Here is a 67,593-nt window from a genome sequence, read left to right on the forward strand (position 1 = left end):
CCCCGCCCGGGACTGGCAGGAAGGCAGGCGGGCAGGCAAGAGAGAGGGGGAGCAGAGTCCCGCGGCAGGCCTCTGGCTGCAGGGAGGCCGGCGGCTGCGCGGGTCCCGGGCTCCAGAGGAGTCGGCCTGCGCCACTGTGCGCCAGCGGAACGCCCGCGCGTCGGTCCGCGCCTTTGTGGGCATCGCTTCTCGGCCTTTTGGCCAAGATCCAAAGGTGCGTGGCCTGTCCGCGGCTGGAGGGCTTGTCAGAGGTCGTGAAGGGCGGGGAAGGAGAGTCGGAGGGAAAGCATCTGAACATCGAAGAAGGCATCACCGGTGGAGAGGACGTGCAGACATCTGAGGGAGCGGAGGCGGAAGGAAGAACAGAGCCACCACTGGAATCGCCCTGGGTTGAGCCCAGGGGGTGAAGGTGGGGCTCCCAGATGACGGCGGCGAAGGGTGAGTGGCCTTCGATAATGGCGGCCGGGCGCTCGCTGTCCCGTGAGGGGCAGATGAGGGGCACGGTGCGCTTTGTTTTGAAGAACCATGAGGAGCAGGCTGAATGGATGGTGAGAGGAAGATTTTTGAAAGAAGTTTGTTACAAGGTGCTGGGAATTGAGAAGATGGACATCTTGGCCTTGCAGGATTTTCAAGGTAAATGTATTTTCGACCTTACATTTACAACGGATGTGGAATGTACAAGGGTGTGGTGTAAAGCCCAACTGATGAAGGAGCGGGAGCCTCTTAATCATTTTTATGTGGAGCCCCTCTTTGCTCGTGAATTAAAGATCTTGACGGTACATATTTTTAACCCTAATGTGCCTGAGGCTGACGTGAAAACGTTTTTGAGACGGTTTGTGGATATCCAGGGGGAAGGAAGAAAGGTTATTGATGAGGAGAATGTTTGGACTAGTAAATGGAGATATATGACGAGGTTTCGATCCTGTGATACAGCAGAAGGTGGTGTGATAATCCCTCCAGCCAATTTTTTTATCGGGTCGAACAAAGGGTATTTGAGCTATACGGGTCAGCCCAAGACCTGTCGGAAATGTGGGGAAAAAGACCATTTTGCCATTGATTGTAGGAGCAAGGTTTGCAGGAGGTGCGGCAGGGTGGGGCACATAGCGATGGACTGTGTAAACCCGCTGGTTTGTAACCTGTGCGGAGAGCAGGGGCACACATATAGAATGTGCCCTAGGAAACAGACTAGTTTTGCATCAGTTGTCTCCGAAGGGCCAGAGAGAAGAATGGAACATCCAGGAGCAGGGTGTAAGGATGGGAGGGCAGAGGATACTCACCGGGAGGAAGGGCGGCGCCGTATTGTAGCAGATCCAGGGGAAGGGACATCGGTGATGCAGGGAGGAGAGGAGCCAGGAATCTCTGCGGAGAAAGAGGGAAGAACACTTCAGGAACCTGTGGAGGAGGGTTTGTCTATCGTTGCAGGAGAGGAGGCGCTGGAGGAAGGGACTGCACAAGATCCAGAATGGATAAATATCAACAGAAAGAAAAAGGATAAGAAAAGAGGGAGGGAGGTGATGGAAGAAGATACTCCACTGATGGAGGAAAAGAGACAGAGAGAGGCCCTGACATCTTCAGGAGAGGAAGATGAATCGCAAGTATCTGGCAGTGAGGCGGATAGCTCCGTGAGTATGGGCGAGGAGGGTGTCAGGGTTGAAGAGGAGGCTGGAGGAGAAGAGGTTCAAGCTCCGGAAAAAAGGCAGGAAGATTTCGTGGAAAGGGAGGAAGACGGTGAGGAAGCAGTGAAGAGTACGGCTGAGGATGTGGTTTTTGAGACTGAGGAAGGTCTTGGGACTAACTCTGTACAAAACTTTGAAGAGACCTTTTTAGGTGACTCTTTTGTGGGCCAGGATGGTGAACCACCCCAACCGAGTGGTCCACCGGAGCCGGGAGGGTCTAGTGACACAGACGAGGGGGGGACGTTGCCACTTAGTGGTGTTACTGCGGTAGAGCAAGGCTATAGCCTTCTTCCGGTCTCACCAATGACTCCCATCTCTTTTGGAGATCAGAGTGGAGAGAGTACTGAGGGGAGTCCGAGGTTTAGCGATCTTTATGGAATAGATAGTTGACTTTGAATAATGTTAAAATGGGAATTCACAAGATCATTTCAAGCAATGTACAGGGTTTAAAAGATGGTGTAAAGAGAGTGGCGGTGTTTACTTATTTGGCTGATTTAAAGCCAAGTTTTTGTTTTATTCAGGAGGCGCATTTGAAAGACCCGGAGGATGTGGTAAGATTCTCGCGAGAATGGAAGAAAGGCCCCTCTTGGTGGAGTATTGGAGGAGTGCATTCGTCGGGATTAGGGATATTATGTGGAGATCCGGGGTTTCAGGCGACTGAAGTGGTCTCTGCGGTACCTGGCCGCCTCTTAGTGGTTGACGGGTGCTGGTGGAGGGTTAGGGTAAGAATAATTGGGGTTTATGCCCCTGCAGAAAGGGCCTTGCAGGCCGCTTTCTTAAAAGATCTTGAGCCTTGGTTTTTTACCAACAGAGAGATTGTGGTGGGTGGAGATTTTAATATAGACATAGCAGATGCGCATGGGGGAGGAGCATGTGGCCTGAGAAATCTTCTACAACGGTTTAATCTGGTCGATTGTTTTCAGGAGTGTAGCCGGACGAGTAAAAACTTTACTTGGCAAAACAGTAGGGGTCATCGTCGACGGCTGGACTATGTTTTTATTACACTGAAATGTAAGATCAAGAAAGAACAAGTATTCCCAGTTTGGTTTTCGGATCATATGACTCTCTCGGTAACGCTTGATGTAGAAGGTCCAACTTACCAAGCCAGTTATTGGAAGCTTAATATTTCCATTTTAGAAGAAGTCGGGTATCGTGTTTTAATTTCAGATTTTATTGATAGTATCAAAAGCAAATATTCTGACTTTGCGTCTAAAACCGAGTGGTGGGAGCTGTGTAAAAAGACCATTGCGAGGCTCTCTATGGAATATTGTAAAAAGAGAAGGCTAAGGGAAAAGAGTGTTTTAGTTGCACTACAGAAGGATTTGGAGTCTTTATACGTAGCTTTTAACCGGGGCGGGGTCTTTCGGGCAGAAAAGGCTGCGGAGTTGAAAGCCAGATTAAGGGAGGCCTGGTTAAGGAAAGCTAAGGACTTCCTCTTCCGGTTGCAGGGGGTAGTTTTAGAAAACCAGGAGAGATGTTCAGCCCAGTTTTTTAGTTCTGTAAGAAGTAAGCAAGAAAGAGCACTCTTTACAGAGGTAAGAGATGCAAGTGGGGTGATCACAAGGGATTTGGGGGAAATGGTGGCATGTGGGACAAGATATTATAAAGAGCTTTTTGCAGAGAGTGCAGTCAATCGTGATGATTGGGAGGAATTCCTGGAGGATATCGAGAACATTCCGGACGGGTCTGATCTTGGGGGGGAGGTCACAGAGGCTGAACTTAAAGAAGCGGTGTGGGGCTCAAAAAAAGGTAAAGTCCCGGGGGTAGATGGTTTACCCATTGAGTTTTATTGCACATTTTGGGAGCAGTTGGGTCCCCTGTTACTCGGTGTTTTTAAAGAGATTTTAGCTGGTGGCGGTCTTGGGGCAACCATGAGGACTGGGATCATCACATTAATCTATAAGAAAGGGGAAAAATGTAATCTAGACAATTGGAGACCCATTCAATTATTGTGCTCCGATTATAAGATCTTGGCTAGGGTATTAGGACGCCGGTTACGCCGGGTGATGGGTGCAGTGGTGGGTGTGGATCAGACGTGTGGGGTGGAGGGTAGAAAGATTAGTTGGAACCTGCAACTGATTAGGGATGTGGTGGAATGGGTTGAGGATAGGGGGCTCCCTCTTAGTTTGGTCAATTTAGACCAAAATAAAGCTTTTGATAGAGTCCACCATGGGTTTTTATGGGAGGTTTTAAGGCGTATGGGGTTTGGGGATGTTTTTATTGGTTGGCTACAGGTTTTGTATAGTGGTGTGGGGGCTAGAGTTTGTCTTAATGGTAGTTTGGGGGAGTTTCTGTCTGTTCAGCGGGGAGTGAGACAGGGCTGTCCATTGTCCCCCCTGCTATACGTGCTTTATATTGAACCCTTGCTTAGACGATTTCGACGGGATCCGGTAATTGAAGGAGTGTTGGTGCCGGGGAGTAATGGGCTCCAGGTGAAAGTGGCTGCCTACGCAGATGACATCGCCTTGTTTTTAGTTACAGATCATAGTGTTTTAAGAGTGCTAGAGGTTGTCAAGGTTTTTTCGGCTGGGACAGGGGCTTTTTTAAATCTTAATAAGTGCACTATTAAGTATTTTGGGGTTTGGAAGAATAGGAGGGAGGCAGTCGGGGGTCTCCCAGTCGCTGAAGGGCCTGTCAAAGTTTTGGGAGTCCTGTTTCAATCTGAGAATTCGGCAAGGCTGAACTGGGAGTCTAAACTCCCCAAACTATATCAGAAGTTGGGTATGTGGAGACAGCAGACGCTCTCCCTAGGGGGGAAGGTTTTGGTGTTGAAAGCGGATATCTTGCCGCTTCTTTTATATCTGGCGGAGGTTTTTCCGTTACCGGCTTGTTTCAGAAGAGAGGTGGTAAGGGCTGTCTTTGGCTTTGTCTGGGGCAAGAGGTATGAGTATATCAAAAGGGGAGACATGTACAGAAAGGTGGAGGAGGGAGGGAGGGGAGTACCGGACATCCCTTTGAAGTTGGACTGCATTTTTGTTGCTCGTTCATGCACACTGTTAAATGTGAATGTGTCTCATCCGTGTCGGTTTTTCGCACTTTTGTGGTTATCGCATGCGATGCGCCACTTGGTGGTGTGGTCTAATACAACTCCTAAAGCGGAGAAGTTACCCTGGCATTACAGACACCTTGTGGGGTGGGTAAAGACGCACCCACAGGTCAGGAAGGAGAAAATAGCTTTGGATCACAGGCAAATGTACGAACTGATTAGAAAGGAGGAAAAACAGGCAGTAGTTGGGGTTGCACGGGAAGTATGGGTGAGAACTCAACCTCGGGGATTGGATAACCGATTTAAAGATTTAAATTGGTTTGGTGTGTGGGGAAGGTTACCGGTTAGGGAGATAATGGTTAAGCACAGACTGTCGCGACAGCCTTTGTGTCCTAGGCAGGGGTGCAAGGAAATTGAATCAATAAGGCATGCCTTTTGGGAGTGCGGTTTTGCGAGAGAAGTGTGGGGACAGTGTGCCACTCTGTGTTTTTTAGCCACAAGGGACTTTATTCTGACTTACGCACTTATTATGAAAGGGGTGCCGGGGGTTAGGAAATGGAGTGCTAATTTTTTGCTCTGGTTTGTAGTTAGCTTGACTAAATTCCATATTTGGGCATCCAGGGATGAGGTGGTTAGGCATGCCGTGTATCTCACGAGTGGGGAAGTGGTAGGGAGGATTAAAACAGACATCCGGACGCGAGTCAAAAGAGACATTGTGCGGTGGGGTTTTTCGGCCGCTAAAGAGAGGTGGAAGGGTTTGTGTTGGTTGACCTGACGGAATTCAGGCAAAAGGTCATAGGAAAGAAGGGGATCACCTGTATTTGTCTGTGTGTGAATTATGTGGATAGGATAGGTTTATGTTACGGATGTTAAACATTTTTGGCTGGAATGTAAATACTCGGGTATGGGAGGGGTGGTTTTGAATAAGGGCGGAGATTAGGGAAGTGTGGTGTTATATGGTAAATGATAGTGTTGTGGTATTTGTGTCTTTGGTGTAATGTGTGGTTCATGTGTTGTCAGTGAGTGTTGAGAATTGTTCCCTTTTGTATTCTTGTAATAAAAAAAAAAAAAAAAAAAAAAAAAAAATCTGTTCTTATCAGTTTAATATCTGATACGTCCCCCATCGGGGGACCACATATTAAACGGATTTTTGGAACAGGGAGCTGGATCAGGAGCTTGCTCCGTCCTCTCCACGCATCGGCCCGGTATTGCAGCGCCTCCGGGAGCGGTGCACCACCTTCTCTCAGCGGTGAAAAGACAGACGTAGGTAGGTAGCTAGCTAGCTAGCTAGCGAGCGAGCGAGCGAGCGAGCGAGCGAGCAAGCAAGCGGAGTGGACTGGAGCTCCTTCTTCTCGGGTCTCGTCCCTCGTCCCTCGTCCATCTGTGTGTCTCTGTGTTCTGTCTCTCTCTCGCCCTCTCGGTTCCCGTGCTCCCTCTGTGCGCTTTCCCGCGTCTCGACTCTCTGGGCAAGCAGGCCGGCCCCCTTTTCGGCTCCCGTGCGTTTTCCCTCCAAAAAACTTAGGTTTTTCAGCCTTTTCCCAGGGAGGCAGGCGTGGCTTGCTTGCTTGCTTGCTTGCTTGCTTGCTTGTGTGTGTGTCCGTCCCCGTCCCTGCAGGCGGGCCCCTTTCGACAGCTGGGCGTTTTCCCTCCCAAAAACTTAGTATATCCACCTTTTCTTTCTTTTTTTTCGGCAGGCAGGCAGGCAGGCGTGTGTGCGCGCGCGCGCGCGTCCCCGTCCCTCCCTCCCGAGAGAGAGCTGCCCCTTGCCTCTGCCCGCAGGTGCTGGCGCTCGGCTTTCGCTTGCAGCCGGTTGGGCGCAGCTGCTGCCGGTGGGAGGGGCCTAAGCTAAGGAGGCCGGGCGGCTGGCGCCCCCTGCGGCTGCGGTCGTTGTCGGGCCGTTGACAGAAGATCAAAGAGCAGGGCCCCCGCCCGGGACTGGCAGGAAGGCAGGCGGGCAGGCAAGAGAGAGGGGGAGCAGAGTCCCGCGGCAGGCCTCTGGCTGCAGGGAGGCCGGCGGCTGCGCGGGTCCCGGGCTCCAGAGGAGTCGGCCTGCGCCACTGTGCGCCAGCGGAACGCCCGCGCGTCGGTCCGCGCCTTTGTGGGCATCGCTTCTCGGCCTTTTGGCTAAGATCAAGTGTAGTATCTGTTCTTATCAGTTTAATATCTGATACGTCCCCCATCGGGGGACCACATATTAAACGGATTTTTGGAACAGGGAGCTGGATCAGGAGCTTGCTCCGTCCTCTCCACGCATCGGCCCGGTATTGCAGCGCCTCCGGGAGCGGTGCACCACCTTCTCTCAGCGGTGAAAAGACAGACGTAGGTAGGTAGCTAGCTAGCTAGCTAGCTAGCGAGCGAGCGAGCGAGCGAGCGAGCAAGCAAGCGGAGTGGACTGGAGCTCCTTCTTCTCGGGTCTCGTCCCTCGTCCCTCGTCCATCTGTGTGTCTCTGTGTTCTGTCTCTCTCTCGCCCTCTCGGTTCCCGTGCTCCCTCTGTGCGCTTTCCCGCGTCTCGACTCTCTGGGCAAGCAGGCCGGCCCCCTTTTCGGCTCCCGTGCGTTTTCCCTCCAAAAAACTTAGGTTTTTCAGCCTTTTCCCAGGGAGGCAGGCGTGGCTTGCTTGCTTGCTTGCTTGCTTGCTTGCTTGTGTGTGTGTCCGTCCCCGTCCCTGCAGGCGGGCCCCTTTCGACAGCTGGGCGTTTTCCCTCCCAAAAACTTAGTATATCCACCTTTTCTTTCTTTTTTTTCGGCAGGCAGGCAGGCAGGCGTGTGTGCGCGCGCGCGCGCGTCCCCGTCCCTCCCTCCCGAGAGAGAGCTGCCCCTTGCCTCTGCCCGCAGGTGCTGGCGCTCGGCTTTCGCTTGCAGCCGGTTGGGCGCAGCTGCTGCCGGTGGGAGGGGCCTAAGCTAAGGAGGCCGGGCGGCTGGCGCCCCCTGCGGCTGCGGTCGTTGTCGGGCCGTTGACAGAAGATCAAAGAGCAGGGCCCCCGCCCGGGACTGGCAGGAAGGCAGGCGGGCAGGCAAGAGAGAGGGGGAGCAGAGTCCCGCGGCAGGCCTCTGGCTGCAGGGAGGCCGGCGGCTGCGCGGGTCCCGGGCTCCAGAGGAGTCGGCCTGCGCCACTGTGCGCCAGCGGAACGCCCGCGCGTCGGTCCGCGCCTTTGTGGGCATCGCTTCTCGGCCTTTTGGCCAAGATCAGAAGGCGCGTGGCCTGACCGCGGCTGGACGATTCAAAAGAGACGAGAAGGGCGGCAGAGGAGAGACGGAGGAATACAGACGGAAGGATCCTACGAAGGCGCAGACGACCGGGAAGAAGGCATTGGACCAACACCTGGGGGAACCGGATTCACGAGCCACCACTGGAATCGCTCTGGGTTGAGCCCAGGGGGTGAAGGTGGGGCTCCCAGATGACGGCGGCCGGTGAGTGGGATCCTTTTTTAGCGACCGTGAACCCTCTGTCCCGTGAGGGACAGATGAGGTGCACGGTGCGCTTTATCTTAAAGAAGAAAGAGGATGCGGGAGTATGGATGGTCAGGACACAGTTCGAGAGAAAGATTTTGTTCGATGTGTTGAACATTAAGAAGATCAATATTTTGGGAGTTCAGGATTTTCAGGTGAAGAATATTTATGATGTCACGTTGACCACGAACTACGAATGCCGAAGGGTGTGGGATATGGCTAACGACTTGAAGGAAACTGACCCTCTTGCAAAATTTATTATTGAACCTCTGTTCGCCCGGGAGTTGAGACCAGTAACTGTGCATATGTATAACCCTCATGTGCCCGAGATTGATATAGCCATCTTCCTAAGAAGATACCTTGATATCCAAGGGGAGGGGAAGAAAATCTTGGATGAGGAAGATATATGGACTTTTAAGAGACGGTATATGGCAAGGTTTCGGCCGTGTAAGACCTCCCCTGGGGGGGTGCTACACCCTCCGGCATCCTTTTATATCGGGCCAAATAAGGGGTATTTGAGTTACGCTGGGCAGCCTAAAACCTGTAGGAAGTGTGGCCAGGAAGGACATGTGGTAGCAGACTGCACGGAACAGCTTTGTAGGCGCTGCGGTCAGGTCGGGCACTCGGCAGTGTCCTGCCGTGAGGCCAGGGTGTGCAACCTGTGCGGGGAACAAGGCCACATGTATAGGGCTTGCCCGCAGAAAATTAAGACCTTTGCGTCCGTAGTTGCAGACAAGGGAGAGGAACAAGCCGGACCATCGGTGAGAACAAGGAGGAACGATGAAGAGGGCACTCACCTGAATGAAGATCTTGCCCTCCAGGAGGTTGGCACTGATGCTCTGGCTCAGGTTTCGGACCCGGAGCCCCAGGCGTCCAGATCGGGTAGGCAGGACCTCCTCGCTGGATTACCGGAGATGGGAGCGAATGAGGACCCCGGGGAGAAGGAACCCTCAGAATCCGGCTGGATGAAACCAAAAAGGAGGGGAAAAAAGTCAAAGAAGAGGGAGAGAACCGCCTCGGACGAGGACAACACAGGGGTGGTAGAGAAGAAGTATAAAGAGATTGACATTCCGTCGGAGGAAGAGGCTGGCATGGAAGAGGAAGACTACTCTGATTCAGAGGTACAGCCTCAAAAGGAGGGAGACTATAATCCAGACGAGAGCCGGGAAATGGAGGAAGACCCCAGCATTGAGGGAGAGGTAGTGGGGAGTCCTGCGGAAGAGGAGGACAACGACTCTCCAAAAGACCCAGGCCCGGTAGATGAAGGGGAAGAGGAGGAGAGGGAACCCCCCCAACCCACATCTGAAGCAGGGGGGTCAGTAACCGCCCACGTTTCTGTCGCACGCCCCCAGGTCGTAATGCCCGGGGACGTGGCGATTGGCTCCGAACTTTGTCTACAGCCTGAGAGATCCTCCGATTCGGACTCGGACGCCTCACTGCCCCTCAGCGGTGTAACGGCTCAGGAAGAATCTCCCCCGTCCTTTTCCCCCGTTACATCTCTCAGCGACGCTATGTCGCCAAATGTAGACGGTATGGAAGATGCCCTGCATGGCCTTCTGGGTTCACTGTATTGAAGGCTACTTTCATGAGCGAGAGAGATGGGAACCTCCCCCCCTCCCGAGGCAGAGTGCATTCTCTGCTCCATTAACACCAGGGGTCTTAAAGATAAGATCAAACGTAACGGCGTCTTTGAATTCCTGGCTGAAAGGCGGTTTTCTTTTTGTTTCCTACAAGAAGTCCACCTCGGATCAGAGAGAGACGTGTCCGAATTCAGGAAGGACTGGCGTACTGGGGACTCTTGGTGGAGTGTGGGGGGTGTGCATTCCTCGGGGGTGGGGATCCTTTGCGGGACTCCTAATTTCTCTCCAAGCGAGGTTGTCTCTGTAATTCCAGGGAGGCTGTTGGTAGTGGATGGTGTGTGGGAGTGTATGCGTGTGCGTGTGATTGGAGTGTATGCACCAGCGGATAGGCGCCTTCAGGGGGCCTTCCTGAGAGAGTTAGAGCCCCTCCTCTATACAAATAGAGTGGTACTGATGGGTGGAGATTTTAACATCGATCTCGGTGATGTGAGTGGTTCGGGAGTGAGTGGTCTGCGTGAGATTGCACAACGTTTCAAACTGCATGACTGTTTTGGTGATTTTGGCCCGGCCTCCAAGGCTTATACCTGGAGTAATGGGCGAGGGATATTCCGAAGGCTAGATTATGTATTCACCACCCTAAAAGGGGTGACTCGGGCCAGGCAGGTGGTTCCAGTATGGTTCTCTGACCACCTCTTACTGTCGGCAACTGTGACCTCTGATGGTTTCCGGACAAGACCACAGCACTGGAAGCTGAACACGCAGGTCCTGTCCGAGGAGAAATATCTTACTCGGATAGTTGACCTGCTGTGCGGCTTCCAGAGGAAACGGTGGAGGTTTCCTACGGCGGTCCTCTGGTGGGAGGCCTGTAAAAAGGCCATCGCCAAGGCCTCCGTGAGTTACTGTAGGCACAGGAGATCTGTGGGTAAGGCGGCGCTAGCTAATTTACAAAAAGAGCTAGAAGGCCTATATGTGGCGTTTAATGAGGGTGGTTCCTTCGACGCAGCAAAAGCCACAGAAATCCGGCACGCTTTGAGCGAGACCTGGTCCGCGCGAGCTAGAGAGTTCCTGTTCAGGCTCAAGGGTGAGCTTTTGGAAAGCCATGAGAAGTGCTCGTCCCACTTCTTCGGCGCGGTCCGCGCGCGGCAGGCAAGGACCAGCTTCGAGGCGCTACGGAAGGTGGATGGCTCAGTAACACAGGATGGGCTTGAAATGGAGGAGTGCGCCTCGGAGTTTTACAGGTCCTTGTTTGCGGAAAAACCCGTGGACGCGGGCCGTTGGGAGAAGTGGTTGACGGGCATAGACGGGCGAACTGAGGTTCCTCTGGGCTTGGACGGGGATCTAACGGCCGCGGAGGTGAAGGAAGCCATGGCCGGCCTGCGTCGGGGAACCGCCCCCGGCGTCGACGGCCTGCCCATAGATTTCTATGTTGCCTTTTGGGACACGCTTCAGCCCATGCTCATGGAGGTCTTCCGGGAAATACTGCAAGTCGGGGAGATGGGAACAACAATGAAGGTAGGAGTCTTGTCTCTTATCTTCAAAAAGGGTGATAAGGCAGATCTGGAAAACTGGAGGCCGATCCAGTTACTCTGCACCGATTATAAGATCTTGGCAAGAGTACTGGGTAGGAGGCTGAGGAAGGTGATGCCAGATCTGGTTAGTAAGCACCAGACTTGCAGTGTAGAGGGCCGGAAAATAGCTTGGAATCTCCATCTCATCAGAGACACGGTTGCCTGGGTAGAAGATCGGAACCTAGAGCTCATGCTGGTCAGTCTCGACCAGAGTAAGGCCTTTGATAGGGTTCACCATGCCTTCCTCTGGGAGGTTCTGGCGCGGCTGGGCTTGAGCCATGCCTTCATCAGGTGGATCAAGACACTTTACAATGGTGTGGTATCACGGGTGTGCATCAACGGGAGGTTGGGAGCGGGAGTGCCGGTCGGTTGTGGGGTGAGGCAGGGTTGTCCCCTGTCTCCCCTCCTTTACGTCCTGTACACCGAGCCCCTCCTCCTAGCAATTCACAAGGATCCCCTGATTGAGGGCGTGGTGGTTCCAGGCAGTGGGGGTGAGCAGGTAAAAGTCGCGGCCTATGCTGACGACATCTCACTGTTCCTTACATCCGAAAGGAGTATGTACCGGGTACTTGAGTTGATGGAGGACCTCTCAGCAGGCACCGGGTCCTGTCTAAACAGGGACAAGTGTGCCATCAAGTACTTTGGCAAGTGGAAGGACAGGAGAGACGAGGTCGCGGGCCTCCCCCTGGAGCCGGGTCCATTAAAGATCTTGGGCATCCGATTTCACTCGGGCGATTCCGCGAGATTGAATTGGGAGGACAAGCTTCGGCGGGTAAACCAGAGGTTGGGTATGTGGCAGGATAGGACACTTTCCTATACAGGGAAGGTCCTAGTAATCAAGGTGGACATCCTGCCATTGCTAGTGCATCTGGCCAGGGTGTTTCCCTTACCTGCCAGCATGAGGAGGGATCTCGTTAGAGCAGTCTTCCGGTTCATCTGGGGTGCGGGTTATGAGTACATCGCCCGAGTGCACATGTGTAGACCGGTAGAGGAAGGGGGGAGGGCCGTTCCAGATTTGCCGGCCAAACTGGATACCCTGTTTGTGTCCGGCCTGTGTATGATCCTCCATGAGGACCCTGACCACCTGTGCGTGTGCTACGTAAAGCTGTGGTTATCTGTCATGATGAGGCACCTTGTGGCTTGGTCCAATAGGACGCCTAAGGCCGAAAGGCTGCCCCCGCACTACAGGCACGCCGTAAAGTGGCTGAAAAAGTACCCTGCAGCCAGGGAGGGGCGGGCGTCCTTAGACCACAAGGCCTTATACAGGACAGTGGTCGCAAAGGCCGGCCCGGCAGTGGTCGGGGTTTCGGAAGAAGGCTGGCGGCAAATTCAGCCTGTTGGTCTTGACAACAGGTTAAAAGACCTCAATTGGCTGGCCAGATGGAATCGTATGCCGGTCCGGGAGACATTGCACAGTCACGGTCTTTCGAGACAAAATCGGTGTCCCCGCCCGGATTGCGCGGAGACCGAAACAGTCATGCATGTTTTCTGGGGGTGTACTTTTTCACAGAAGGTATGGAAGAAGAGCGAATGGTTGTTGGAGAGAGTGAGTACGGATTTTAACTTGACTGCACAGATAGTATTGAAAGGGGTTCCGGGACCACGTAAATGGAACTGTGGTTTCCTTTTGTGGCTCATTATCAGTCTAGTTAAATGGTTTTTGTGGATGTCACGTAAAGAATTAGTAGAGCACGGGAAGGGGGATTCACCGGACACAATAGTTTGGAAAATTCAGCACGATATTGGGAGAAGGGTTAAGTGGGATATCTCACGGTGGGGTTTTCTGCAGCAAAGGAACGATGGAAGGGTCTTTTTTCTTTAGGTTAATTTCTGTGTGTTGTCGGGGGTTGTAGGTAACTGTGTCGTGTATGTATTGTTTTGTATATTTTGTATTTTTGTAATAAAAAAAAAAAAAAAAAAAAAAAAAAAAAATCTGTTCTTATCAGTTTAATATCTGATACGTCCCCCATCGGGGGACCACATATTAAACGGATTTTTGGAACAGGGAGCTGGATCAGGAGCTTGCTCCGTCCTCTCCACGCATCGGCCCGGTATTGCAGCGCCTCCGGGAGCGGTGCACCACCTTCTCTCAGCGGTGAAAAGACAGACGTAGGTAGGTAGCTAGCTAGCTAGCTAGCTAGCGAGCGAGCGAGCGAGCGAGCGAGCAAGCAAGCGGAGTGGACTGGAGCTCCTTCTTCTCGGGTCTCGTCCCTCGTCCCTCGTCCATCTGTGTGTCTCTGTGTTCTGTCTCTCTCTCGCCCTCTCGGTTCCCGTGCTCCCTCTGTGCGCTTTCCCGCGTCTCGACTCTCTGGGCAAGCAGGCCGGCCCCCTTTTCGGCTCCCGTGCGTTTTCCCTCCAAAAAACTTAGGTTTTTCAGCCTTTTCCCAGGGAGGCAGGCGTGGCTTGCTTGCTTGCTTGCTTGCTTGCTTGCTTGTGTGTGTGTCCGTCCCCGTCCCTGCAGGCGGGCCCCTTTCGACAGCTGGGCGTTTTCCCTCCCAAAAACTTAGTATATCCACCTTTTCTTTCTTTTTTTTCGGCAGGCAGGCAGGCAGGCGTGTGTGCGCGCGCGCGCGCGTCCCCGTCCCTCCCTCCCGAGAGAGAGCTGCCCCTTGCCTCTGCCCGCAGGTGCTGGCGCTCGGCTTTCGCTTGCAGCCGGTTGGGCGCAGCTGCTGCCGGTGGGAGGGGCCTAAGCTAAGGAGGCCGGGCGGCTGGCGCCCCCTGCGGCTGCGGTCGTTGTCGGGCCGTTGACAGAAGATCAAAGAGCAGGGCCCCCGCCCGGGACTGGCAGGAAGGCAGGCGGGCAGGCAAGAGAGAGGGGGAGCAGAGTCCCGCGGCAGGCCTCTGGCTGCAGGGAGGCCGGCGGCTGCGCGGGTCCCGGGCTCCAGAGGAGTCGGCCTGCGCCACTGTGCGCCAGCGGAACGCCCGCGCGTCGGTCCGCGCCTTTGTGGGCATCGCTTCTCGGCCTTTTGGCTAAGATCAAGTGTGTGGCCTGTCCGCAGCTTGGTCTTGGTCCGAGGGTTGGGAAGGCGGAAGGAGGACTGGAGAGAGCCGTGCAGAGGAGGGGAATCTGGAGCCCGGAACAGGAGTTCGACTGGAGATTTCTGAACTGAAGGACGAGAAGGATCAGCAGGAAACCAGCTTGTCTTGGAGAAGATGGGTGAGCGCACTGCTTTTTTGACGGCCGGGGACCCTTGGTCCAGAGAGGGACGAATGCGGGACTCGGTGCGTTTTGTGGTGAAGAGTTTGGACACTGGGAAGGTTTTTTTGGACAGAGGCTATTTTGCTGAGAAGATTTTGGTTGGGGTTTTTTCACTGGCATTGGAAGAGGTTTTTTGTTTGCAGACTTTTTTTGCGAAAGGGATGTTGGATGTGACTTTAGCATCGGCTGCAATTTGTCGCCAAGTGTGGGAGACAGTGGTAGAGAATAAAGAGGAGGCACCTTTGAATGCATTCAGGATAGAACCCCTGTTTGCTAGAGAATTAAGACCCTTGTATGTGCATATGCACAATCCGTTTATACCGGAAGAGGACATTGTGACTTTTTTGAGGAGGTACGTGGATGTGCAGGGTTCTGGAACAAAAGAGAGAGATGAAAAAGGGTATTGGACAGGCAGAAGGAGGTTCCTGGTTCGCCTCCGGCCTGGTGCGGCACCAGAGGGTGGGGTGGTGCACCCCCCTCCGGCCTTTTCCATCGGGGCGAACGGGGGCACGGTGAGGTATCCTGGTCAGCCGAAGGTTTGTCATAGATGCGGCAAGGAGGGACATGTTGTAACGACATGTCCTAGTAAGGTCTGTAGGAAATGTGGAGCAGAAGGTCACCTTGCTGTGGACTGCCGGGCAATAGTCCGGTGTAACTTGTGTGGGATGCAGGGACACCTGTATAACGTATGCCCGGACAGGAAGAGGACATACGCTGAGGCTGCTGCTACAGCAGCGTCAAAGAAGAAGGAGTCGCAGTCAGCCAGGAGGCAGGATACAGCTGGACCGAGCACAGACGAGCAGACCGTCAGGCTTGAGAGTGAAGAGATGGACACGGAGGCAGAAGGGCTAGGAGAGGGTGGAGGCCTTGAGTCTGCAGGGGGGGTAGGGGTGGAGATGGACATAATGGAGGGAATTTTGGCGGGGGGTGCGAATTGGGCAGAAATTGTATCTGACGAGGAAAAGGGGGAAAACCGGTCTTTGTTTGCTAAGAGGAAGAGTAAGAGGCAAATGGAGAGGGGGGAGGAACAACGACAGGTAAAAGAAGGCAGGATAAGTGTAGTTGACCCAAACCCTTACGAGGTTTTAGAGATAGAAAGTATAGAGATTGAAGGCGAGCCGGAGGTACCTAGCGATGCGGTACTAGGACAGATGGGAACGGAAGGGATTAGGGAGGCAGGAAGTATAGAGGTTGAAAGGGAGTTGGAGATGTTTATTGAGGGTGTACTAGGTCAGGGGGGAGTTGAAGGGGTTGGTGAGGGTGTAAGAGTTGAGGAGTCTGAGATGAAAGAGAAGGAGGGCGAGAGTGCTGGTACTTCTAAGGTAGTGGAGGAAGTGGGGGCGGGAAGGGAGACGGGGTACGGGAGTGAGATAGAGGGGGGTGGGGGAGGAAGTGTGGGGAAAGGGACGAGGGAGGGGAGTGTAACAGCAGAGAGTGTGAGTGAGGAAGAGCGGGGAGATGGCTGGTGGGAAGATTGGAGGAGGGGAAGGAGAGATCGTGTGATAATGTTGGAAGAGGTGCCGAATTGGAAAGAGAGGCCGATGAGGGAGGGGTATAAGGTCCGACAGCATTGTAATTTTGATCATGCGGGCTTGGACTACAGGGGATGTGTGAAGAAAGTGTTTGAGCGGACGGAGAGGAAGTATCGCTCCTTTTGGATTGAGTATGTATTTACGGCTGCTGGGTTGACTTCTTTTGTGGTGTCTGGGCAGGATATGGATGGGATCAGAATGGTCATCAAGGAAGTGAAGGCAAAGCTTACAAAGGAGATGTTGGCTGAGCTGAGAAAAGGTGAAGGGAAGAGAACGTAGGGTAGAGGAGGGTATTTGCATAAAAGGCGGGATATGGAAATGAGGGTGTAGAAGTAAATGGTTTGATAGTGTAATTTTGGGTATGGTTATAGGGGTTGGAGGATTTGGGCTGGAGGTGTTTTAGTTATGGTATAATTGGTAGGATTTGGTTTGAATAAGATGTTGATTGGTTATATTTGTTTCTGGATGCCTTAGGTTACCCTAGGGCATTGTTCGGGTTTGTTATTCTGGGTGGGTTTGGTGTGTGTGTTAGTTTATGGTTGTTGTGGGTTTATGTTTTGGTTGAAACCTATGTGAATATGTAATTCATGTACTTTTACGAACTGTTTTCTAATAAAAAAAAAAAAAAAAAAAAATCTGTTCTTATCAGTTTAATATCTGATACGTCCCCCATCGGGGGACCACATATTAAACGGATTTTTGGAACAGGGAGCTGGATCAGGAGCTTGCTCCGTCCTCTCCACGCATCGGCCCGGTATTGCAGCGCCTCCGGGAGCGGTGCACCACCTTCTCTCAGCGGTGAAAAGACAGACGTAGGTAGGTAGCTAGCTAGCTAGCTAGCGAGCGAGCGAGCGAGCGAGCGAGCGAGCGAGCAAGCAAGCGGAGTGGACTGGAGCTCCTTCTTCTCGGGTCTCGTCCCTCGTCCCTCGTCCATCTGTGTGTCTCTGTGTTCTGTCTCTCTCTCGCCCTCTCGGTTCCCGTGCTCCCTCTGTGCGCTTTCCCGCGTCTCGACTCTCTGGGCAAGCAGGCCGGCCCCCTTTTCGGCTCCCGTGCGTTTTCCCTCCAAAAAACTTAGGTTTTTCAGCCTTTTCCCAGGGAGGCAGGCGTGGCTTGCTTGCTTGCTTGCTTGCTTGCTTGCTTGTGTGTGTGTCCGTCCCCGTCCCTGCAGGCGGGCCCCTTTCGACAGCTGGGCGTTTTCCCTCCCAAAAACTTAGTATATCCACCTTTTCTTTCTTTTTTTTCGGCAGGCAGGCAGGCAGGCGTGTGTGCGCGCGCGCGCGCGTCCCCGTCCCTCCCTCCCGAGAGAGAGCTGCCCCTTGCCTCTGCCCGCAGGTGCTGGCGCTCGGCTTTCGCTTGCAGCCGGTTGGGCGCAGCTGCTGCCGGTGGGAGGGGCCTAAGCTAAGGAGGCCGGGCGGCTGGCGCCCCCTGCGGCTGCGGTCGTTGTCGGGCCGTTGACAGAAGATCAAAGAGCAGGGCCCCCGCCCGGGACTGGCAGGAAGGCAGGCGGGCAGGCAAGAGAGAGGGGGAGCAGAGTCCCGCGGCAGGCCTCTGGCTGCAGGGAGGCCGGCGGCTGCGCGGGTCCCGGGCTCCAGAGGAGTCGGCCTGCGCCACTGTGCGCCAGCGGAACGCCCGCGCGTCGGTCCGCGCCTTTGTGGGCATCGCTTCTCGGCCTTTTGGCTAAGATCAAGGTTCAAGTGGCCTGACCGCAGTTCCAAGATCTTAGTCCAGGGGGTCGGGAAGGCGAGGGGAGGATCGGACGGACCGGAAGGAATGGATTGCTGATGGTGGAACCTGGAAGACCGGAGCGGTGTGGACGAGGAGTTTGCTGAAGGCGGTGGTCGGTGCTGGACGACGGCGTTTTGCTTGCCTGGAGGTTTCGGAAGGAGAGCTGAGGAGCATTGCTGGAGCGATGGCTGGGCATCCCTGGGCGAGGAAGGAGCGGAGGAAGAACTCCCTTTGTTTCTCGTTGAGGAGCCGCGATGGACCTGCTTTTTGGGACAGAGATAAGTTCAAGAATTTGGTTTTGATTCAATGTTTGGGTGTTGAATTGGCAGACGTATTTTGTCTCCAGGATTATTGTGCTCGGGGAGTGTTTGAACTAACTCTTGCAACAGAAGCCTTGTGTTTTGAAGTATGGAGAAAAGTTCAGGAGAGGAAAAATGAAGATCCTGTTAAGTCTTTTCGTGTTGAGCCAATGTTTGCTGGAGAGCTTACAGTAATGATGGTGCATGTTTTCGACTCATTTGTTCCGGAGGAGGATATTGTGTCTTTTTTACAGCAGTTTGTGGATCTGCAAGGAGCAGGGAGGAGGCACTTGGATCCTGATGGTGTGTGGAACGGGAAGCGGACGTATCTGATGAGACTGCGACTGGGGAACACGGCGGAGGAGGGGGTGATACATCCCCCTGCTTTCTTCGAGATCGGGACTCACAGGGGTTACCTGGTGTATTCTGGGCAGCCCCTCGCTTGCATGTTATGTGGAGAACGTGGACATTTTGCTGCACAGTGTGAGCCAGTGATTTGTAAACGGTGTGGGAAGTTGGGTCATGTGGCCAGGAATTGTGATCAGGAGAAAAAGTGTTATCTGTGTGATGAGCCTGGACATGGTCATCGGTATTGTATGAAAAATGTGAAGAAGAGAGTTGATACAAATGATGTGGGTAGGAATGTGGGGGGTATTGGGAAAGAAGAGAGTGAAGTGGAAGGAGGAATTTCTGTTTCTGAAGATGTGGTAGTGCGTAGGGAGGGTTTTGTAAATGGGTTTCGTTGGGTGGAGGGTGATGTTAGGGATTTAGAACCAGATTTGAGTGTAGATTTGAAGGAGGAAGAGAATGTATGTGTGGAAGAGAGGTTGACTGGGATTGATAGCAGAACGAATGTGGCGGAGAATGCGGTAAGTGATGTGTCGAGTGCTGATAAGGGTTCGAGTAAACCTAAGTATCGTTGGGTGGAAGGTGATGTTAGGGACCTAGAACCAGATTGGACTGTAGATTTGAAGGAAGGAGGGAATGTGAAGGGGGAAGTAAGGGTGGGGCAGACGGTTAGGAAAAAAGGGAAAAAGAAGGGGAAGAGATGAAGGAGAATCAAGTTAATAGTCTTTCAGAGATCAGGGTTGCATTTGCATAAGGGGTGGGATTATGGGAAGGGCAAAGTTGGTTGTGGGGTTTTTGGTGGGGTGTTTAGAAATTGTTGAATTAAAATGAACTGTGACTTTGTTTTTGCTGTGTATTGTTTTTGTTATTAATTGAATGGGATTTGTATTAGTATAACAAGAAATTGTTTTGTTTCTTATATGAATTTTGGATTGTTTGAATTTTTGTATGTGTTTGACTTGTTTTGAAAGGTGGGTTTATGTAATTGGTGGTTTGGGAGGGGACTAGTTTGTGACGGGTGGTGCTGGGAGTTAATTCAAGGATTGTGGAAAATGAATGAATTGTAAATTTGGGAAAGGGGTTTTTGGTTTAATTTGCATAATGGGTGGGATTATGGTAATAATTGAGGTTCTGAGCTATGTAATGGGGATGTACAGATTTTGCTGTGTATTGATTTTGCTGTGTAATTATTTGTTGAGAATTGAGTGGGAAGGGCTGTTAGTATTTAGAAGTTTTTGTTAGTCGACTATTGAATGGATTTTTGTGTTTAACAGGATTATGGGTTGAGATGATTTTGGTTGTTATTGTGACTATTGTGTATTTGGGATTGTGTTTTGTTCTTTGGAGTTTTTGGAATTTCTTTTGTAATTTTGCAATAAAAAAAAAAAAAAAAAATCTGTTCTTATCAGTTTAATATCTGATACGTCCCCCATCGGGGGACCACATATTAAACGGATTTTTGGAACAGGGAGCTGGATCAGGAGCTTGCTCCGTCCTCTCCACGCATCGGCCCGGTATTGCAGCGCCTCCGGGAGCGGTGCACCACCTTCTCTCAGCGGTGAAAAGACAGACGTAGGTAGGTAGCTAGCTAGCTAGCTAGCGAGCGAGCGAGCGAGCGAGCGAGCGAGCAAGCAAGCGGAGTGGACTGGAGCTCCTTCTTCTCGGGTCTCGTCCCTCGTCCCTCGTCCATCTGTGTGTCTCTGTGTTCTGTCTCTCTCTCGCCCTCTCGGTTCCCGTGCTCCCTCTGTGCGCTTTCCCGCGTCTCGACTCTCTGGGCAAGCAGGCCGGCCCCCTTTTCGGCTCCCGTGCGTTTTCCCTCCAAAAAACTTAGGTTTTTCAGCCTTTTCCCAGGGAGGCAGGCGTGGCTTGCTTGCTTGCTTGCTTGCTTGCTTGCTTGTGTGTGTGTCCGTCCCCGTCCCTGCAGGCGGGCCCCTTTCGACAGCTGGGCGTTTTCCCTCCCAAAAACTTAGTATATCCACCTTTTCTTTCTTTTTTTTCGGCAGGCAGGCAGGCAGGCGTGTGTGCGCGCGCGCGCGCGTCCCCGTCCCTCCCTCCCGAGAGAGAGCTGCCCCTTGCCTCTGCCCGCAGGTGCTGGCGCTCGGCTTTCGCTTGCAGCCGGTTGGGCGCAGCTGCTGCCGGTGGGAGGGGCCTAAGCTAAGGAGGCCGGGCGGCTGGCGCCCCCTGCGGCTGCGGTCGTTGTCGGGCCGTTGACAGAAGATCAAAGAGCAGGGCCCCCGCCCGGGACTGGCAGGAAGGCAGGCGGGCAGGCAAGAGAGAGGGGGAGCAGAGTCCCGCGGCAGGCCTCTGGCTGCAGGGAGGCCGGCGGCTGCGCGGGTCCCGGGCTCCAGAGGAGTCGGCCTGCGCCACTGTGCGCCAGCGGAACGCCCGCGCGTCGGTCCGCGCCTTTGTGGGCATCGCTTCTCGGCCTTTTGGCTAAGATCAAGTGTGTGGCCTGACCGCAGCTTGCATCTTAGCCAGGAGAAAGGGAGAGACGGATCGCTTGTTTCGGGGAGACTCGAAGCCTTTTTTTGCGTGGCGGTTTTTTTCCGGCCATTTTTGACGATGGAGGGAGGAGCCTTTTCAAGAGAAGGAAGAGTGCGACATGCTGTGCGTTTTGTGTTACGAGACAACGGGGAGAAGACGGAGTTCACTTCAAGGGACAGTTTCGAGGACGAGGTGATGAGAGATGCCCTGCACCTGGAGCCTGAGGACGTGTTCTGCCTACAAGACTTCCCGGGTAAGAGGTGTTTTGACCTTTCGCTCAACTCAGAGAATCTTGTCAGGGGCGTTTGGGCAGTGGTGAACAGAAGGAAAGAGGAAAAACCTTTCGTGGACTACTATGTGGAACCCTTGTTTGCCAGGGAGTTAAGAACCTTGACAGTGGCAATGTTTAACCCCTATATGCCTGAAGAAAACATAGTCTGTTTTTTGAAGCGCTTCGTGGATATTCAGGGCATAGGGGTGAAGATAATAGACAGGAAAAACTATTGGACAGGGAAGTGGCGTTACAGGGTGCGTTTCAGAGCGAATGGGTCAGCACCGGACGGTCTTTTGCACCCGCCTGCATCATTTGAGATAGGCTCCAACAGGGGGTACTTGTTCTATTACGGACAGCCCTCGGTTTGCAGGAGATGTAGGAAGGAGGGACATCATGTGGTGGATTGCAGGGAGCGAATCTGCAGAAGATGTGAGGGGGTTGGTCACCTATCTTCAGAATGCAAGGAAGAGAGGAGGTGTAATCTGTGCGGAGGTGCAGGGCATATATTTAAAGACTGTGCTTTACGGAAAAGGACTTTTTCAGAAGTCGTGAGTGGAGTTGCAGGTGAAAGACCAGGTGCTGCAAATGAAGAGGAGAGACGAAGAGAGGTGGATGAAGGTGGGGAGGCTGACAATAGGGAACCTGGAAAAAAGGGAAGCCGAAGGTTTTCAAAAGATGGAAGCTTCTTAACGGTAGAAGAAGAGGAAACCGGAGAAGTGGTGAGAGGGGCAGAAGAAGGGGCGGAGCTCATTTTGCATATGCAAAGTGAGCCCACAGATGGAAGTTTTTCTGATAAGGACAGCTTTTCAGAGGTTTCAGAGACGCCAGGACTAGACTTTTTGAAAGCAGCTGCGATGGAAGTGGGGCAGGAGGTGCAAAGTGTCCAGGATGGGAGTTGGGGAGAGAGGATGGAGGAAGAGGAGGGAGAAGGGCCGTCGGTGTCAAAAAGATCCATAAAGAGGAAGGCACAAGGCTCAGATGCTCTAGTGGCCAAAAAGGCAGATAGAGGTACTGAGGATTTGTCACTGAGTGATACACCTGTCTCAGAGGTCCTGGTGGCAGTTTACACACCTGGAGAGGGTGAAGTCCATGATGAGGGACTTGTTCTGTCCCAGTCCAGAGATTGCTCAGTATTATCAGGAGCTTCTTGCATACCTGAAACGGATGAGGGCAACCAGGTACTTACCGGAGGTGGGGGTGTCCAGGCTGAGCAGAAGCTGAGGAGTGAGGAGGGCCTTTGGCTCGATTCGGACCTCCCCAGAGATTTCATCGACCTGTGCAAATGGAACGAAAAGAATAGAGATGTTCATTGGCCAGCCGGGTTTGAAGAACAGGATCTGCAGAAGAAAGGGATTAAGTACAAGTGTGAGTACCTTGGTAAAGAAGTGAGACGCATTCAAATATATGGAAGAACCCACTCAGAGATAGGTTCAAAAAAGTGCCTTTTCTCGGATTTAGTAAAGCAGTGGAGGAACAGTGCTGGGAAGGCAAAGGAAGCCTTTGCTTCAGGGGTGTACAGAAAGGAAGGAAGGTATGTGAAAAAGTTGGATGCCTCATCAGGTTTTTTAAAGAAGTGTGAATGGCAGAACGGAAATGTGAGGTTCCCGAACAAGGCGGGTGGAATCAAAAACGTACTCAGAAGATTTCCGGGAGTGAAACTCGAGAACGAAGGAGCGGCTAGGAGAATCACAAGATTGACTGTGAGTGGTCATCAAGAATCGGAAGTGCGGGACGCTTACATAGCGGTGATGGCCATTATAGATAAATGGGAAGAGAAAATGTAAAATAATTATTCATGACCATAAAAGTCCTCACGTTAAACACCAGGGGGCTGAGGGACAAAGTGAAAAGGACAGCAGTCTTTCAGTCTTTGAGGATTTTTAATTTTGATGTCTGTCTTTTGCAGGAGGTTCATTTGAAAAATGATAATGATGTGGTTGGTTTTGCGCGTGAGTGGGATAGAGGTGATTCTAGGTGGAGTGTGGGGGGGGTTCACTCATCGGGTGTGGGTGTGTTGATTGGAAATCGGGATGTTTTAGTCGAAGGGAGTGTTGCAGTGGTACCGGGAAGAGTTTTAAGTGTTGATTTGTGCATTGGTGAGTGTAACTTTAGAATAGTGTGTGTCTACGCTCCTGCTGTAGGGTCAATGAGGGCAGATTTTTTTAAAGAACTGTTCCCTTTGTGTGCCACGAATAGGTTCCTGGTTATTGGTGGAGATTTTAATGTTGACCTCTTTAATAAGGAAGAGGCAGGGGCAAAGCAGCTGCGCACACTATTGACGCGCTTTAATTTAGTTGATAGTGCAGTGCGTTTCCGAGCAAAAGGGGTGGTACCTACCTGGAGAAACACAGCGGGTGTAGCGAAGCGCCTTGATTATGTTTTTGTATCCAGGGAGGTGGCAGTTGGTGGAGTGAACACTCATCCGGCCTGGCTTTCAGATCACGATATTGTAGAAGTGGATTTGAGCCTGGCAAGAGGAATGTATGGGAAGGGTGTATGGAGAATGAATGTTGAGGTGTTGGAAGAGAGAGAGTATGTAGATTGTATGAGTTTGTATTTGAACAGGTGGCGGGAAGAAAGGCGACAGCATGTTCCCACGGTGGAATGGTGGGAGCAGATCAAAAAGAAAATCAAAAAAGAAACGAGGTCATATTGTCGTGAGCGTCAGAAAAAGGTGAGGAGAGAGGGGAGGCTGCTCCAGGAAGAGCTGAATAAGCTCTACGCTCTCCTTAACGAAGGAGTGCAAGTGGACATGGCTGAGGTGGCAGCCTCAAAAAGGAAATTAAGGGCATATCACGAGGAGAGGGCAAAGAATTTTATTTTTAAGGCCCGAGTTGACTCATCCCTGCAGCAAGGGACCTGTGTTTCTTATCTTTTTAGACAGGTGAGAAAGCAACAGGTTAAAAGAAGGCTGGACGGGATACAAGTGGATGCGAGCACAGTAGTAGCAGATAAAGAAGGCATGTTGGAGGCAGTGTTTGGTTATTATCAGAATCTCTTTTCTGAAAAGGAGATGGGAAGGGAGACAGATTACGCCTCCCTGGATTGTATTGTCTCAAAGCTGCCAGAGGAGAGTAGGGCCCTCTTAGAAAGGCCGTTTACATTAGAAGAGCTCAGGGTGGCCTTAGCTGGCTCAAAAAATGGGAAGGTGCCTGGAATTGATGGTTTGCCAGCAGAATTTTACAGGACCTTCTGGGGTATATTGGGGCCGATCTTGCTTGAGGTAATGAAGGAGGTTTTTTGCAAGGACGTTTTGGGAAGATCGATGCGGGAGGGGGTTTTGACTCTGCTGTATAAAAAAGGCCAACCGACAGAGTTAGCGAATTGGAGGCCTTTAACTATGCTTTGCTCAGACTATAAACTGTTCGCAAAGGTGTTAGTTAATAGGATGAAAGGGGTGTTGGACAAAGTGATTGGGAAAGATCAGACGTGTGGGGTCCAGGGAAGGAAAATTACCTGGTCATTGCAGTTGGTTAGGGACATAATAGCGTGGTCCGAGCAGAGGAATATCCCCCTTGCACTGGTGAGCCTTGATTTGGAGAAGGCCTTTGATAGAGTGTCACATAAGTTTTTGTGGGCCGTGATGGAGAGGATGGGTTTTGGCTCACTTTTTATTAGGTGGCTAAAGACTCTGTATAAGCACGTAGGGAGTAGAGTGGTGGTGAATGGGTATCTTGGGAAATTGGTAGAACAGAAGGTGGGCGTGAGACAAGGTTGTCCTTTATCGCCTCTATTGTTTGTACTCTATTTGGAGCCCTTTGTTAGGATGGTTAACGCGAGCCCACGTGTAGAAGGAATAATGCTGCCTGGGAGTGGTGGGGGGAGGGTGAAGATGACTTTGTATGCTGACGATATCACTTTGATGGTAGAGTCGAAGGAAAGTTTGCAGGAGGCTCTGGGGATTTTCGACAGCTTCGCCCGGATATCTGGAGCAAAGTTAAATAGACAAAAAAGCAAAGTTAAATATTTTGGGTGTTGGAGGGACGAAAAGGGGAGTCTCTGCGACCTGAATTACTGCAGAGGTCCTTTGAAAGTTTTGGGGGTTTCTTTTAATGACCTAAGTACGATTCATAACAGCTGGCAAGAGGCATTGGAGGTGGTCAGGAAAAGGCTACTCCGATGGGGCGACAGAAGGCTTTCTTTCATCGAAAAGGTAATCATATTAAAAACAGACGTGTTACCCGCCCTCACGTATTTAGCAAATGTGTATCCTATGCCGGCTAGGTATAACAGGTATCTGGTCAGAGAAGTGTTTAGTTTTTTGTGGAATAAAAAATATGAATATGTAAAACGTGTCGATATGTTTAGATCCATAGAAAAGGGGGGTAGGTCAGTACCGAACATGCCGATCAAGTTAAATTGTTTATTTGTGTCTGGTTTGTGTAAAGCTTTGAAACAGCCTGTGTCTCATGATCATCAGTACTTTGTAAGGTTTTGGTTATCAAACAGCATGCGCAGACTCACCAACTGGAAGAACGACGTCCCTCACGGTGAAGATCTGCCCTGGCATTACAGGCACGCAGTGTCCTGGACAAGGAAACATCTGGAGGCGGTGGACGAGTTGGAGATGCTGGATCACAGGGCACTGTATTGCGCTATAACAGAAAGAGGAGAAGCCAGGGTTGTGGGGGGCGTCGCAAATGAGATCTGGGGAAGAGTGCAGCCCAAGGGTTTGCGTTTGGACTGTCTAGACCTCAATTGGTTAACGGTATGGAAGAGACTTCCAGTAAGATCCGTATTATATAAACATAAGTTGACTAAACAAGTCGGGTGCCCTCGAACTGGATGTTGTGGCGAGGAAAGCATCGAACATGTATTTTGGTTCTGTAATTTTGCGCAAAAAGTGTGGGAAAAGAGTAAAATTGTTTTGGAAGCTATAGATAGCACCTTTACGATAAACCTTGCAACAATAATGTTTGGTATAAGGAGGGGGGGGAGAACGAAAGAAATGAGTTTTTTGTTATGGTTTTTAATTAGCTTTGTGAAAATAGAACTGTGGGCTGCAAGAAATTTGTTGGTAAAGAAGGGAGTGACATGTGATGTGGGAGGGGTGTGGAACAAGGTATTGTGGGATGTCAGATGTATGGTGGCCAATGATAAAAGGAAGTTGAGTTTCCACGCTGTTAAAGAAAAGTGGAAAGTATTGGCTAATATCTAACAATTGATGGTCTTGTTTATTGTAATCCCATGTTTTGATTGGTTTATGTAGTGTTTTGTTTGAGTTAATTGTGTGTCTATATGTTTGATTTTGGTGATTGACGAAGTTTCTGTGAACTTGTTTGTTGTTACTTTTTGATAATAAAAAAAAAAAAAAAAAAATCTGTTCTTATCAGTTTAATATCTGATACGTCCCCCATCGGGGGACCACATATTAAACGGATTTTTGGAACAGGGAGCTGGATCAGGAGCTTGCTCCGTCCTCTCCACGCATCGGCCCGGTATTGCAGCGCCTCCGGGAGCGGTGCACCACCTTCTCTCAGCGGTGAAAAGACAGACGTAGGTAGCTAGCTAGCTAGCGAGCGAGCGAGCGAGCAAGCGAAGTGGACTGGAGCTCCTTCTTCTCGGGTCTCGTCCCTCGTCCCCCATCTGTGTGTCTCTGTGTTCTGTCTCTCTCTCGCCCTCTCGGTTCCCGTGCTCCCTCTGTGCGCTTTCCCGCGTCTCGACTCTCTGGGCAAGCAGGCCGGCCCCCTTTTCGGCTCCCGTGCGTTTTCCCTCCAAAAAACTTAGGTTTTTCAGCCTTTTCCCAGGGAGGCAGGCGTGGCTTGCTTGCTTGCTTGCTTGCTTGCTTGCTTGCTTGCTTGCTTGCTTGCGTGTGTGTCCGTCCCCGTCCCTGCAGGCGGGCCCCTTTCGACAGCTGGGCGTTTTCCCTCCCAAAAACTTAGTATATCCACCTTTTCTTTCTTTTTTTTCGGCAGGCAGGCAGGCAGGCAGGCAGGCGTGTGTGTGTGCGCGCGCGTCCCCGTCCCTCCCTCCCTCCCGAGAGAGAGCTGCCCCTTGCCTCTGCCCGCAGGTGCTGGCGCTCGGCTTTGGCTTGCAGCCGGTTGGGCGCAGCTGCTGCCGGTGGGAGGGGCCTAAGCTAAGGAGGCCGGGCGGCTGGCGCCCCCTGCGGCTGCGGTCGTTGTCGGGCCGTTGACAGAAGATCAAAGAGCAGGGCCCCCGCCCGGGACTGGCAGGAAGGCAGGCGGGCAGGCAAGAGAGAGGGGGAGCAGAGTCCCGCGGCAGGCCTCTGGCTGCAGGGAGGCCGGCAGCTGCGCGGGTCCCGGGCTCCAGAGGAGTCGGCCTGCGCCACTGTGCGCCAGCGGAACGCCCGCGCGTCGGTCCGCGCCTTTGTGGGCATCGCTTCTCGGCCTTTTGGCTAAGATCAAGTGTAGTATCTGTTCTTATCAGTTTAATATCTGATACGTCCCCCATCGGGGGACCACATATTAAACGGATTTTTGGAACAGGGAGCTGGATCAGGAGCTTGCTCCGTCCTCTCCACGCATCGGCCCGGTATTGCAGCGCCTCCGGGAGCGGTGCACCACCTTCTCTCAGCGGTGAAAAGACAGACGTAGGTAGCTAGCTAGCTAGCGAGCGAGCGAGCGAGCAAGCGAAGTGGACTGGAGCTCCTTCTTCTCGGGTCTCGTCCCTCGTCCCCCATCTGTGTGTCTCTGTGTTCTGTCTCTCTCTCGCCCTCTCGGTTCCCGTGCTCCCTCTGTGCGCTTTCCCGCGTCTCGACTCTCTGGGCAAGCAGGCCGGCCCCCTTTTCGGCTCCCGTGCGTTTTCCCTCCAAAAAACTTAGGTTTTTCAGCCTTTTCCCAGGGAGGCAGGCGTGGCTTGCTTGCTTGCTTGCTTGCTTGCTTGCTTGCTTGCTTGCGTGTGTGTCCGTCCCCGTCCCTGCAGGCGGGCCCCTTTCGACAGCTGGGCGTTTTCCCTCCCAAAAACTTAGTATATCCACCTTTTCTTTCTTTTTTTTCGGCAGGCAGGCAGGCAGGCAGGCAGGCGTGTGTGTGTGCGCGCGCGTCCCCGTCCCTCCCTCCCTCCCGAGAGAGAGCTGCCCCTTGCCTCTGCCCGCAGGTGCTGGCGCTCGGCTTTGGCTTGCAGCCGGTTGGGCGCAGCTGCTGCCGGTGGGAGGGGCCTAAGCTAAGGAGGCCGGGCGGCTGGCGCCCCCTGCGGCTGCGGTCGTTGTCGGGCCGTTGACAGAAGATCAAAGAGCAGGGCCCCCGCCCGGGACTGGCAGGAAGGCAGGCGGGCAGGCAAGAGAGAGGGGGAGCAGAGTCCCGCGGCAGGCCTCTGGCTGCAGGGAGGCCGGCAGCTGCGCGGGTCCCGGGCTCCAGAGGAGTCGGCCTGCGCCACTGTGCGCCAGCGGAACGCCCGCGCGTCGGTCCGCGCCTTTGTGGGCATCGCTTCTCGGCCTTTTGGCTAAGATCAAGTGTAGTATCTGTTCTTATCAGTTTAATATCTGATACGTCCCCCATCGGGGGACCACATATTAAACGGATTTTTGGAACAGGGAGCTGGATCAGGAGCTTGCTCCGTCCTCTCCACGCATCGGCCCGGTATTGCAGCGCCTCCGGGAGCGGTGCACCACCTTCTCTCAGCGGTGAAAAGACAGACGTAGGTAGCTAGCTAGCTAGCGAGCGAGCGAGCGAGCAAGCGAAGTGGACTGGAGCTCCTTCTTCTCGGGTCTCGTCCCTCGTCCCCCATCTGTGTGTCTCTGTGTTCTGTCTCTCTCTCGCCCTCTCGGTTCCCGTGCTCCCTCTGTGCGCTTTCCCGCGTCTCGACTCTCTGGGCAAGCAGGCCGGCCCCCTTTTCGGCTCCCGTGCGTTTTCCCTCCAAAAAACTTAGGTTTTTCAGCCTTTTCCCAGGGAGGCAGGCGTGGCTTGCTTGCTTGCTTGCTTGCTTGCTTGCTTGCTTGCTTGCGTGTGTGTCCGTCCCCGTCCCTGCAGGCGGGCCCCTTTCGACAGCTGGGCGTTTTCCCTCCCAAAAACTTAGTATATCCACCTTTTCTTTCTTTTTTTTCGGCAGGCAGGCAGGCAGGCAGGCAGGCGTGTGTGTGTGCGCGCGCGTCCCCGTCCCTCCCTCCCTCCCGAGAGAGAGCTGCCCCTTGCCTCTGCCCGCAGGTGCTGGCGCTCGGCTTTGGCTTGCAGCCGGTTGGGCGCAGCTGCTGCCGGTGGGAGGGGCCTAAGCTAAGGAGGCCGGGCGGCTGGCGCCCCCTGCGGCTGCGGTCGTTGTCGGGCCGTTGACAGAAGATCAAAGAGCAGGGCCCCCGCCCGGGACTGGCAGGAAGGCAGGCGGGCAGGCAAGAGAGAGGGGGAGCAGAGTCCCGCGGCAGGCCTCTGGCTGCAGGGAGGCCGGCAGCTGCGCGGGTCCCGGGCTCCAGAGGAGTCGGCCTGCGCCACTGTGCGCCAGCGGAACGCCCGCGCGTCGGTCCGCGCCTTTGTGGGCATCGCTTCTCGGCCTTTTGGCTAAGATCAAGTGTAGTATCTGTTCTTATCAGGCCCTGGAAGCACAGGACGACGGTGCCGGAGGGTCTCGAGCTCTGCACGGAGCCCCTCAGAATACTGGGGGTTTCCTTCCAGAGCCAGGACAACGAGACCAACAACTGGACTGAGAGGATCGCCAAGGTGAACGCGAAGCTGGGTCTGTGGAAAACGCGGTCGCTGTCCTACACAGGGAAAGTGATGGTGTTGAAAGCAGACGTCCTGCCGGCTTTGGTTTACCTGGCGGTGGTGTACCCGCTGCCGGCCAGACTCAGACGAGCGCTGCAAGGGATGATCTTCGGCTTCGTCTGGGGCGGCAGGTACGAGTACATCACGAGAAACCGGATGTGTCAGCCGGTCGAGGAAGGGGGTCGAGATGTCCCACATTTCCCCCTGAAACTCGACTGCATCTTTTACTGCAACCTCTGTCGGGCGCTGCGGGAGCCCATCGGCCACAAGTACCAGTACTTTGTCAGGCTGTGGCTCTCCATCCCGATGAGGCACTTGGTCCAGTGGTCAAACACTGGGCCCAAGGCAGAGAGGCGACCAAAGTTCTACACCCACGCTGTCAAGTGGAGCAGGAGGTACGAGGCCACGAGACAGCCAGAGCTCTGCACCAACCACAGAGCTCTGTACAAAGAGGTGAGGGGGCATCTGGTCGCCGACGAAAGGCTGCGAGTTCCCAGACAAGTCTGGGAAAGGACGCAGCCTAAAGAACTGGACAACGAACTGAAGGACCTCAACTGGATGGCCGTACACAAGAGACTGGCTACCAGAGAGGTCCTCTACAGACACTCGCTTACCAGGAATCCGCATTGCCCCCGGGACACGTGTTTCGTCGAGGAGACTCAGGAGCACGTGTTCTGGAGCTGCCCCTTCGCCAAGGCGGTGTGGGGCAGAATGGACAACACCATGCAACTCCTGGGGACGGGTGCGGTGCTCAGTTACCAGTACGTTCTGCTGGGGCTGGCACCTACCGGACTGGACAGGGGGACGCAGTTCCTGTTGTGGCTGCTGCTGTCCCTCACAAAGAAAGGCCTGTGGGACGCGAGGAACAATCTCATCCGGCACAACATCGAGTGGGGAGCGAGGGAGCTGGAGGAGAGGATCCTGGCGGACCTCAGGAGGAGGATGAAGCGCGACGTTGCTAAATGGGGTTTCCCCACGGCAAAGGAGCGCTGGAAAGGCCTATGGACCCTGTACAGGGATTAATGGGTTACAGCAAGCGGTAGGGTTTGGAGGGACACTCATAATAGCGCAAATCCGCCCACCCTTGCAAGGATTGAAAACGGACAATCGCCGCCGTTCCGCCGTTGTTTTAACTTGTGGAGTGTTATTGTATGAGATGTTTTCCTTTTGAGATGTGTTTTTTTTCGGAATAAAGTATATTTTATAAGAAAAAAAAAAAAAAAAAAAAAAAAAAAAAAAATCTGTTCTTATCAGTTTAATATCTGATACGTCCCCCATCGGGGGACCACATATTAAACGGATTTTTGGAACAGGGAGCTGGATCAGGAGCTTGCTCCGTCCTCTCCACGCATCGGCCCGGTATTGCAGCGCCTCCGGGAGCGGTGCACCACCTTCTCTCAGCGGTGAAAAGACAGACGTAGGTAGCTAGCTAGCTAGCGAGCGAGCGAGCGAGCAAGCGAAGTGGACTGGAGCTCCTTCTTCTCGGGTCTCGTCCCTCGTCCCCCATCTGTGTGTCTCTGTGTTCTGTCTCTCTCTCGCCCTCTCGGTTCCCGTGCTCCCTCTGTGCGCTTTCCCGCGTCTCGACTCTCTGGGCAAGCAGGCCGGCCCCCTTTTCGGCTCCCGTGCGTTTTCCCTCCAAAAAACTTAGGTTTTTCAGCCTTTTCCCAGGGAGGCAGGCGTGGCTTGCTTGCTTGCTTGCTTGCTTGCTTGCTTGCTTGCTTGCGTGTGTGTCCGTCCCCGTCCCTGCAGGCGGGCCCCTTTCGACAGCTGGGCGTTTTCCCTCCCAAAAACTTAGTATATCCACCTTTTCTTTCTTTTTTTTCGGCAGGCAGGCAGGCAGGCAGGCAGGCGTGTGTGTGTGCGCGCGCGTCCCCGTCCCTCCCTCCCTCCCGAGAGAGAGCTGCCCCTTGCCTCTGCCCGCAGGTGCTGGCGCTCGGCTTTGGCTTGCAGCCGGTTGGGCGCAGCTGCTGCCGGTGGGAGGGGCCTAAGCTAAGGAGGCCGGGCGGCTGGCGCCCCCTGCGGCTGCGGTCGTTGTCGGGCCGTTGACAGAAGATCAAAGAGCAGGGCCCCCGCCCGGGACTGGCAGGAAGGCAGGCGGGCAGGCAAGAGAGAGGGGGAGCAGAGTCCCGCGGCAGGCCTCTGGCTGCAGGGAGGCCGGCAGCTGCGCGGGTCCCGGGCTCCAGAGGAGTCGGCCTGCGCCACTGTGCGCCAGCGGAACGCCCGCGCGTCGGTCCGCGCCTTTGTGGGCATCGCTTCTCGGCCTTTTGGCCAAGATAACTAGTACGTGGCTTGTCCGCGGCTGGAAGTCTGTGTCAGAAGGTCGGGATTGGCGGCGGAGGAGAGAAGACGAGTGGCGAGAGAGCGGAGCAAGCAGCGGCGAAGGAGGAACCACTGGGAGAGGAGGAGACCAGTCGACTGGGAAGCGGCGGGAGTACAGCTAAGAGCCACCACTGGAATCGCTCTGGGTGAAGCCCAGGGGGTGAAGGTGGGGCTCCCAGATGACGTCTTTTGGTGGTGAGTGGCCTTCGGCGGCGGCGGCTGGGCGCCCTCTGTCCCATGAAGGGATAATGAGGGGCACGGTGCGCTTTGTATTGAAGAATGTGGAAGAGCGAGCGGAGTGGATGGTAAGAGGCAGATTCGAGAGGGAGGTGTTATTTAAGGCTCTTGAGATCGAGAGATGGGATATTTTGTGCTTACAAGATTTTCAAGGCAAATGTATTTTTGATCTGACACTTATTTCGGATGTGGAATGCGCCAGGGTATGGAGCAAAGCTCAACTTTTGAAAGAAGAGGAACCGCTGAGCAAATATCGTGTAGAGCCTCTTTTTGCAAGAGATGTGAAGACCTTGATGGTTCATATTTATAGCCCAAGGGTGCCTGAGGCTGATATTCTAACCTTCTTGCGAAGGTATGTTGATGTGCAAGGAGAAGGGAGAAGGGTTATAGACGACGAGAAGGTTTGGACTGGAAAAAGGTCATACACAGTAAGATTCCGCCCGAATGATAAGATAGAGGGGGGTCTGATAACTCCACCAGCCAATTTCAGTATTGGGCCGTATAGAGGATACATGCTCTACCCTGGACAGCCTAAAACATGCCGGAGGTGTGGTCAATCAGGGCATTTTTTTGTGGACTGTGTGACCGACATGTGTAAAAGATGCGGGGAGCTTGGACATGTGGCCGCTGCTTGCCGTAATGCTCTGGTGTGCAATCTGTGTGGGGTTCCGGATCATTCTTACAGGACGTGCCCCAGAAAGGTGCGTAGCTTCGCAGCTGTTGTCACCGAACGAAGGGACAAGGGACTGGAAGAATCGACTGCATTTCCTGATGGACAAGGGAGACCAGTAGAGGGCAGCGTCCCAGAGAGGGAGTACCGGAAAATCCAGGAGGTGGGCCTTGACGAAGGGGCAGTGGAGCGCTCGACAGAGCCGGTAGGTGGTTCCGGAGGATCCAGAGAAGGTGGAACTTACCTGGCAGAGGCTGATCAGCGGAGAGAGGAGGATCCTGGGGAGGGGACGTCCGTGTTGGGGCAGGAACAAGCATTGCAGGAGCCCGGGAAAGAGGAGGAGGCGGGTCATCAGGGGACCTCCTTAGAGGCCGAGACGGTTGCTGAGACACCTATGAGTCCGGAAGGAGAGAGTTCGTCAGGACAAGGCTGGGAGACGGTTACAGGAAAGCGGAGAAAGAAGAAGAGAGATCGGGAGGCCTGCGAAGAGGACTGCACTGGGCTCGAGGAGAAGAGGTCAAAGGAAGCATCATCATCCTCGGAGGAGGGCGTGCACTCTGAAGAGGGTGGGGCCTCGACAGACTCTGAGAGTTCGGAGGAGGAGAACGAAGTCCCCATGGTAGGCGAGAGGGAGGAGGTGGTGAGTGATGATGACATGGACAATGATGGTGAAAGGTCCGAAGAAAGTGAGGAGTCCAGCGAGGTGACAGAGGACCCGAAACCCAAGGTGCCAGAGAGGGAGAAGACGGTCTCGGGTGGTGATGAGAGAGAGGAGGCGGTGGTGGAGCATGAGAAGGAGCGAGTCCCCCCCGACCCGCCGGAGGCGGTAGGGGAAGTGAACGATGGCTGTGTTGGGGGAGCTTTGATTGACTCTAGTGCAGGCATTTCAGAGAGTGGCGGGACGTTGGACCCCAGTGGGGTTACAGACCCTGAGGGCCTTTTTGACCTTGAGGTTATGTCCCCAGTGACACCTGGGCCGTTCCAGACGCCCAGTGGGGAAAGTGAGGCGGGGAGTCCTGGTTATGATGCTTTGTTCGCGGACTTGATGGGGAAGAAATGACAAAACTGTGTAAATGAGGCTTAAAAAAATCTGTTCAAGTAATGTGCGTGGGTTAAGGTGTGATGTTAAACGGCACGCTGTTTTTAGTTACTTAAGTGACCTGAACCCAGCCTTCTGCTTTTTGCAGGAGGTACATTTGCAAGGTCCGAGTGATGTAACGAAGTTTACAGATGAGTGGAAGAAAGGTGCGTCGTGGTGGAGTGTGGGCGGTGTCCACTCGTCAGGTGTTGGAATTCTGTGTGGAGACCGGGGGTTTCAGGCCACTGAAATAACCTCGGTTGTGCCTGGACGCCTTCTGGTGGTTGACGGAAGCTGGTGGTCTGCTAGGGTGCGTCTGATCGGTGTGTATGCCCCTGCCGAGAGGGCCCTCCAAGCAACATTTATAAAAGATCTGGAGCCATGGCTTTTCACAAATAGAGAGATTGTAATGGGGGGGGATTTTAACATCGATTTATCTGACCCGCAAGGAGGGGGAGTGCGAAGCCTTAAGGAGTTGGTAGAGAATTTCCATCTTTTGGATGTTTTCAAGGATTTTAATAGTGGTCTTAGAAACTTTACTTGGCAGAACAGCAGGGGGCACTGCAGAAGATTAGATTATATTTTTTCTTCCCTTAAGGCTAAAAAAGTTAGTTTGGCAGCCTCTCCTGTGTGGTTTTCTGATCACTGGGTTTTAGCGGCGTCCTTTGAATTAGGGGATTCTGGCTTTCGGTCAAATTATTGGAAGCTTAATGTGTCCGTTCTGGATGAGATTGGGTACCGTCTTTTAATTTTGGATTACATAGACAGCTTTAAGAATACATTTCCTTCTTTTGGTTCTAAAATAGAGGCGTGGGAGAGTTTTAAACGATCTGTAGCGCGTCTTTCTATTAAATACTGCAGGAAAAGGCGCTGGGAGGAGAGGAAGGTGTTGAATGCCCTGCAGAAGGAATTGGAGTTGGTCTATGTTGATTTTAATCGTGGGGGCTCCTTTTGCGCGGAAAGAGCAGCAGAGTTGCGGAAGAGACTAAAGGAGGCTTGGCAAAAAAGGGCCAAGGGCTTCCTTTTTCGTCTAAGAGGAGTTATTCTAGAGAATGAGGAGAAGTGCTCAGCTCACTTTTTTGGCTCGGTCAGGTCAAGGCAGGAGAAGGTCTTTTTTTCAGAGCTCAAAATAGACAACGGTACAACTACGAGTGAGGTAAAGGAGATGCTGGCCTATGCTTCAAATTTTTATAGAAGTCTCTTTTCAGAAAAGGAAGTGAGACAGAAGGAGAAAGATAGTTTTTTAGAAGATCTTGCACATCTGTCTGAGGCTACCGAGCTGGAACAGGAAGTAAGTGCCATGGAGCTCCGAGAGGCAATGTTGGGTTTAAAGAAAGGAGCAGTTCCCGGGATAGATGGGTTGCCAATAGAATTTTACAGAGCCTTTTGGGTTTCACTAGAGCCGCTTTTGTTGGAGGTTTTTAAAGAGGTGCTCAGTGGGAATGGGTTAGGCGGGACTATGAGGACGGGTGTCATTACTCTCCTATATAAAAAGGGCGACAGAAAGGACCTTGAAAACTGGAGACCGATCCAATTATTGTGTACGGATTATAAAATATTAGCTCGGGTTTTAGGGAGGCGTCTGCGAACTGCGATGGGGTCCCTAGTAGGTGTAGATCAGACATGTGGGGTAGAAGGCCGGAAGATCGGATGGAACTTGTCGTTGATTAGAGATGTGGTGGAGTGGGTGCAAGACAGGGGCCTTTCCCTCATGTTGGTCAATCTTGATCAAAATAAAGCATTCGACAGAGTCCATCATGGGTTTTTATGGGAGGCGTTAAGTAAGATGGGCTGTGGAAAGACTTTTGTAACGTGGCTGCAGACGCTCTATAAGGGGGCAATTTCCCGGGTGTGTATTAATGGCAGATTAGGGGAGAACCTGGTGGTCCAGCGTGGAGTGAGGCAGGGCTGCCCCCTGTCCCCTTTATTATATGTTTTATTCATTGAACCGTTACTGAGGAAAATTCGCAGTGACTCGGCAATAGAGGGAATGTTGGTGCCTGGGAGCGACGGGTTGCGCATAAAAGTCGCTGCCTACGCGGATGATGTTTCGTTGTTTTTAACCTCTGATCGGTGTTTAGATAGGGTTCTATCGGTGGTTCAGGATTTTGCGGCAGGAACAGGGGCTGCGCTAAACACTAATAAGAGTACTGTCAAGCTTTTCGGTGCCTGGACGGACCGGAGACATGAGATTGGAGGATTACCGGTGGTTAACGGGCCTGTGAAGATACTGGGAGTTTGGTTTGATTCAGGGAACTCCGCAGTCCTAAACTGGGAACATCGTTTGCAGAAGATGAATCAGAAGCTCGGTCAATGGAGTCGGAGGTCACTTTCTTTTAAAGGGAAAGTTCTGGTCCTAAAGGTTGATATTTTACCCCTGCTGTTGCATCTGGCAGAGGTTTTCCCCTTGCCGGTGTGCTTCCGTAGATTGGTGGTGAGAGCGGTGTTTAGATTCATGTGGGGGGGGAGGTATGAATACGTGAAAAGGGCTGACATGTACAGAGCAGTGGAGGACGGTGGCCGGGATGTCCCCAATATACCACTGAAGTTAGATTGCCTGTTTGTGGCTCGGCTCTGCACACTGCTGCGCGCGCCTGAGGCCCATCCGTGTAGGTTCTTTGTCATGCTTTGGTTTGCACAGAAAATGCGACATCTTGTGGTGTGGTCTAATACCACTCCCAAGGCGGAAAGGCTCCCGGGGCATTATAGGCATGCTGCGACATGGGTGAGGACGCATCCCGAAGTTAAGAGCGGAGAAATTGTTTTAGACCATCGTCGCATGTACGCTCTAATTGTACAGAAGGAGACCCAGGCAGTGGTGGGGGTCTCTCAGGAGACATGGGCAAGGATTCAACCGCGCGGCTTAGATAATCGGCTTTGTGATTTGAATTGGCTTGGGTTGTGGGATAGGTTGGCAGTGCGGGAAACCTTGTGTAGGCATGGCCTCTCGAGGCAGCCCTTATGTCCCAGGCTTAATTGTACGGAGGGAGAATCCATAAGGCACGCTCTTTGGGAGTGTTCTTTTTCTAGGGATGTATGGTCTCAGTGTGTTTCTTTGTGTTTTTTGGTTTCAACGGATTTTGTCTTGTCTTACAGGTTGGTTATGAGGGGGGTTTCAGGGGTGAAGAGATGGAATGTGAATTTTCTGTTTTGGTTAATGATTAGTGTTATTAAGTTTCAGATCTGGTCATCCAGGGATGAAATTGTCAAGCATGGGGTTTTTACCTCCAGTAGAGAGGTGGTGGGGAGGATTAGGTCTGATATTGGAGGGAGGGTTAAACGGGATGTTTTGCGTTGGGGTTTTTCGGCTGCGAAGGAAAGGTGGAAGGGATTGATTGCTTTATCACTGTAAATTGGTGCACCGGGGTGATGGATTTGTTCTGTATCTTTTGTACTTTGTAATAAAAAACAAAAAAAAAAAAAATCTGTTCTTATCAGTTTAATATCTGATACGTCCCCCATCGGGGGACCACATATTAAACGGATTTTTGGAACAGGGAGCTGGATCAGGAGCTTGCTCCGTCCTCTCCACGCATCGGCCCGGTATTGCAGCGCCTCCGGGAGCGGTGCACCACCTTCTCTCAGCGGTGAAAAGACAGACGTAGGTAGCTAGCTAGCTAGCGAGCGAGCGAGCGAGCAAGCGAAGTGGACTGGAGCTCCTTCTTCTCGGGTCTCGTCCCTCGTCCCCCATCTGTGTGTCTCTGTGTTCTGTCTCTCTCTCGCCCTCTCGGTTCCCGTGCTCCCTCTGTGCGCTTTCCCGCGTCTCGACTCTCTGGGCAAGCAGGCCGGCCCCCTTTTCGGCTCCCGTGCGTTTTCCCTCCAAAAAACTTAGGTTTTTCAGCCTTTTCCCAGGGAGGCAGGCGTGGCTTGCTTGCTTGCTTGCTTGCTTGCTTGCTTGCTTGCTTGCGTGTGTGTCCGTCCCCGTCCCTGCAGGCGGGCCCCTTTCGACAGCTGGGCGTTTTCCCTCCCAAAAACTTAGTATATCCACCTTTTCTTTCTTTTTTTTCGGCAGGCAGGCAGGCAGGCAGGCAGGCGTGTGTGTGTGCGCGCGCGTCCCCGTCCCTCCCTCCCTCCCGAGAGAGAGCTGCCCCTTGCCTCTGCCCGCAGGTGCTGGCGCTCGGCTTTGGCTTGCAGCCGGTTGGGCGCAGCTGCTGCCGGTGGGAGGGGCCTAAGCTAAGGAGGCCGGGCGGCTGGCGCCCCCTGCGGCTGCGGTCGTTGTCGGGCCGTTGACAGAAGATCAAAGAGCAGGGCCCCCGCCCGGGACTGGCAGGAAGGCAGGCGGGCAGGCAAGAGAGAGGGGGAGCAGAGTCCCGCGGCAGGCCTCTGGCTGCAGGGAGGCCGGCAGCTGCGCGGGTCCCGGGCTCCAGAGGAGTCGGCCTGCGCCACTGTGCGCCAGCGGAACGCCCGCGCGTCGGTCCGCGCCTTTGTGGGCATCGCTTCTCGGCCTTTTGGCTAAGATCAAGTGTGTGGCCTGTCCGCAGCTTGGTCTTGGTCCGAGGGTTGGGAAGGCGGAAGGAGGACTGGAGAGAGCCGTGCAGAGGAGGGGAATCTGGAGCCCGGAACAGGAGTTCGACTGGAGATTTCTGAACTGAAGGACGAGAAGGATCAGCAGGAAACCAGCTTGTCTTGGAGAAGATGGGTGAGCGCACTGCTTTTTTGACGGCCGGGGACCCTTGGTCCAGAGAGGGACGAATGCGGGACTCGGTGCGTTTTGTGGTGAAGAGTTTGGACACTGGGAAGGTTTTTTTGGACAGAGGCTATTTTGCTGAGAAGATTTTGGTTGGGGTTTTTTCACTGGCATTGGAAGAGGTTTTTTGTTTGCAGACTTTTTTTGCGAAAGGGATGTTGGATGTGACTTTAGCATCGGCTGCAATTTGTCGCCAAGTGTGGGAGACAGTGGTAGAGAATAAAGAGGAGGCACCTTTGAATGCATTCAGGATAGAACCCCTGTTTGCTAGAGAATTAAGACCCTTGTATGTGCATATGCACAATCCGTTTATACCGGAAGAGGACATTGTGACTTTTTTGAGGAGGTACGTGGATGTGCAGGGTTCTGGAACAAAAGAGAGAGATGAAAAAGGGTATTGGACAGGCAGAAGGAGGTTCCTGGTTCGCCTCCGGCCTGGTGCGGCACCAGAGGGTGGGGTGGTGCACCCCCCTCCGGCCTTTTCCATCGGGGCGAACGGGGGCACGGTGAGGTATCCTGGTCAGCCGAAGGTTTGTCATAGATGCGGCAAGGAGGGACATGTTGTAACGACATGTCCTAGTAAGGTCTGTAGGAAATGTGGAGCAGAAGGTCACCTTGCTGTGGACTGCCGGGCAATAGTCCGGTGTAACTTGTGTGGGATGCAGGGACACCTGTATAACGTATGCCCGGACAGGAAGAGGACATACGCTGAGGCTGCTGCTACAGCAGCGTCAAAGAAGAAGGAGTCGCAGTCAGCCAGGAGGCAGGATACAGCTGGACCGAGCACAGACGAGCAGACCGTCAGGCTTGAGAGTGAAGAGATGGACACGGAGGCAGAAGGGCTAGGAGAGGGTGGAGGCCTTGAGTCTGCAGGGGGGGTAGGGGTGGAGATGGACATAATGGAGGGAATTTTGGCGGGGGGTGCGAATTGGGCAGAAATTGTATCTGACGAGGAAAAGGGGGAAAACCGGTCTTTGTTTGCTAAGAGGAAGAGTAAGAGGCAAATGGAGAGGGGGGAGGAACAACGACAGGTAAAAGAAGGCAGGATAAGTGTAGTTGACCCAAACCCTTACGAGGTTTTAGAGATAGAAAGTATAGAGATTGAAGGCGAGCCGGAGGTACCTAGCGATGCGGTACTAGGACAGATGGGAACGGAAGGGATTAGGGAGGCAGGAAGTATAGAGGTTGAAAGGGAGTTGGAGATGTTTATTGAGGGTGTACTAGGTCAGGGGGGAGTTGAAGGGGTTGGTGAGGGTGTAAGAGTTGAGGAGTCTGAGATGAAAGAGAAGGAGGGCGAGAGTGCTGGTACTTCTAAGGTAGTGGAGGAAGTGGGGGCGGGAAGGGAGACGGGGTACGGGAGTGAGATAGAGGGGGGTGGGGGAGGAAGTGTGGGGAAAGGGACGAGGGAGGGGAGTGTAACAGCAGAGAGTGTGAGTGAGGAAGAGCGGGGAGATGGCTGGTGGGAAGATTGGAGGAGGGGAAGGAGAGATCGTGTGATAATGTTGGAAGAGGTGCCGAATTGGAAAGAGAGGCCGATGAGGGAGGGGTATAAGGTCCGACAGCATTGTAATTTTGATCATGCGGGCTTGGACTACAGGGGATGTGTGAAGAAAGTGTTTGAGCGGACGGAGAGGAAGTATCGCTCCTTTTGGATTGAGTATGTATTTACGGCTGCTGGGTTGACTTCTTTTGTGGTGTCTGGGCAGGATATGGATGGGATCAGAATGGTCATCAAGGAAGTGAAGGCAAAGCTTACAAAGGAGATGTTGGCTGAGCTGAGAAAAGGTGAAGGGAAGAGAACGTAGGGTAGAGGAGGGTATTTGCATAAAAGGCGGGATATGGAAATGAGGGTGTAGAAGTAAATGGTTTGATAGTGTAATTTTGGGTATGGTTATAGGGGTTGGAGGATTTGGGCTGGAGGTGTTTTAGTTATGGTATAATTGGTAGGATTTGGTTTGAATAAGATGTTGATTGGTTATATTTGTTTCTGGATGCCTTAGGTTACCCTAGGGCATTGTTCGGGTTTGTTATTCTGGGTGGGTTTGGTGTGTGTGTTAGTTTATGGTTGTTGTGGGTTTATGTTTTGGTTGAAACCTATGTGAATATGTAATTCATGTACTTTTACGAACTGTTTTCTAATAAAAAAAAAAAAAAAAAAAAATCTGTTCTTATCAGTTTAATATCTGATACGTCCCCCATCGGGGGACCACATATTAAACGGATTTTTGGAACAGGGAGCTGGATCAGGAGCTTGCTCCGTCCTCTCCACGCATCGGCCCGGTATTGCAGCGCCTCCGGGAGCGGTGCACCACCTTCTCTCAGCGGTGAAAAGACAGACGTAGGTAGCTAGCTAGCTAGCGAGCGAGCGAGCGAGCAAGCGAAGTGGACTGGAGCTCCTTCTTCTCGGGTCTCGTCCCTCGTCCCCCATCTGTGTGTCTCTGTGTTCTGTCTCTCTCTCGCCCTCTCGGTTCCCGTGCTCCCTCTGTGCGCTTTCCCGCGTCTCGACTCTCTGGGCAAGCAGGCCGGCCCCCTTTTCGGCTCCCGTGCGTTTTCCCTCCAAAAAACTTAGGTTTTTCAGCCTTTTCCCAGGGAGGCAGGCGTGGCTTGCTTGCTTGCTTGCTTGCTTGCTTGCTTGCGTGTGTGTCCGTCCCCGTCCCTGCAGGCGGGCCCCTTTCGACAGCTGGGCGTTTTCCCTCCCAAAAACTTAGTATATCCACCTTTTCTTTCTTTTTTTTCGGCAGGCAGGCAGGCAGGCAGGCAGGCGTGTGTGTGTGCGCGCGCGTCCCCGTCCCTCCCTCCCTCCCGAGAGAGAGCTGCCCCTTGCCTCTGCCCGCAGGTGCTGGCGCTCGGCTTTGGCTTGCAGCCGGTTGGGCGCAGCTGCTGCCGGTGGGAGGGGCCTAAGCTAAGGAGGCCGGGCGGCTGGCGCCCCCTGCGGCTGCGGTCGTTGTCGGGCCGTTGACAGAAGATCAAAGAGCAGGGCCCCCGCCCGGGACTGGCAGGAAGGCAGGCGGGCAGGCAAGAGAGAGGGGGAGCAGAGTCCCGCGGCAGGCCTCTGGCTGCAGGGAGGCCGGCAGCTGCGCGGGTCCCGGGCTCCAGAGGAGTCGGCCTGCGCCACTGTGCGCCAGCGGAACGCCCGCGCGTCGGTCCGCGCCTTTGTGGGCATCGCTTCTCGGCCTTTTGGCTAAGGTCAGAGGTCGAGGGAGAGAGGAGATCGAGTGGACATCAATTTCTACAAGGACACGGTTGGATTTCTGCGTTTTGGACCCCGGACTGCTTTTTGGATTGCCTTTGGATTTTGGACTTCGGATTGTGCTTTTCACTTGGGTTTTTTTTTGGAGCGAGGGCTGCTTGGCAGCCGAAAGGCTGCTTTTTCATCATGGCTGCGGATCCCGGGGAGGCGAGGAAGGCCGGGATGAACCCCAGCGTTCGTTGGACCATCCGCTTTCACTGGAGGGCGGAGACGGAGCCTCAGGGAAGAGAGTCCTTTGAAGATGAGGTACTGTTTGGCATTCTCGGATTCAAGGCAAGTGAGATCTTATGCTTACAGGGGAACCGGGCGCAGAAATTCATGGATGTCACCTTCAGGACCGCCGAGCTTCATAGGAGGGCAGCGGAGAAGTATGCACAAGCAAAGGCGGAGGGACAAATGCGTGAGTACGAGTGCGGGGGCTTGCAGGGAGATAGTAGAAGACGGGTGGTCATCCACATGTTCGACCCTTTCGTGACGTACCGGGATGTGACGACCTTCCTACGTCGTTATGTGGAGGTGCTGAAAGGCCCAGATGTCGTTAGTGATACTCGTACGGTTTGGACCGGGAAACTTAAATATGAGGTCGAATTACGGAGAGATGACAGATCACGGGACGGCTTCGCCCACCCCCCGGGCACTTTCGCCATTGGAGCATTTAGGGGATACCTTTTTTACTGGGATCAACCAGACTTTTGCAGGAAGTGCCGAGGGTTTGGTCACCGCGAGGCGACGTGCACTGCCGGAGAGTGTGGGAAGTGTCACCGCACGGGCCACTGCACACGGGCCTGCCCGGTGAAGGAGTGCTCCCTGTGTGGGAACACAGGACACCTTTTCCGGCAGTGTAATCAGAGGGGCAGGGACCTGGAGAGGGAACTCCACACCTGGGTACAGCGCCCAGAGGAGGGTGGGGAGGAGGAAGATCAACCGGAGGGTGACAAGGCCAACGAGAAAAGGGGGAAGCAACGGGAGAAGAGACAGGAGGAGGAAGGGAGGCAAGATGGAGGACAAACGGGAGAAGAAGAGGCACGACCGGGAACTTCACGGGAGGTGGGCCGCACCTCCTGGGCAGATGTGGTGAAGGGGACACGACCCACAGTGGAGGAAGTAACACCTGCAGTGTCGGGACTGGTGGGAGAGGAGGTGGGGGCAACAACTCTCACCACCCTAGGGCCGAATAAGCAAAAGCGCTTACGGGCTGGGAGAAGGAAGAAGGGGACCCAGGAAAAGAAGAAGAAGACGGACGAAGGAGGAGATGAGGGAGAAAATCAGGAGGAGATGGTAGACCTGGAGAAGATGGAGGAAGAGACACTCCAGTCGACTTCGAGCGACTCCGAGCTCGAGGACACCGAGGGCTCTCTGCCTCCCGGGCAGGGATCTGGACCAGTACCCTGTCACGCCTATTCGGTGGCTCAGGACGTGACGGATGACGGCAGTCCGATAGTCGACTGCCAGCCCGGCGTGCTTACCCCCGAACAGGAGTTCCCGTTCAGCCCCCTGGGGCCGCTCCCTATTATGGACACCACGGATAGTGAAACCTCGGGAAGTACAGCAGGGGCAGCAAGCTCACCTGAGCCCAGTCAGGGAGAAGAGATGGAGAGTGACAAACCCCTCTTGGACCCACCATGACCCTCGTGGTGGCAACGGCCAATGTGAGGGGTTTGCGGAAGGCGGACAAGCGGACGGCGGTTTTCTCATACCTGTCTCAAAAGAATCTGGATCTGTGTTTTCTTCAAGAAGTCCATCTCAAGGACCTCGACGACGTGAGGACCCTCCAGAAGGCGTGGAGGAAGGGTCCTTCGTGGTGGAGCGTCGGAGGGGTGAACTCTGCCGGTGTGGGCATCCTGTGTGGTTCGCCGAGCTTCGCCGTCCAGACGGTCAGCTCAGTGGTCCCCGGACGTCTGCTGGTGGTGGATGGTACCTGGAAGGGGACAAGGGTCAGATTAATCGGCGTGTACGCCCCAGCAGACAGACGTCAGCAGGGCTCCTTTTTGAGAGATCTGGAGCCCTTGCTATACACCAACAGGGAGCTGATTATGGGCGGCGACTTCAACGTTGATTTAGGAGACTCGCACGGCGAGGGAGTTCACCTGCTGAGGTCCTTGATCACAGATTTCAGATTGCGAGATGGGTTTGATAACGTTGCACACCACACCTGGGACAACGGAAGAGGGATTTTTAGACGTCTTGATTATATCCTCTCCACTGTGAAGTGGAAAGTCCTAAGCAGGCAGGTGACCCCCACCTGGTTTTCAGATCATCAGTTGCTGGCAGTTTCCTTTGGTGTTGAGGACCCAGGCTTCCAGGCTGGGTACTGGAAGCTAAACAAGCAAGTCCTACTTGAGGCGAGATATCAAAGGAAGATGGAGGCAGTGCTTAAAGACCTCGAGAAGAAGAGAGAACTTTTCAGTTCTGCGGTACACTGGTGGGAATCCTGTAAGCTTATCATCGCAACGGTCACCAAAAGGTATTGTTGGATCCGGCGAAGACTGGAGGAACGCCAGTGTACCCAACTCCAGGAGGAGCTCGAGGCACTGTACAGCCAGCTGAACCAGGGGGGCGCCTTTGACGGCGAAAGAATTGCATACGTCAGAGGCCTGCTTAAGGATAAGTGGCTGCAGCGAGCAAAGGACTTCCTTTTCAGGTTGCAGGGAGTCTGGAGGGAAGGAGAAGAACGATGCTCGGCCCAGTTCTTCAGCGCCGTGAGAAGACAGCAAGAGCGCAGTCTTTTCGAAAACATCCGGCGTGAAGACGGGACTGCAGCCACGGATATACCCGGGATGTTGAGGTGCGCTACAGGATTCTACGAAGCCTTGTTTTCTGAGAAGGAGATCGACTCGAGCATTAAGGATAGGCTCTTGGAGGGTGTGGAGAAGGCGGTTGAAGACCCATCCGCACTGGTCGGGCCAGTGTCGGGGGCAGAGGTCCGAGCGGCAATGCTGGGCTTGAAGAAAGGCACTGTCCCTGGCGTGGATGGCCTTCCGACCGAGTTTTACCGCACCTTCTGGAGACAACTGGAGCCTTTCCTGGTGCAGGTCTTTAATGAGGTCCTGAACGACGGTGGTTTGGGCCTCTCTATGAAGACCGGAGTCGTCTCTTTGATCTTCAAGGGAGGAGACAAGGCGGACCTGGGCAACTGGAGGCCGATCCAGATCCTGTGCACGGACTACAAGATCTTGGCCAGGGTGCTGGGCGGCCGCCTGAGAATCGTAATGCCGGAGCTGGTCAAGGCTGACCAGACATGTGGCGTGGCAGGAAGAAAGATCAGCTGGACGCTGCAGCTGATCCGAGACGTCATCTCCTGGGTGGAGGACAGGGGCCTGCCGCTCATGCTGGTGAGCTTGGACCAGGCGAAGGCTTTTGACCGGGTCCACCATGGGATCCTGTGGGCACTTTTACGGAAGAAGGGTCTGCCTGACAGTTTTGTCAGGTGGATCAGGACTCTGTATAACGGCGCAATATCCCGGGTATGCATTAACGGAGCAGTGGGGAGGAGCATCCCCGTAAGGTGTGGTGTGCGACAGGGCTGTCCTCTCTCCCCCCTGCTGTACGTAATTTACATCGAACTCCTGCTTGACCAGTTGAGGAAGGATCCGGGAGTGGAAGGGATCCGAGTGCCAGGTGGAGGAGGGCAGGAAGCCAAGATCGCCGCGTATGCGGATGACATCACGCTCTTCCTAGGCTCTGAAAGAAGCCTGGGGAGGGCATTGGACATCGTGGAGGTTTTTTCCAGAGGCACTGGCGCCCGACTGAACCATGCCAAAAGCCTGGTTAAACTGTTCGGGACCTGGCCATGTGAACCGAGGACGTTCGGAGGACTGACGAGGACGACGGGCCCGGTGAAAGTCTTGGGGGTCCTTTTTCACAACGTGGACCCTGCGGGCTTGAACTGGGAGGCCAGGTTCCGAAGGATCAACCAAAAGCTGGGCCTTTGGCAGAAGCGGTCTTTGACCTGGATAGGGAAGGCGCTGGTGCTGAAGGTAGAGATCCTGCCCCTATTGCTCCACCTGGCAGTGGTGTACCCCCTACCTGCGGGAAGAAGAAAGGACCTGGTGAGGACCGTTTTTGGCTTCGTTTGGGGGCACTCGTACGAGCGTATTCGAAGAGTGGACATGTGCAGACCTATTACGGACGGTGGCAGAGGGATTCCAGACTTCCCGGTGAAGCTGGACTGTGTCTTCGTCGCCGGCCTGTGCGTTATCCTGCACGACAACCCGCCCCACCTGTGTGGCCGGTTTGTGAGCCTCTGGCTCTCGACGAGCATGCGACACCTGACCGTCTGGAGCAACACGACCCCGAAGGCGGAGCGACTCCCACCGCACTACCACCACGCAGTGCGGTGGCTGCGGGCACACCCAGAGGTTAAAGAAGGAACAACTGCGCTGAGCCACAGGCTCATGTACAAGACAATCTTGACAACAGAAAGGCCAGCTATCCTGGGTGTGCCCAGAGAAATTTGGCAGCAGGCCCAACCCAAGGGCCTGGATAACAGGATGAAAGACTTGAATTGGCTCGGCGTGTGGGGTCGGATGGCGGTCAGGTCTGTCATGCATGCGCATGGACTGTCTCGGCAGAGCCAGTGCCCGAGACAAGGCTGCACGGGTGAAGAGACCGTGAACCATGTGTTTTGGGAGTGCGGGTTCGTGCAGAGGGTGTGGAGGACCAGCAGACACCTATACGCACAGGTAAGTCTGGATGCCCCATTGTCTCTGCGGATGGTGATGCGTGGAGTGCCCGGTTCCCGGAATTGGAATGCCAGCTTCCTGCTGTGGCTCCTGATCAGCCTCACGAAGATCTACGTGTGGGAAGCACGGACTGAGCTGATCAGGAGTGGCATGGAGGTGACCATCGCAGGCATCTTGAAGAAAGTGAAAGCGGATGTGGTCCGAAGAATCCGATGGGACGTAATGCGCTGGGGATTCGCAGCCGCAAAAGAGCGTTGGAAGGACTTAATCACGTGGTGTTAAAGGTGGTGGGTAGGGAACCGTGAGTCTAATTTTTGTACTGTTTTTCTAATAAAAAAAAAAAAAAAAAAAAAAAATCTGTTCTTATCAGTTTAATATCTGATACGTCCCCCATCGGGGGACCACATATTAAACGGATTTTTGGAACAGGGAGCTGGATCAGGAGCTTGCTCCGTCCTCTCCACGCATCGGCCCGGTATTGCAGCGCCTCCGGGAGCGGTGCACCACCTTCTCTCAGCGGTGAAAAGACAGACGTAGGTAGCTAGCTAGCTAGCGAGCGAGCGAGCGAGCAAGCGAAGTGGACTGGAGCTCCTTCTTCTCGGGTCTCGTCCCTCGTCCCCCATCTGTGTGTCTCTGTGTTCTGTCTCTCTCTCGCCCTCTCGGTTCCCGTGCTCCCTCTGTGCGCTTTCCCGCGTCTCGACTCTCTGGGCAAGCAGGCCGGCCCCCTTTTCGGCTCCCGTGCGTTTTCCCTCCAAAAAACTTAGGTTTTTCAGCCTTTTCCCAGGGAGGCAGGCGTGGCTTGCTTGCTTGCTTGCTTGCTTGCTTGCTTGCTTGCTTGCGTGTGTGTCCGTCCCCGTCCCTGCAGGCGGGCCCCTTTCGACAGCTGGGCGTTTTCCCTCCCAAAAACTTAGTATATCCACCTTTTCTTTCTTTTTTTTCGGCAGGCAGGCAGGCAGGCAGGCAGGCGTGTGTGTGTGCGCGCGCGTCCCCGTCCCTCCCTCCCTCCCGAGAGAGAGCTGCCCCTTGCCTCTGCCCGCAGGTGCTGGCGCTCGGCTTTGGCTTGCAGCCGGTTGGGCGCAGCTGCTGCCGGTGGGAGGGGCCTAAGCTAAGGAGGCCGGGCGGCTGGCGCCCCCTGCGGCTGCGGTCGTTGTCGGGCCGTTGACAGAAGATCAAAGAGCAGGGCCCCCGCCCGGGACTGGCAGGAAGGCAGGCGGGCAGGCAAGAGAGAGGGGGAGCAGAGTCCCGCGGCAGGCCTCTGGCTGCAGGGAGGCCGGCAGCTGCGCGGGTCCCGGGCTCCAGAGGAGTCGGCCTGCGCCACTGTGCGCCAGCGGAACGCCCGCGCGTCGGTCCGCGCCTTTGTGGGCATCGCTTCTCGGCCTTTTGGCTAAGATCAAGGTTCAAGTGGCTTGACCGCAGTTCCGAGGTCTTAGTCAGAGGGTCGGGAGGGCGGCGGAGGAGGCGACGGTGGAGGCAGCTGTTGGAGGCAGAGTCAACCGGAGGGGAGAGGACGGAGCGATGGAGGCGATTGGCGGAGTTGCGGCTTCGGCAGGCGGAGAGTGGTTGGGCAGAGAGGGACGGATGCGGAATTCCGTTCGTTTCGTATGGAAGGAGAGACCGGGAACCGAGAGGATGAAGAGAGATGAGTTTTCGGACATTGTGCTGTTCCAAGCTTTGGGCGTGGAGGTTCCGGATGTTTTTTGCTATCAAGATTTTCCTGGGAAAGGTATTTTTGATGTTTCTTTTATTTCTGAGAAAGTTTGTATGGAGAAATGGAATGTTCTTCAAGCTCAGAAGGAGAACTTGCCCTTTGTTAATTTTGTTATAGAGCCATTGTTTGCCAGAGAGCTAAGGCCTTTGACTGTTCATATGCATAATCCGTATGTGCCAGAAGCTGAGCTTGTATGTTTTTTGAGAAGATTTGTGGACATTCAGGGGAATGGTGTAAAGGTTATGGACTCTAGGAATTTCTGGACGGGGAAAAGAAGGTACATGGTGCGCTTAAGGACTATTGCGTCTGAGAAAGGTGGGTATGTTCACCCACCAGCTTTCTTTACGATTGGTTCGAATGGAGGTCACCTGAATTACCCTGGGCAGCCATTTGTGTGTCGGAACTGTGCAACGGAGGGTCACGTGGCAGCTGAATGCACTGTTATTTGTTGCAGAAGGTGTGGGGAAATAGGGCATAGGGCAGAGAAGTGTGCCAAGCCCTTATCTTGTAATTTGTGTGGCGAAGCCAGCCATGTGTATAAGAACTGTTTTCAAAGGTCAAGGAGCTATGCAGGTGCAGCCCGGGCTCGGTCGACTGCTGGAGAGTCTTTTGCAAGGAGGACGGGAGCGGCTCCAGGAGAACAGAGGTCTGCGGAGAAGGAGTCTATGGTGGCGGCTGGAGGTGTGGCGGAGAAAGATGGAGGTTTGGTGTTCCCTAAGCAGGGAGAGGGTCTGGAGGAGGTCACCGAGATGGTGAAGGCGTTGGCTGAAGATTCAGGAAGGGTATTATGGGCAGAGAGTGTGCCTGACATTGAAATGGACGGGGATGTGGGGCCTTCGGGGAGCCAGGGGATGTTTGTTTCAGGAGTTCCTTGTCGGAAGAGGATGGCGGATCGTGATCCTGAGGAGGTGAAGGGCGTCAGCGACTCAAGTGGAACAGGTCAAGTGGCGGAGAGGGGAGTCCCTCGTCGGAAGAAAGCGGCGGTTGGTGACCCTGAGGAGGTGGAGGACGACGTTTCAAGTGGACCTGGTCAAGTGTCGGAGGGGGGCGAGGGTATTGATTGGTCAGTGGTTCAGAAGGGGAAAGGGAAAGGGAAGGGTGTTGTTAGACAAAAGGTGGAAGTGGGTGGGCAGGCAGTGGAGTGTACAAACCCCTTTGCTGTTCTAACTGAAGAGTTTGATTCTGAGGAGGAAGATGATTCAAGGGGGTTGGAGGTGGAAGTAGAGGGTTCTGGGAGTGGGACGGAGTTTTGGGATGGAGACATTGAGTGGAAGCAGTGGAGGGAGGAAAGAGAGGGTCGTATTTTCTCTGTCTGGCCTTTGAAAAGAATTAAAAGGGGGTTTCGAGGGAGGGTGGATACAGAAGTGGGGGATGTTATTGTGGAGAGGGTTGATAGGAAACGGGTAATGGTTGTGTCACGGTATGTGGAAAAGAAATATCCGCAGCTTCTTTTGGAGTACTCGTTTCCGGGAAAAAGAATGCTTGAAGGGTTTCGTGTGTTGGGGAAAACTAAAGGGGAGTGTAAAGCTGCTGCTGAGAAATTTGTTAGCCTGTTGTGTGAAGAGGAGAGTGTGAGTGATGATGACTGTGTTTAGTTGTATTTAGGTTGTTTTTGTGCTATGTTTGTTTTTTGATTAAGTGGATGTGTTCTGTTTTAAGTGGGAGTGATGGGGGAATGTTTGTGGGGGAACTGGATTGTGTAGATGGTTTGTGTATGGGGTGGGATGTAAATGAGATGATGTTGTGGGGTGAATTGTTTTTGAAAAATGGGATGGGGCGTTGATTGTATATAATGAGGTTGAGAAAATGAATGTATTGTAAGTTTGGGAAAGGGATCTTGTTTAATTTGCATAGGGGGCGGGATTATGGAGATTAGTGGGGTTTGAGGTTATGTAATGGGATATGAACAGATTTGTGTTGTGTATTTATTTTTCTGTGTAATAATTTGTTGAGAATTGAATGGGAAGTGTTGTTAGTATGCAGAAGTTTTTGTTAGTTGACTATTGAATGGAATTTTGTGTTTAACAGAATTATTGGTTGATATGACTTTGGTTGTTATTGTGATTACTGTGTTTTTGGGATTGTGATTTGTTTTTTGGAGTTTATTGGAATTTCTTTTGTATTTTGTATAATAAAAAAAAAAAAAAAATCTGTTCTTATCAGTTTAATATCTGATACGTCCCCCATCGGGGGACCACATATTAAACGGATTTTTGGAACAGGGAGCTGGATCAGGAGCTTGCTCCGTCCTCTCCACGCATCGGCCCGGTATTGCAGCGCCTCCGGGAGCGGTGCACCACCTTCTCTCAGCGGTGAAAAGACAGACGTAGGTAGCTAGCTAGCTAGCGAGCGAGCGAGCGAGCAAGCGAAGTGGACTGGAGCTCCTTCTTCTCGGGTCTCGTCCCTCGTCCCCCATCTGTGTGTCTCTGTGTTCTGTCTCTCTCTCGCCCTCTCGGTTCCCGTGCTCCCTCTGTGCGCTTTCCCGCGTCTCGACTCTCTGGGCAAGCAGGCCGGCCCCCTTTTCGGCTCCCGTGCGTTTTCCCTCCAAAAAACTTAGGTTTTTCAGCCTTTTCCCAGGGAGGCAGGCGTGGCTTGCTTGCTTGCTTGCTTGCTTGCTTGCTTGCTTGCTTGCGTGTGTGTCCGTCCCCGTCCCTGCAGGCGGGCCCCTTTCGACAGCTGGGCGTTTTCCCTCCCAAAAACTTAGTATATCCACCTTTTCTTTCTTTTTTTTCGGCAGGCAGGCAGGCAGGCAGGCAGGCGTGTGTGTGTGCGCGCGCGTCCCCGTCCCTCCCTCCCTCCCGAGAGAGAGCTGCCCCTTGCCTCTGCCCGCAGGTGCTGGCGCTCGGCTTTGGCTTGCAGCCGGTTGGGCGCAGCTGCTGCCGGTGGGAGGGGCCTAAGCTAAGGAGGCCGGGCGGCTGGCGCCCCCTGCGGCTGCGGTCGTTGTCGGGCCGTTGACAGAAGATCAAAGAGCAGGGCCCCCGCCCGGGACTGGCAGGAAGGCAGGCGGGCAGGCAAGAGAGAGGGGGAGCAGAGTCCCGCGGCAGGCCTCTGGCTGCAGGGAGGCCGGCAGCTGCGCGGGTCCCGGGCTCCAGAGGAGTCGGCCTGCGCCACTGTGCGCCAGCGGAACGCCCGCGCGTCGGTCCGCGCCTTTGTGGGCATCGCTTCTCGGCCTTTTGGCTCAGATCTGAAAAGTACGTGGCCTGACCGCGGCTTGACGACTGGGCTGGGGGACGAGAAGGGCGGCGGAGGAGCGGCTGGAGAGCGGAGCGGAGCGGTGCGGCCAAACTTACCTGGAGGACTGAAGTGCGGACAGACAGGAGGAGATCCCGGATCTTTTTTTGTTGGCAGAGAGAGAGAGCCGAGGAAGGAGCGGAGGAGCGTCGGGCCCTGGTCATCCTTGCGATGGCCTGGGCTATGGATCCTGCTGAAAAGCAGGGGAATGGGCCGAGTGTGAAGTGGACGATTCGGTTTGAGTGGAACCTGGAGAGAGAGATGCCGGGAAGAGAGGAATTTGTGGAGAAGGTTGTGATGAAGACCCTACAGGTAGGAACTTATGATGCTAAGTGTATACAGCAGAACCGACCAGGAAGATATTTCGACATGTCTTTGCGGGATGAAGCAACATACAAGAAGGTATCGGAGTTGTGTGTGGAAAAGGCGGAGAGGCAATGGCTGAGAGATTTTAAGTGTTTGGGATTGGCTACAGATGACACCAGGTCAATTATTGTGCACATGTATGATCCGTTTGTGGAGGAGGATGATGTCACGGCTTTTTTAGAAGCACATACCGAATCTGCGGGGAAACCAAAGAAAATTAACGGCAGGTTTGGTTATTGGACCGGGAGGTGGCAGTATAATGTTACGCTGAGGGCCAATCCGAATTATATAGGAGGGTTTTCACACCCCCCAGCCCTGTTTTCGTTGGGTTCGAGTCGTGGGTACCTTTTCTACCGTGATCAGCCCCCTTTTTGTCGCCGCTGTTATGAAATTGGACATTTTGAAAAGGACTGTAAAGCAACAGAGTGCACAAGATGCCATGAAAGGGGACACATGAAAAAGAACTGTCGTATCAAATTGTGTTCTTTGTGTGGGGCTGATACCCACGGGTATAGGAGTTGTCTTTGGAGAGATCTGAGCTATGTTGCAGCGAAAAAGGGACTTCTGGAGAGTGCCATCGAGGCGGAGGACGAGGAGGAGGAGGAGGAGGAGTGGAGCGGGCAGCGCGTACGTTCCAAGGAGAGGAGGAGGAGACGTGGGAAGAATTTGCCTGCTGGAGGAGGGAAGGTAAAGGTTGCGGAGGAAGGCCGGGGGCCCCGAGAGAGCAGTGGTGGGGCGGGATCAGCAGGTGTTCGTCCAGCAGAGCAGCCGGAGGAGACAGTCCAGAGTCCTACGGAAACAGCGCAGGAAACAGCGCAGGAGGCGGCGCAGGAGGCAGCGCAGGGAGTGGAGCGGGAAGTGGTGCAGGAAACGGCGCAGGAAATGGCGCAGGAAACAGTGCAAGAAACGGAGCCGGAAAGCGGGCGAGAGGAGGAGAGCACAGGTGGAAAGGTGAACCCTAAGAGGCACCGAGGGGACAATGACGAACAAGTTTCGTCCGAAGGTAAGAAGGCCAAAATTAAAGCAGGTGCTGGGGTGGCAGAAGGAGGCGAGCGGAGTCAAGGAGAAGGAGAAGGCGGCCAGGAGGTCCTGGAGCATCGCCAGGAAGATCCGGGAGGATCGGAGGACATGGAGGGGTCTTTGCCGCCGGGGCAGCCGGTGCGGGCGACTGGGTCTTGCAACCCGTTCTCCGTAATGGCTGGTCTGCAGGGGGACGAGAGTCCATGTGCCTCATGCCTACCCGACACACCGGGCCGGGCAGAAGGAATGGAGGTGGAGATGGAGGTAGGAGATTTCAACGAGAGGGGGTATGTGGAACCGGAGAGGGCGGCCAGTCTTATTGGGACGATCAGCCCCTCGACAGGGCTCTCAGAGGACGGGATGGACAGTGAGAGCTCTAGCGACATGCCATGACCCTCACTGTTGCAACTATCAATGTGAGAGGACTGAAAAATAAAGAAAAAAGGACAGCTGTCTTCGATGAGGTAAAGGCGCGGCGGTTTGATATTTGTGTATTGCAGGAAGTACATTTAGCTGGACACAAGGACGCAGATCAATTCCGGAAGGAGTGGAGTGGCGGAAGATCTTGGTGGAGCATAGGAGGAGTCCATTCCTCCGGAATAGGTATACTTTGTGGTACTAGAGATTTCATGCCACAGGATGTTAGATCAATAGTTCCTGGCAGATTGCTGGTAGTAGATGGGCGGTGGAGGGATGTGCCTTTAAGAGTGATTGGAGTGTATGCGCCTGCAGACAGGAGGATGCAAAGTGATTTTCTGAAAGACTTGGAACCCGCGCTTTTTACAAATAGAGGCGTGTTGTTAGTTGGGGATTTTAACACTGATCTGACGGACACACAAGGGGAAGGGAATGCTGCACTAGGGAAGATTATAAATGGGTTTAAGCTAAAAGACGGGTTTAAAGACCTAAACCATTACACTTGGGACAACAGCCGTGGAATACGAAGACGTTTGGATTATATTTTTCATAATCTAGGTTTGGACATAAGGGAAAAGGCAGTAGTACCCTTATGGTTTTCAGACCACGCCTGTTTGTTTGTGACTTTTAATGCTGGGAAAGCGGGCTTTCAGACGAGATATTGGAGGCTAAACCGAATGGTGCTAGAGGATAAGGAGTATCAGGCCAGTGTTATTCGCCTGCTCAAACACTTTGCGGAGATGCGGCAAAGGTTTGCGACGGCAACAGAGTGGTGGGAGACTTGTAAGCGAATAATTGCCAAGATCACTAAGACCTACTGCGCAGCGCGCCGACAGAGTGAGAGGGAAGAACTGACTGGCCTCCAAAGGGAGCTAGAGAGGCTTTACACTGAAGCTAACCAAGGGCGGGATTTTAATGTGGAAGCCGTCACTAGGGTGAAAGCTTTGCTCCGGGCAAAATGGCTGCGAAGAGCCAAGGAGTATCTGTTTCGGCTTAGAGGTACCCAGCTGGAGGGGGAAGAACAATGCTCATCTCAGTTTTTTAGCTCAGTGAGAACACAGCAGGAGGAAACCTGGATGGAGAAGCTGGTGAGTGGAAACGGGGATGTGGCGGAAAGCACTGACGAGATGTTGGAATGTGCTATGAACTATTACGGAGCTCTTTTTGCAGAAAAACAGGTGGATGGAGAAGTGCGGAGCAGGTTGATGGCCAGAGTGCAAAACAAGATCCAGGATGATGCTGGTTTGACGGCCCCCATAACAGCTGGGGAAATAAGAGAGGCCATGAGAGGCCTGCGTAAAGGTACTGCTCCCGGTGTGGATGGCTTGCCTACCGATTTTTATGATGTTTTTTGGGAACAGGTGGAGCCCTTTCTACTACAGGTTTTTACCGAAATCTTAGAGATCGGGGAGTTGGGACCTTCCATGAAGACCGGGATCTTGGCCCTGATATATAAGAAGAAGGGGGAAAAGTCTGAGCTGGACAACTGGAGGCCTATCCAATTGTTATGCACGGACTATAAGATCCTCGCAAGAGTCTTGGTGAGGAGGCTAAGAGACATCATGCCGCACTTGGTAAGTGAAGATCAGACTTGTGCAGTGGCTGGGAGGAAGATCTCTTGGAATTTACAACTTGTGAGAGATGTGGTGGAGTGGGTGGACGACAGAAAGCTTCCTTTGATGCTAGTCAATCTCGACCAAAATAAGGCGTTTGACAGAGTCCATCATGCAGTCTTATGGGAGATTCTAGCAAAGATGGGAGTGAGCGCGAAGTTCATTGAGTGGATAAGAACACTGTACAGGTCGGTGGAGACAAGAGTGCGCATTAATGGTGCGGTAGGTGGAGGAATCCCCGTTTCCTGTGGTGTGCGACAGGGGTGCCCCCTGTCCCCTCTGCTTTATATTTTGTATTTGGAGCCATTTTTGGACAGGATCCGGGAAGACCCAGGAGTGAGAGGCGTCATGGTGCCGGGAAGCAAAGGAAGGCAGGTGAAGGCCATTGCATACGCAGATGACATCACCCTGTTCTTGAGCTCAGAGGAGAGTCTGCACCGTGTACTCAGCATTGCTCAGGAATTTGAGGTCGGTACGGGGGCAAGGCTAAACAAGAGTAAGAGCACGATCAAGTACTGGGGTACCTGGAGAGAGAAAAAGGACGAGATTGGAGGGCTCTCAGTGTTGCAGTCCCCAGTCAAGATCCTCGGAGTCCAGTTCCACTCTGAAGGTGCCGCCCGGCTGAACTGGGAGGAGAAAATAAAGAAAGTGAACACAAAGCTGGGATTGTGGCAGCATAGGTCTCTGTCTTTTCTTGGGAAGGTATTGGTTTTGAAAGTTGAGGTAATGCCGCTGCTTTTCCACCTGGCAGTGGTTTATCCTATGCCGGCCAGGTTGCGGAAGGAACTAGTACGCACGGTTTTTGCTTTCATGTGGGGGCAAAATATGAATACATCAGGCGCACAGATATGTACAGGTCAGTGGAGGAAGGAGGGAGGGGGGTCCCAGACTTACCTTTGAAGATTGACTGTGCTTTTGTCTCCAGCCTTTGTGAAGTCCTGCATGGCAATCCGGCGCATTTCTGCAAGTTTTTTGTTCATCTGTGGTTCGCCCCTGTAATGAAACACCTGGTACAGTGGACAAATACTACGCCAAAAGCAGAGCGACTACCGTGGCACTATCGGCACGCGGTGCATTGGCTGAGGAATCATCAGGCGGTAAAGGCAGGGTTAACTTCCCTTAGCCACCGGGCAATGTACAAGGAGCTGAGAGAGGACAACAGTGCAGCAGTGGTGGGAGTGTCCCGCGGAACCTGGACACGCATACAACCCAAGCCCTTGGACAACAGGATGTGTGATCTGAACTGGTTGTGTGTATGGGGTAGGCTGGCGGTGAGGGAGGTTCTGAATAAACATGGCTTATCCAGACAGAAAGAATGTCCCCGTTTGATGTGTACCAGGGAAGAAACAGTTAAACATGTTTTTTGGGAATGTGACTTTACACAGCAGGTGTGGAGGGAGTGCACAGGGTGGGTGCCATCTTTTTTTTCACAGGAACGGCTAAGCTACGAGATGGTGATAAAAGGTTTGGCTGGGGTAAAGAAGTGGAATGAGAAGTTTTTGGTGTGGTTGTTGATTAGTTTGGTGAAATTGTATGTGTGGCAAGACAGAAGTAATTTAGTGAAACATGGGGTGCAAGGGTCAGTGGGAGCTGTGGTATGGAGAGTGAGACATGACATTGGGAACCGGGTGAAGTGGGACATAAGGAAGTGGGGATTTTCTGCGGCAAAAGAAAGATGGAAAGATTTGTTTGTGTTAGGGGTTTAAAGTAGAAATAAGAAAGAGTAAATGTGGGGCTTAAATGGGTAGTTTGCATAAGGGGTGGAGCTATGGAAATGAGATGTATATCGGATAGCAGAGTGACGGGGGTGGGAAGTGATGAACAACTGTACCTAAGTATGAATGTGTCAAGACTTTGTGTGTGCTATGTAATTTTTTCTGTTAAATCTGGAAAAGTTTCTTTGTATAATGTGATGATTTGATTTTGTTAGTCTGTTACCCTAGGTTGTCTAACTGATGGTTTTTTGTTGTCGATTGTGATTCAGTGTATGACTTGTTATGATTTGTTTTAATAAAAAAAAAAAAAAAAAAAAATCTGTTCTTATCAGTTTAATATCTGATACGTCCCCCATCGGGGGACCACATATTAAACGGATTTTTGGAACAGGGAGCTGGATCAGGAGCTTGCTCCGTCCTCTCCACGCATCGGCCCGGTATTGCAGCGCCTCCGGGAGCGGTGCACCACCTTCTCTCAGCGGTGAAAAGACAGACGTAGGTAGCTAGCTAGCTAGCGAGCGAGCGAGCGAGCAAGCGAAGTGGACTGGAGCTCCTTCTTCTCGGGTCTCGTCCCTCGTCCCCCATCTGTGTGTCTCTGTGTTCTGTCTCTCTCTCGCCCTCTCGGTTCCCGTGCTCCCTCTGTGCGCTTTCCCGCGTCTCGACTCTCTGGGCAAGCAGGCCGGCCCCCTTTTCGGCTCCCGTGCGTTTTCCCTCCAAAAAACTTAGGTTTTTCAGCCTTTTCCCAGGGAGGCAGGCGTGGCTTGCTTGCTTGCTTGCTTGCTTGCTTGCTTGCGTGTGTGTCCGTCCCCGTCCCTGCAGGCGGGCCCCTTTCGACAGCTGGGCGTTTTCCCTCCCAAAAACTTAGTATATCCACCTTTTCTTTCTTTTTTTTCGGCAGGCAGGCAGGCAGGCAGGCAGGCGTGTGTGTGTGCGCGCGCGTCCCCGTCCCTCCCTCCCTCCCGAGAGAGAGCTGCCCCTTGCCTCTGCCCGCAGGTGCTGGCGCTCGGCTTTGGCTTGCAGCCGGTTGGGCGCAGCTGCTGCCGGTGGGAGGGGCCTAAGCTAAGGAGGCCGGGCGGCTGGCGCCCCCTGCGGCTGCGGTCGTTGTCGGGCCGTTGACAGAAGATCAAAGAGCAGGGCCCCCGCCCGGGACTGGCAGGAAGGCAGGCGGGCAGGCAAGAGAGAGGGGGAGCAGAGTCCCGCGGCAGGCCTCTGGCTGCAGGGAGGCCGGCAGCTGCGCGGGTCCCGGGCTCCAGAGGAGTCGGCCTGCGCCACTGTGCGCCAGCGGAACGCCCGCGCGTCGGTCCGCGCCTTTGTGGGCATCGCTTCTCGGCCTTTTGGCGAAGATCCTGAGTGCGTGGCCTGACCGCGGCTTGGGCTCTGAGTCAAAGGCGGGAAGGGGTGGACGGCGCGGCTTTTTCCAGGCGACGGCGATTTTTTCTTTGTGGCGGATAGGATTCCGGCCACTCTACACAAGATGGAGAGGACTTCAAGCAAGAATGCAAGACCAAGGCATACTGTGCGTTTTGTGCTGCGAGTGGAGGCTTCTGACAAGGATTTTGCCAAGAGGGATGCTTTCGAGGATGAAGTCCTTTTCAAGCATTTGTCCTTACAGCCTGAAGAGATCTATTGCCTCCAGGACTTTCCAGGTAAAAAGATTTTTGATTTGTCACTTTACTCTGCTGAACAGTGCACGAAAGTTTGGTCTGTTTTGACTGCTCGCAGACTGGAGGAACCTTTTGTTCATTTTTTCCTTGAACCTTTGTTTGCACGGGAGGCGAGACCCATATGGGTCCATATGAACAACCCTTTTACCCCAGACGCAGACATTGTTAATTTTCTTAAAAGATTTGTTGACGTTCAGGGCACGGGTATCAAGGAGATGGATAGGAAGAGAGTCTGGAACGGGAAAAGGAAATTTCTGGTGCGTTTCAGAGCGGACCCTAGTGCTGAAGATGGGCTCTTGCACCCTCCTGCTAACTTCTCAATTGGAACTTATACAGGTTATCTGTACTACCCTGATCAACCCTTGGCGTGTAGACGATGCAGGCAGAAGGGCCATTATGCTGCTGACTGTGATGTGGAGGTCTGTCGAAGGTGTGATACTGTGGGGCACAGCACCTTCATGTGCAGGGCTGAGCCGAAATGTAATCTGTGCGGGGTCTCTGGGCACATTTACAGGGCGTGCCCAAAGAAAGGTATGAGTTTCGCAGCCGTGGCGGGTGGCACATCGGCAGCAAGTGTTACCTCAGTTCACCAGGCAGAAGATGCAGCAGAGGGCCCGGCACCGGCGTCGCTGGTCCCTGACGCTGGCGAGGAGGTGATGGAACCTGAGGGTGTGGATCAAGGGCAGGAGGTAACGGACCACAGGCAGACGGCAACAGCACTTACCTCAGCAGAAGATCGCAGCGGCGAAGAAGAGACGGAGGCTCCGGTGAGTACTGAGGAGGTCCTGGGGAGCGCAGAGGAGGAAGGTGGGGTCTCGCTCGCCGCGCTAGAGCATATAAGAGCGTTGGCTGAGGAATCAAGCCTGCCCTCTGCGGAGGAAGTAGGGTCAGACTGGGGGGACAGAGTGGATGAAGAGGAGGCCATGGACACCGTCCAGGCCAGGAAAGTTGTGAAAAGAAAGGCGGAAAATGATGTGCCGCCCTTGGTGAAGAAATCGGGTGTAGATCCCATGGAATACCTTGAGTCGATGGCCACAGATTCGTTGGCCCAGGCCGAATCTACTCCACTAGGGTCGGAGGGCGAGGTAAGTGGTGTGGGTGACCCCCCCCTTACGGCAGAGTCGGGTATGTCCTCAGGCTTTGTCATTCCAGAAACGGAGATGACCCCGACCTCGGCAGAAGCCTCAGAAGAACACATGCAGCCACGCGTCGCCCTGCAGAGAGAAGAACGAGATGTCTTTATATTCGCTGAGGTACCTATGAGGTTCAAGAAGTTCTGTAAATGGGACGAAAAGGCCAGCAAAATAGTCTGGCCTAGGACCTTCAATGAGCAAGGGCTATCTCCGGCAGGGATTGTCGTGCGTTGTGAGCACTCTGGTGAGGAGATTTCAACCCTCGAAGTAAAGGGCCGCAACCAGATAGATGCGACCAATAAGAAGATGTTGTTGGGTGACTTTGTAAAGAAATGGATAAGGGACAAGGGAGAACTGAAGGAGATGTACGAGGTGGGGGTGGAAAGGCGCCCTGACAAAGTGCTGAAGATTCTGGAGGTCCCGCTGCAGTTTTTGGAGGCCTGTGCCTGGAAGAACGGAAACGTGCAGTACCCGCCCCGGCCGTCAAACTTCCGACGTGTGCTGAGGTTGCATGAAGGAGTGTCAGTTGGCTGTACGCGATCAGGAGGTAAAATAGATAAACTATATTTGCAGGGACAAAGGGAGGCGTCAGTGCGTCAAGCCTACATGGAGCTGATGAGCCTTTTTACTGCCCCCTAATGTTGAAAATATTAACTTTAAATATTCGGGGTTTAAGGAACTTAGTAAAGAGGACGGCCTTTTTTTCTTACCTGAAAACCATGGTTTTTGATATTTGTTTGGTGCAGGAAGTCCATCTAAAAGATGAAAGAGACGTCATACAGTTCACTCGTGAGTGGGACAGAGGAGATTCTAGATGGAATATCGGAGGTGTCCACTCCTCGGGAGTTGGAGTTTTATTTGGCAATCGCAATTTTATAGTGGAGAAATGTGTGAATGTAGTGCCTGGGAGAGCCTTATATTTGGATATTTGTTCGGGTGAGAATTGCTTTCGGTGTGTGTGTGTGTATGCCCCGGCAATGATGGCTTTACGGGCAGATTTCTTTAAGGAACTTTATCCTGTTTGCCTTACCAACAAATGGATCATCATGGGAGGAGACTTTAACGTGGACCTCCAAGATAAGAGGGATCCAGGGGCAAAGCAGCTCAATCTTCTTCTAGCACAGTTTGGACTTTACGACTGCGCCTACCGGATCCGAAAGGAGAAAGCAGAGGCCACGTGGAGGAACGCTCAAGGTACTGTGAAGCGCCTTGATTATGTATTCGCCTCACTGGACGTACCTGTGGAGAAGGTGGTGGTGCTGCCGGTAGGTTTTTCTGACCATGCCCTAGTAGAGGCCCATTTTCCACATTTAAGGAACCAGTTTGGGCGTGGGGTGTGGAAGTTAAATACGGAGAACCTAAGAGAAGACGAATATGTCAAGGTAATGAGGTACAAATTGCAAACATGGTGGAAGGAGAGGAATCTGGGGACTCCCCTGATTGATTGGTGGGAACACTTAAAAAAGAAAATTAGAAAGGAGACCAGAATTTATGGCAGAGCAAGGCTCAAGCGTGAGCGGCAGAAGGGCAGGGCGCTGCAGGAAAGATTAAACACCTTGTTTTCCCAGTGTAATAAGGATATGTCAGTGTGCCCTGAAGATATTGCAGCAGCTAAAGCTGAACTGCGCACTTATCACGAGCAAAAGGCAAGGAGTTACCTGTTCAGAGCCCACGTGCAGTTCATACAATCTCACGAAACATGTTCCAGTTTTTTCTTCCGGCAAATTCGTCAGAGACAGAAGCGCAGTGTGATGACTGGCATTCAGACTTCGGAGGGGAAAATAGTTACTAGTAGTGAGGAGATGCTGGAAGTGGTGAGGCACTTTTACCAATGTCTTTTTTCCCTAAAGACGGTGGACGAGGCCATGGGTGCAAAGCTGCTGAGCGGTATTACAGCGCAGGTTCCTGTCAAAGCCCAAGAACAGTTGGAGGCTCCTATAAGCTTGCAGGAACTTGGCGACGCTCTGCTCGGCATGAAGGCTGGTAAGGTACCAGGTAAAGACGGACTACCAGCCGAATTTTATCGGACGTTCTGGGATATCTTAGGGCCAATCTTACTTCAGGTGACGGAGGAAATCTTTCGTAGGAAGGCTATGTGTGAGTCTATGAGGGAGGGAATCCTCACACTGTTGTATAAAAAAGGACCTGCAAAGGACCTTAAGAACTGGAGGCCGCTGCAGATGTTGTGCGTGGACTATAAGCTGATCGCTAAAGTGCTGGTAAACCGCTTGAAGGGGGTCCTAGCTCATGTGATCGGTTGGGACCAAACCTGCGGGGTTCGAGGTCGGCGTGCCAGCTGGACCCTCCAACTAGTACGGGATGTGATAGCGTGGTCCGAGAACAGGAACGTCCCGTTGCTGATCGCCAGCTTGGACCTAGAAAAAGCTTTTGACAATGTCTCACACACCTTTGTCTGGCAAGTGATGGAGAAGATGGGATTCGGCCCTGTCATGCTGGGCTGGTTAAAAATACTGTACTCACAGGTTGGCAGTAGAGTTCTGGTGAACGGGCACCTGGGAGGACTGGTTCTCCAAGAGTCTGGTGTGCGTCAGGGCTGCCCCCTGTCCCCATTACTTTTTGCACTATATATGGAACCTTATGCGCGGGCAGTCCAGAAGGAGCCATCCATTGACGGGATCCTCGTACCTGGGAGTGGAGGAAAAAGAGTTAAGGTGGCATTATATGCTGACGATGTTACCTTATTTCTCAGCTCTTACCTTAGCCTACAGGCGGCCTTGGACGTCTTCGAGAACTTCTCCCTCGCGTCAGGTGCAAAGCTAAACAGGGGGAAAAGTCAGATCAAGTTCTTCGGGCCTTGGAAAGAACAGCTGGGACCAGCGCATGGATTGGACATCTGTCAAGGGCCCCTTAAGATTCTAGGGGTGTTATTCACGGCACAGGATGCTGCTTGGTGCAATTGGTCCCAGAGGCTGGAGAAGGCTAGGCTGCAGCTGACGCACTGGAAGAACAAGCAGCTGTCCTTTGTAGGTAAAGTCCTGATCCTGAAAGTGGTGTTTCTGCCTGTGCTGGTTTATCTAGCATCGGTGTATCCCATGCCTGCGCGCTTCAACAGATATCTGGTAAGGGAGGTTTTTATGTTCATGTGGGGGGGAAAATATGAGTATGTGCGCAGAGTCGATATGTATCGCCCAGTGGAAGAAGGCGGACGGGGAGTTCCCAACTTCCCTGTAAAGCTAAACTGTATATATGTGTCTGGCCTGTGTATAGCTCTGCATTCCCCAGTCTCACATCCCTTTCAGTATTTTGTCAGGTTCTGGCTATCTAGCCACGTGCGCGCCCTGGCTCAGTGGTCCAACAGTTTGCCTCATGGGAACGATCTGCCATGGCACTATCGGCATGCGACACACTGGCTGAAACAGCACCCTGAGCTTAAAGATCACCAGGTCCTGCTTAACCACAGACGGCTCTATTCTGCAGTAACTCAAGCTGAAGAGGCCAGCCTCGTAGGTGGCGTCCCCAACGTGGTCTGGCGGCGAGTCCAGCCCAGAGGGCTACAGCACCATCTAATGGATTTGAACTGGCTATCCGCTTGGGGTCGTTTGGCAGTTCGTGAGGTTTTGTTCAAACATAAGCTGACAAAGCAGCAGGAGTGTCCTAGAGCCGGGTGTCATGCGGTGGAGTCGATCAGCCACGTGTTTTGGGACTGTAATTTTGCTCAGCGGACCTGGAACAAATGTGAAACTTTGTTTAGTAGCCTGTCCTCCACTTTCTGTGTACTTCCTGCAGTTGTGTTATATGGGTTGAAGGTGGGAGGTGGGGCAAACGCTAAGAGCTTTGTGTTATGGTTGCTAGTTAGTTTAATTAAGTTTGAGTTATGGAATTCCAGGAATTTGTTAGTCAAGAGGGGAATTGTTTGTACAGTAGATGGGTTATATAGAAGGCTTTTATGGAATTTGAGAGGGTTGGTAGAAGGGGACATAAAAAGATGGGGTTTTCATGCCGCAAAGGAGAAATGGAAATCCATAGTGGATATCTGGGATTGGAAATAGTCTAGGTCCTTTAATGTTCCTGTAATTTGTAAATAAGACTGTTGGGTGAATTTGGGGGTGGAAGGTAATTTGCATAAGGGGCGGGATTATGGTAAATAGGGTTGGGGTTGGAAATCATGTACTGTGTTTTTCAAGTAAGTTGTTTATTTTATGTACGCATATCTGCTTCATGTTAATTGTGGGTTTGTTTTTGAGCAGGGGAATTGTATTGGGGTGGGTTGTGTCTATATAAGGGATGAGATTATGATATCTTTGATTTAGCTGTGTAATTGTTTTTTGTTTTTGATTGTGTTTTTGGACTTATGTATTTGTAGTTTTTGGTGTTTTATTTTGTATTTTGTATAATAAAAAAAAAAAAAAAAAAAAAAAAAAAAAAAAAAAAAAAAAATCTGTTCTTATCAGTTTAATATCTGATACGTCCCCCATCGGGGGACCACATATTAAACGGATTTTTGGAACAGGGAGCTGGATCAGGAGCTTGCTCCGTCCTCTCCACGCATCGGCCCGGTATTGCAGCGCCTCCGGGAGCGGTGCACCACCTTCTCTCAGCGGTGAAAAGACAGACGTAGGTAGCTAGCTAGCTAGCGAGCGAGCGAGCGAGCAAGCGAAGTGGACTGGAGCTCCTTCTTCTCGGGTCTCGTCCCTCGTCCCCCATCTGTGTGTCTCTGTGTTCTGTCTCTCTCTCGCCCTCTCGGTTCCCGTGCTCCCTCTGTGCGCTTTCCCGCGTCTCGACTCTCTGGGCAAGCAGGCCGGCCCCCTTTTCGGCTCCCGTGCGTTTTCCCTCCAAAAAACTTAGGTTTTTCAGCCTTTTCCCAGGGAGGCAGGCGTGGCTTGCTTGCTTGCTTGCTTGCTTGCTTGCTTGCTTGCTTGCGTGTGTGTCCGTCCCCGTCCCTGCAGGCGGGCCCCTTTCGACAGCTGGGCGTTTTCCCTCCCAAAAACTTAGTATATCCACCTTTTCTTTCTTTTTTTTCGGCAGGCAGGCAGGCAGGCAGGCAGGCGTGTGTGTGTGCGCGCGCGTCCCCGTCCCTCCCTCCCTCCCGAGAGAGAGCTGCCCCTTGCCTCTGCCCGCAGGTGCTGGCGCTCGGCTTTGGCTTGCAGCCGGTTGGGCGCAGCTGCTGCCGGTGGGAGGGGCCTAAGCTAAGGAGGCCGGGCGGCTGGCGCCCCCTGCGGCTGCGGTCGTTGTCGGGCCGTTGACAGAAGATCAAAGAGCAGGGCCCCCGCCCGGGACTGGCAGGAAGGCAGGCGGGCAGGCAAGAGAGAGGGGGAGCAGAGTCCCGCGGCAGGCCTCTGGCTGCAGGGAGGCCGGCAGCTGCGCGGGTCCCGGGCTCCAGAGGAGTCGGCCTGCGCCACTGTGCGCCAGCGGAACGCCCGCGCGTCGGTCCGCGCCTTTGTGGGCATCGCTTCTCGGCCTTTTGGCTAAGATCAAGTTCAAGTGGCATGCCCGCAGTTCTTGTCTTGCCAGAGGTCTAGAAGGCGATCGAAGATTCTGAAGAGTGCTTGAGCTGGTATCGCTCTAGGTTGAGCCTAGGGGGTTAAGGCCAAGCAGCAGCTGAGCTGGGTGGAATCCGGCATCAACGTTCTCTCTCTCTGCTCTCTCCTCTCCCCTCCCCCTTTCTCTTGCTCCGCCTCCTTGGCCTCTTGGCTGGAAGTGGGTACACGTGGCCTGCCCGCGGTGCTTGCTTTCTTCCTCGAGACTCGGAAGCGCTATCCGCTCCCTCTCTCTCTCGCTCTCTCTCTCTCTCTCCCTCTCTCTCTGCCTCCTTGGCCTCTTGGCTGGGAGTAGGTACACGTGGCCTGCCCGCGGTGCTTGCTTTCCACCTCGAGACTCGGAAGCGCTATCCGCTCCCTCTCTCTCTCTCTCTCTCTCTCTCCCTCTCTCTCTGCCTCCTTGGCCTCTTGGCTGGGAGTAGGTACACGTGGCCTGCCCGCGGTGCTTGCTTTCCACCTCGAGACAAGGAAGCGCTATCCGCTCCCTCTCTCTCTCTCGCTCTCTCTCTCTCTCTGCCTCCTTGGCCTCTTGGCTGGGAGCAGGTACACGTGGCCTGCCCGCGGTGCTTGCTTTCTTCCTTGAGACCCGGAAGCACTTTCCGCTCTCCTCTCTCTCTCTCCTCCTGCGCCTGCACCTAGCTGGGCTTTGCCCACAAGGACAAAGGCCAGGGCTCCCTCGCTGCTCCTTTTGCTCTCTCTCTTTCCCTCCTTTTTTTCCCTTTTTGTTCCCTTTTTTCTCCCTCAGAGATGGCGGACAAGAGGACTTTGATCCGGTTCCACTGGACAAAAAAGACGGAGCCGATGCCGACTGCTAAGGCCTTTTTCATGACCTTCCTGCGAGGGATCTTGCAGTTGGTGGCCGGCGATCTCTACTGCCTCCAGGACAACAAGGCAGAGAGATACATGGAGGCCTACATGGCCACGGACGCGGCATACGAAAAGGCAACGAGACTGGTCAGGGAGAAAGGTAAGCACCCTGGTTTCTCTGATTTCAGGCCGGAGCCTATGAGGAAGACGAACCAGAGGACCATTACGGTTTGCACGTACAATCCCTATGTACCAGCGGAGCGGGTAACAGCGTACCTAGGGAGGTATGTAACCGTAGTGGGAAAACCGACAGAGGTCAGGGACGAAGGCGTCTGGTACGGCAAACGCCAGTACCGAGTCCTCCTGAAGGAGGACCCAGAGGGCGTTGACGGTTTCCAGCACCCCCCGGCTCGCTTCAACATCGGAGCCGACAGGGGGTACCTCTACTACCCCAGGATGCCGGATTTCTGCAGCAAGTGCAGACGGTCCGGCCACAAAACAAACACATGTGACATCGTCAGATGTCACAACTGCAATGAGGACGGGCACCTGGCAAAAACCTGCCGGGCAGCCAAAAAGTGTGACGGATGCGGCGCCGAGGGACACCTCCTTCGCCAATGCAAGGTAAGCAAACCTTCGTTTGCGCAGGTGGTGGAAGCCGGCAGGCAGAAACCGGTCTCCAGACAAAGGGAGAGGGCTGAGAACAAAGAACCCGCACCTCCCCCGCTGAGACCCGAAACTGCCGAGGCCACACCCCCAGCCGCATCGGTGCCACAAGATGGCCGCCAGGAAGAGGGACAAGATGGCCGACCGGAGGAAGGGCCCTGGATAACTCCCAGCAAAAAGGGAAAGCGCAAGCGGGAGAAGAGACCCAGGGCGGACCCACCTTCGGAAGGACAGAAAAAGAGAGTGGTAAGGGAAAACCGTTTCCTCATCCTAGAGGAAACGGAACTTTCTTCCCTCCAGGCCCAGGAACAACCGGAGGAGGCGCTCCAGGAAATGGAAACCCTCCCCCCCGAGGCCCAGGAAACGGACCCCCCCTCCCCCGAGTCCCACGGACAAAAGGAGGAGGCAGCCCAGGAAGAGGTAACCCCCTCCCACGAGGCCCAGGGACAAAAGGAGGAGGCAGCCCAGGAAGAGGTAACCCCCTCCCCCGAGACCCAGGGACAAAAGGAAGAGGCAGCCCAGGAACTGGAGCCCCCTTCCCTCGAGGCCCAGGAGAAACTGGAGGCCCCCGAAACCCCCCGAGAGAGGGAAGAAAGGAGCCTCCCCGAAGCGGTGGCTGAGAGTATCCTCGAGGACGACGAGGATTATTTTGAAGCCGCCCTGGAGCCCGGACTGATGGTAGGGCTGGACCTGTCCAGCATGTTTTCCTTTCAGTCCCCAGCGAAACCTGGAGGGAGCCCAGTATATTCCCCCCAGGACCCGAACGAGAGGAGTTACATCTAGGCTAAACAGTGCCCAGATGTAGACTCCCAAGTTTCTACTGTAAGTACAGAGAGGAGGTTTACCTTTCACTAGTTTAACCATGACTGTGAAACTAACCTTCTTAACAACTAACGTGAGAGGGCTGAGAGACCCAGTGAAAAGACGGGGAGTCTTTCATGATCTGGCCTCAAAGTCTTTCTCAGTTTGTTTCTTACAGGAGGTCCACCTGAAGGATGAAAGCGACAAGCTGACATTCACCAGGGAATGGACGAAGGGAGAATCATGCTGGAGCGTAGGA

At 53.5% G+C, this 67,593-nt stretch overlaps 12 non-coding genes and 4 pseudogenes across 12 annotated transcripts; all 16 read left to right on the top strand.

Moving 5' to 3' along the window:
• The first annotated feature begins 5,698 nt into the window (after positions 1 to 5,698).
• LOC148647431 (U2 spliceosomal RNA) lies at positions 5,699 to 5,901 on the top strand (annotated as a pseudogene).
• Positions 5,902 to 6,766: 865 nt separating this feature from the next.
• Positions 6,767 to 6,957, top strand: LOC148647432 (U2 spliceosomal RNA). The gene has a single exon (XR_015927420.1). It is a non-coding gene; the product is annotated as a U2 spliceosomal RNA (small nuclear RNA).
• A 6,185-nt stretch (positions 6,958 to 13,142) lies between these two features.
• LOC148647433 (U2 spliceosomal RNA) lies at positions 13,143 to 13,345 on the top strand (annotated as a pseudogene).
• A 3,246-nt stretch (positions 13,346 to 16,591) lies between these two features.
• Positions 16,592 to 16,779, top strand: LOC148647434 (U2 spliceosomal RNA). Its single transcript, XR_015926985.1, has one exon. It is a non-coding gene; the product is annotated as a U2 spliceosomal RNA (small nuclear RNA).
• A 2,939-nt stretch (positions 16,780 to 19,718) lies between these two features.
• Positions 19,719 to 19,911, top strand: LOC148647435 (U2 spliceosomal RNA). Its single transcript, XR_015926873.1, has one exon. It is a non-coding gene; the product is annotated as a U2 spliceosomal RNA (small nuclear RNA).
• Positions 19,912 to 26,405: 6,494 nt separating this feature from the next.
• Positions 26,406 to 26,593, top strand: LOC148647436 (U2 spliceosomal RNA). The gene has a single exon (XR_015926949.1). It is a non-coding gene; the product is annotated as a U2 spliceosomal RNA (small nuclear RNA).
• An 863-nt stretch (positions 26,594 to 27,456) lies between these two features.
• Positions 27,457 to 27,647, top strand: LOC148647437 (U2 spliceosomal RNA). Its single transcript, XR_015927421.1, has one exon. It is a non-coding gene; the product is annotated as a U2 spliceosomal RNA (small nuclear RNA).
• An 855-nt stretch (positions 27,648 to 28,502) lies between these two features.
• Positions 28,503 to 28,693, top strand: LOC148647438 (U2 spliceosomal RNA). The gene has a single exon (XR_015927422.1). It is a non-coding gene; the product is annotated as a U2 spliceosomal RNA (small nuclear RNA).
• An 855-nt stretch (positions 28,694 to 29,548) lies between these two features.
• Positions 29,549 to 29,657, top strand: LOC148647439 (U2 spliceosomal RNA; annotated as a pseudogene).
• A 1,311-nt stretch (positions 29,658 to 30,968) lies between these two features.
• On the top strand, positions 30,969 to 31,165 carry LOC148647440 (U2 spliceosomal RNA). Its single transcript, XR_015927064.1, has one exon. It is a non-coding gene; the product is annotated as a U2 spliceosomal RNA (small nuclear RNA).
• A 6,293-nt stretch (positions 31,166 to 37,458) lies between these two features.
• Positions 37,459 to 37,653, top strand: LOC148647441 (U2 spliceosomal RNA). Its single transcript, XR_015926869.1, has one exon. It is a non-coding gene; the product is annotated as a U2 spliceosomal RNA (small nuclear RNA).
• A 3,236-nt stretch (positions 37,654 to 40,889) lies between these two features.
• Positions 40,890 to 41,077, top strand: LOC148647442 (U2 spliceosomal RNA). The gene has a single exon (XR_015926986.1). It is a non-coding gene; the product is annotated as a U2 spliceosomal RNA (small nuclear RNA).
• A 5,936-nt stretch (positions 41,078 to 47,013) lies between these two features.
• On the top strand, positions 47,014 to 47,204 carry LOC148647443 (U2 spliceosomal RNA). The gene has a single exon (XR_015926967.1). It is a non-coding gene; the product is annotated as a U2 spliceosomal RNA (small nuclear RNA).
• Positions 47,205 to 50,513: 3,309 nt separating this feature from the next.
• Positions 50,514 to 50,705, top strand: LOC148647444 (U2 spliceosomal RNA). The gene has a single exon (XR_015926848.1). It is a non-coding gene; the product is annotated as a U2 spliceosomal RNA (small nuclear RNA).
• A 6,340-nt stretch (positions 50,706 to 57,045) lies between these two features.
• On the top strand, positions 57,046 to 57,236 carry LOC148647445 (U2 spliceosomal RNA). Its single transcript, XR_015926971.1, has one exon. It is a non-coding gene; the product is annotated as a U2 spliceosomal RNA (small nuclear RNA).
• Positions 57,237 to 63,895: 6,659 nt separating this feature from the next.
• On the top strand, positions 63,896 to 64,113 carry LOC148647446 (U2 spliceosomal RNA; annotated as a pseudogene).
• The last annotated feature ends 3,480 nt before the right edge of the window (positions 64,114 to 67,593 follow it).

This window comes from Lepisosteus platostomus, chromosome 15 (assembly GCF_059453375.1).
Source record: "Lepisosteus platostomus isolate fLepPlt1 chromosome 15, fLepPlt1.hap1, whole genome shotgun sequence".
NCBI lineage: Eukaryota > Metazoa > Chordata > Actinopteri > Semionotiformes > Lepisosteidae > Lepisosteus > Lepisosteus platostomus.